At 37.3% G+C, this 72,089-nt stretch overlaps 1 protein-coding gene across 1 annotated transcript; it reads left to right on the top strand.

Annotated features, from left to right (window-relative positions):
• Positions 1-16,507: 16,507 nt before the first annotated feature.
• LOC127933823 (cell adhesion molecule-related/down-regulated by oncogenes-like) lies at positions 16,508-71,811 on the top strand. Its single transcript, XM_052530837.1, has 19 exons — positions 16,508-16,951; positions 35,175-35,314; positions 35,447-35,725; positions 36,501-36,647; positions 36,743-36,886; positions 37,092-37,382; positions 37,845-38,114; positions 41,312-41,595; positions 42,213-42,387; positions 54,167-54,280; positions 56,054-56,260; positions 56,927-57,108; positions 58,865-58,970; positions 61,227-61,349; positions 64,595-64,786; positions 66,223-66,518; positions 67,732-67,811; positions 70,701-70,963; positions 71,175-71,811. The coding sequence occupies exons 2-19, from the start codon at positions 35,242-35,244 to the stop codon at positions 71,327-71,329; spliced, it is 3,381 nt and encodes a 1,126-aa protein (XP_052386797.1). The 5' UTR covers positions 16,508-16,951; positions 35,175-35,241; the 3' UTR covers positions 71,330-71,811.
• The last annotated feature ends 278 nt before the right edge of the window (positions 71,812-72,089 follow it).

Below are 72,089 nucleotides of genomic sequence, written 5' to 3'. Positions count from 1 at the left end.
ACTGCGATGGTTAAAAACATGCACAGTTTGCTTGAATGGCTATACGTTCCTAATGAATGTAACAAACACTGTCATATTGTCAGGTCTTAAGCCCCAGGTCAAAGGTCAATAATTGCATGGATTAGTGAAGACTCGTCTTAACCGTTTACAATCAACCAGCAACACACATGAAGACCATTTTTCAGAGTAGGTATGGCATGGCGTGACTAACTTTGCCGATAAGGATATAAAAAGGAGAAAAAGAGCAAAAGAAGAAAGATGTTCTGGATGTGGTTATCGGGCCAGGCCTGGCATCCATGCAATGCGTTTGAGAGATAACAAGCCCCAGAGAGCCCGTCCAGCATCAAATGGCACATGACCAGCGTTCCACTCAGGGTCGCCAGCAATTGAAGTCCGAGCCAGGAAGGCACATCTGGCCCTTATTTTATTGGTGTTCAATTTTGCATTGGTATGTGGAGAGGGCAACAAACAAAGCTCCAGCCCTGTTCCCATATTCCTGCCTGCTGCCACCAGCCCCCTACTCCCCCCCGGGTTTAAGATTCATTTTAACGCACATAGGCTCGGCGCACATTAGCGTGTATAGGTACAGATCTTATATTGAAGTCGAATTCCAGAGAAGCCCCCACAGGGTAGATGACAGGGTTTATTTAAAAGAAAAAAGGCAAGGAGGAGACTTCAAGTCTGAAGAGGATATTAAAAAAAAATCACAGGAGGAAAAAAAGCACCCCTCCGGCAGGAATAATTTTGTACCTTTCCAGAGAGAGAGAGAGAGAGCAAGAGTGAGCTCGACTGTGTGAAGGTTCGGAAGCCAAAAAAACTAAACAAAAAAGCAACAGAAAAAAGGACATCTCAAGGTTTATCAAATCTATAATGAGAACCACTATTGTCACCTGTACAATTTGAGCAAACAAACAAACAAAACAGAAACAAATCCAGAAGAGAGAGCAAGAGCGAGAGAGCGAGAAGTTGTTCAAATGTAAAAGTCAAAGCACCTAATGAAAACCAACTGCCATCCTGTCACCTAAATATCACACATCTATTCCACTACAGGACGCCATGAATGAGAATAACAACCTTCACTTCTTATTCAATCTCCACTCAACTCCCTCTCACTTCCCTCCTCTTTCCTGCCCTCTTCGTTTCCCGTCCTTTGATTACATTTTCAAGGAGGAAAAAATGTTCCTATTAGTGCGAGTCTGAAAATGTACAAGTTTTTGTTACCTTCAGTTTCACTTAACATGAGTACTGGAGGGCTGTAAGGTGTTTCATTTTTGGATGTGTGATAACACGTGTGACTTCTCCTATTGAGAACGGTAGATCCAGCACAGGAGGTTGTGTGTGTGATTTAGCAGGATGAGAAAGAGCTGAAAAATGACTAAATGGTGACTTCACTGAAATATATATATATATATATATATATATATATATGTATATATATATATATATATATATATATATATATATATGTATATATATGTATATATATATATATATATATATATATATATATATATATATATATATATATATATATATGTATATATATGTATATATATGTATATATATATACATATATATATATATATATATATATATATGTATATATATATATATATATATATATATATATATATATATATATATATCTACACATATATATATATATATATATATATGTATGTATATATATATATATATATATATATATATATATATATATATATATATATATATATATATATATATATATATATTTTTTTTTTTTTTGCAAAGTTGTTAAAGAAATACATCATCCCGGTAATGAAAATGTTCTCAACCTTATGTCATTCAGAACTTTTATTATTTTCTTCTGTCAAACACCAAAGGAGAGGTTAAAGAAAATGTTTCAGCTGCATATAACTATATAACTATAACTCTTTGCGCAACAACGTTTAAACATCTGCTTTTGTGTTTGATGACAGAAAATAAGTCTTAATGGTTTGGTATGAAATGAGGGCAAGTAAATGATGACATAATTTAAATTTTTGTGTGAATGTTCTCTTTAATCATGTAAAGCTTGACATATTATTATTATAATTTTTCATTATTATTTATGAAAAATAAAAGGTTCATTGAACCTTACCAGTTTATTGAACAGTTTATTGAACAAATTCTAAAAATAAAAACTATGTGTTATATATTAAATATGTATTATATATGCTGTTTTTTTTTGTGTGCCAAATATCATTTTTGATACGTCAGGCTTTATGACTCATATAGTATGATATAGTTAGAACATGTAGCTCACACTTCCGAAAGAAAATCACCTCATTTTTATTCAGAGGCCCAAATTTAGCAAAAATATGCAATCTGGTGCAGTTGCTGATATTTATACTGACAAAAAGTTACATGAAATTCTGATAGCTTCTAATCAGTGAGATCTTTATAACAGAATAGCAGACTATACTGAAATAAAATGCATATAAATACCAGTTGACACTGTATATCTCCCAATAATATGTCTTAGTAAGATGATATCAAAAGGCTTAGTTTTCTAATCAGTTTAACATAGCCTAAACTATGATCATTTAGAGGCCTTAGAAACTTGAAATATGACACAGTAGGCTTTATAGAATAATATTCACAAAGCAAACTCTTATCCCATCAGCATATCAGAACTATGCACTACATAATGGCCAAGCACACTGAATATCATTTATAAATCTCTCAGATTACATCACAACGGAGATTATCAGTCAGACACTAGTCATGGTGCCACTAGCTGGCATGCCGGAAAGACAGGAAGTGGAAGCTGTGGAAAGCCGAGACGCTTAGGCTAAGGGTGGAATTGCTCAAGAGGGAAGGAAGAATACAGATGTGATACCCTTCTCCTTTCATCCTTGTTCTCCAAGCTTCTTTCACTCCCAGTCTGGTGAAAGTAGTCTTTCTGGCCAGGCTCTGGGTTGCCCTGATCCCTGAGGTTGGATAGCAGGCAGAGATAAGACCGGGAATACTGGAGTTCTTTTACACTTTTCACTAGTCGCTAATCCAGTCCAGCACAGCCAAACCACACAGTCCAGTATTAGCTTTACTGCTGTGACCAGCCCAAAACTGCCAATAAATATCAGCATGTTTGTTTTATTGTATGTAGGCAAAATATCCTGAATTTCAGGGGAAACACTTAGGGTCTATCTATGTGATGGTAACTGAGGTTTTTGGCAAGCGCACTATGTTTGAATATGCACCATATCATTATAGATTTATTAACAAGCTCTCATTTGAAGTTTGGAAAACAGCCTGTCACTAACTATGTCCGTCAGCACACTTTAGTCCAAAGGGTGTGGCAGCATTTTAAATAGGAAAAAGGATGATTATTATGTCTGAACTGAGTGAAATTACGAAACACAAAACTAGCTAACACCAGTTTGAGCTTCATAAATGCACAAAACTTCCACACATGTGGTGTCAATACCAAGTCCTGACACTGCGCTTAAATTAATCTGTGGGAAATGAAAGCAATTATTTTTGCCATTATTACCTCTGCGACCACAAGCTAATAGACTTACCTGCATATCTGCTACCACTCTTTAGCTTCCGCCATACTAGCCACCAAACATCTCTCTCTCTCTCCATTTATTACTTTAATTTAATGAGGGCTTTCCCTTCGTAACCTTTCCAGACTGATTTATTGCTCGCCAGTTTGAGATCAAAGAACCGGGTGCTATAGGGTACTCTAGGAAACCCTGCTGCCCCTTCCTGAATCCAAGTGCTAGGCTGATGTAGGCTGCGTGATTGGCTAAATGTGGTGTAACTCACAGCTGGGCCCAGCATGGTGAGAGGTGTGAAGACTCGCCTCTTAATGAGGCAAGAGGACAAGCGGTTTAGAACAGGTCAGAGGTGGTGGGAGTGGGGCCAGAGAGGCTGGCTCTAATACAGGGGAAAAATAGGAGATTAGGTCTATGTGCTGTAAATCTTGAGAGAGAGACATTATAGGTATGGAACAGGACGTTTGATGATGATGTGGGCCAAAATTGCAAACCAATTTCTTTTTCATTTCTAGCTGCTGGAACGCAAGCAATGCTACGCTCTTAAGAATAAATGTTCCAGAAAGAGCTTTAAAGCCATAGGAGAACCATTTTTTAATTCCATTGAAAACACTCAGGACGTTTTAGGTCAACATCTACAGTTATGGTCAAAATTTCACATATACTTTGCAGCATCTGCAAATTGTAAATTCATTTACCAAAATATTAATTATTCTGCTTCTAAACTTTTGGGCTGCCACCAACTGAGCAACTGCCAATAAGATAAATTGGTACCATCTTATTCTCTAAAGAATCATATATAGCCATCTCAAAAGTTGTTTTTTGGTCAACTTTATTTTTAAGACACCATTATAAAATGTATCAGTTTGACCAGATGTCATTTGGAGAAGAATTAGCTATCTTTGAAAACAACTGTCTATCAAAAGCCAAGGTAAAGCTGTCCTAAACATGTTTCTCATCAGTTCCCTAAAGGTTAAGTGTGTGATTAGGTTCATTTCTACTTATTTATGGGGGCTGTAAGCTGGTCCCATTTCTAGAGGACAGGGCATGTGAGAACTGTGAGGTTTTTATGGTAGAGAGTATGAGTTCATGGCTGTACGATGATCAGCAGGGTTGCCAGGGAGAACGTGTTTGGACAGTCATGTCCTCCCAAAACCAAGAGTGATCCATTGGCAAAAAAAAAAAAATCACATGAGGAACATCTGGATGCCTCCTCCATGTTTAGCCACTGGGACTGTGGTGACTATGGTCAAAGCATGATACTTGTGAGAGTCATAATCAATGGCATCACTAGGACTTCTATGCACATTCATGGGGTGGTGATCAAAATTGGGCTTGCCAAAGGACAACATTGTGGGCCCTTCTCAACCACTGGGCCCCTCACTCTGCTCCCTTTTCCCCTGGTTTGCGTAGCCCCTGGTCATGATCAAAGCAACAGCTAAATGAGGTTATAACTTGTGCTGTTTCAGTAATCAACAATGGTTTGACACAGTGAAACAGTAAGGGGAAAACAGGGATGAGATGGTACTATGTCAAAAGGGCCATGATTCCCTGATTTGTGAGTGCCTGTTACCCTTTTCACCCAGCATGCTTAGCCTCTCGCCCCGGATCATCTCAATAACTCCCTTTCTCTGATGGCTCCCAGCAGCACCATCAATCTGTCTCATGCCAGGATAAGAGACTGTCCTGTCTCCTGGCTTACCTCGTCTCTATTTCCCCCGATTTGTGCCGGGGAGTCAAATTTCCAATGTGTAAGTCAAAACAACAACCTTGAAACGCCAAAACAGCAGCAAAATCTGATGCCTTATCATGGTTTCTTGCAGAAAAAGATTAATCAGCAAAGTTGGTTTCATGAACAGTTTCACAATGATAATTGTTGAGAATTATGTTGAGAATTATCACCTGACACCATCAAATGTAATGTTTTATACAACTAACATATGTTGCACTGTGTTGGGTTGCCATTTGTCCAATGTAAAGTCCTGAAACAAAACTTTCTTTGGTTGCACCTTCATTTCTTTGAGTATACAGGCGCTTGCCAAACAAAGTTGTGTTTAATCGGTTACTTGACCTGACTCAGCAGTAGTTTTACAGAGACGTCAGAACAGCACTGTTTTCGAGAGGAGCAGGGTTACAGCAATATTCATGCTGGGTGGGCTATGAAATACTGTGAACAAAAGCAAAGACACAAGACAGGGAAAGCGAGACAGAGGTACTGAAGGCCATGAAATATGTGCCTCAGTGGAAAGCCCTTTTTATTTAGTTTTAACAGGCCTGTAAACTTACTTTCAATGCCCCAGTCAGGACACTATAAGCATGGACTACTCTAGCCTGCATTTCCAGCAGTCAACAGAAACGTCCAGTCAATATTTAGTCTGTTGGCCAATGGGCAAGTGATACTATCTCATATGCAGAGATATTACATAAATATGAGACTATCATGGGCATTTTGAATTGTTTTTCTTGGTGACCTTCTGTCCTGCAAAACTAATTAGAAACAGAAGCTTCTTCAGACGGTTTCATCTCTTTTTTCTGTGGCCGGCTGTCTCTCTATACACCCCCAGGGAGCTGCAATTTATGCCCAGGGAACAGGCACAGAGAATGGGGCCGAGACGGCACAAAGGCCTAGAAGCCTGAAACTGATTGTCCACAGGTTGAGAGGGTCTCTCTGGTGGTGAGTGAGGCTGAGAAAGAGAGAGAAAGGACAGATGAGACCATTACAGAGAGACAGTGAGAGAGAGTTAATGGAGATTATTATACAGATATCAGTCCAGGTCTCTGGTTTCACATCTGCCTAGGATTTTTGCCTAACATCCTGTTGAAAGGAATCTTTTGTCGCCACAATGCTCTGACCTCTCGCCTTACACTTCCTTACATTTAAAACCCTGACAAAAGTACCATGGTAATACCATGTTTTTTTTTAAACACTATATGCTCAATGATGTTGAGATGTTTGAATGACATGGCTTATATAATGGCTTATATAATTATACTATGGTCCTATCACAATAGTTTTTAAGGGAAATGTTAATACAACAAATAAGCAATAAAAATGCTAAAATAAATAAATAAAAATAACAGAATGCTGTGCAGTATACAATGGACTCCAAAAGATCCCATTAAAATCTAGGAATTATTATATATATTTTTTTTATAATTTGAATTTAGAAGTAAACAAGAAATGTTACAATGGCGAAAAGGCAAAAAACTAAGAAATTATGATGAAAAATAAAGCAGAACTAATTACAGTTCTGCACTATTTTCAGGCTACTTATCTATTAACCACATTTGTGACACTGATCATGTGATAGATTTCTATTTGGGCTTGCATATGCATGTGTTCATGTCTGTATTCTCAGTCACTGCAATGCTTGTGTGTTTGCATATGTTATTGCTTCTCTACCCCATCCAGCGTGCCACATCCCTGTCCAACCAAAACAGGCCTGCAGCATAACACTGAGTAAACACGCATGACATTCACTCAGCAGCTGGGAATACTGCTACCAATTGCACGGACCGGAGCAAGAACCATATTTAATTGGCAAAGAAAACATTTGGTCTCATTCCCTGGCAAGCTGGCTGTCTATACCTAATATATTTCCATGCAGAGATTTATAACAAAACATTTCAAAGATTTATGAGAAATGTCCTCATATCACATTTATTTTTAAAACTCTATGAATGCATGGCTCTAGTTTTTGGAACATTTATCAAGGAGTTACCATGGTATTGTTTGAAGATAAATACCATGTTAAGTGCAATTATTTAAAAAAAAAAACATTTTCATACTGTTAAAAATATCTTCTTTGTTTAAAATGCTGAATTGAATAAATGATTTACATTTTTTAAGGTGAATTATCCCTTGGCCATATATTTTGTACTTTGAAATTTTGTGACACATTTTGTAGATTGTTACATTTTAAAATACTCGTAATCAGACTTCAAAAATCATTTTGATTTTAAGAAGTGTTTTCTCACCATTTCAGTAGTGCATCAACTCCTGATGAACACATTACATTTGATCTGAAACATCACTCTGCAGGTTATTTAAATCATGTTAGGTCAAAAGTAATCTAAAAGTAGTCTCATTATCTAAAATATGTAATGTAATGGATTACGTTACCAGCTACAGTTTTGTGTCATGTAATTTGGAATCAGTAACAGACTCACACATGCCTCAGTTCCTAGACTGAACTCTCTCCCCCGAGTCCTGCACGGAGCTACGACATAGTTGAGGCCCGATGGGAAAGCCATTGTTTGTTTAACTACTGTTTTATGGAATACCTAGTGACAGGAAGTTCTTAAAACAGCAGCAGTTACTATTTATATAGTGTTCCTTTTGGAGTAAATACTCACTAAAATCCCCTCCTCCCGCTCAACCACACACAGACCCCATGAACACCCCAGCACTGAGGAATGCACCCATTCACAAGCCAGTGGCCATCTTGAAGGCTTGCCTCTCACTTCCTGTTTCCATGACAACACCAGCCGCCTCCGCTGGGTGTGAATGAAAGCCGACAAGTGCTCTCTCGGAGTGTGTGAGCAGTAATCCCACTCATCCAGCTCATTTTCTAAATCTGTTCAGCCCATTCAGAGTCACAACCACGACAGCATTTAGCCGTGTCTGCCTCCTTTATTGCTTTTATTAGTTTGCAGCTCGCCGGCTGCCTGACAGCTAATAACCAATGTTATCTAATTACTTGGCTCTCTCTGGGCGCCCTTGGAATGCACCCTCAGGTTAGGGTCGTACAGAGATGACGAGCAGGTGTGTGTAGCGGCAGTGTTATGGAGTGTCATCAGCTGATGGATGTGATGTACTTCAGTCCGAGGGATTAGCGTTCAATTAGAAGCGGGAGTGTCTGAAACCTAGCATTAGCATGTGTGTGTGTGAGTGTTTGCCTGTGTGATACGCACTCGAACCAGACAATTACTTGGTTTTATGCAAATGAATGAAGGATTTCAGAGGTTTTAAGAAGAGTTTATTAGCATCAACACTGGTGTGAATGAGATTCTCTGTGTGTCACATCTAACTCTAATTTGTTAGAAATGCAGTGGGGTCAGGTAAATGTGTGCATTTACAATACTGTTCAAAAACGGGGGTCGGTATGATGTAAAAAAATATGTGTTTGAAGTCTTTTATTGTGAAATATTGCTAGAATTTAAATGAACTGTTTTAATTTATTTTAAAATGTAAATTATTCCTGATCCTTCAGAAATCATTATATATACATCAATAAACTTAAATTTTTTTTAAGTGCTGTTTATTTTTTTATGAAAATTGTGATATTTTTCGCCTTTTTATTTTCTGTGATTAATATAACGTTCATAAGAACAGCATGTGCTTAAAATGGAAATGATCTGTTAAAAGGAAAGAGTATGAATGAAAATTACTTGACCCCAGACTTAGCATAAAGGTTATAGGTTTAATAACAACTTAAGGTTTGTTGACATAATTTGTGACATACTTTCAGTAACTACAGAAAATAGTAATAAATCAGTTATTGTTATTGAAGTTTCTAAATCCTAATTTCATTCAGCGGATGACTTCAGAAGGATGAATTTATTGTTACAAATGGAACTCCCATTGGTGGTAAACAGTATTTTTATGTGGATAGTTAAGTTAATAGAGTCTTGAACTCTGATACAGATTGTTGGTCCAGTTTAACAACAGCAGAATAGTTAAGTGTATGTTTGTGTGTACATGTGAGTATACTCCTTCCTGTCCCCACAGCATATGTCCACTTCCATGTGTGTATCTCCACATGTAGCCGTGTGAGTGAGCGTGTTGTGATGTTCTCAGCCGGCCGGCGCTATAAATCAGCAGAGAGGCTGACACTGCGGGACTGAAGGAGACCTGTGACTGATCGCTCTCTTTACCTGCTTCCTTCCACTCCTTCTCCCTTGTTCCACATTCACTCACTCCATCATGGATGAGCCTTGTTGTGTCATCACTTTCCAGCTTATCTTCAATGAAACTCTGTCTATAATATCCCTTCTCCAGAGAGGAAAAGATTTAAAGCTGCCTTATGGTTGCATGTATATGTTACACAGTTACATTCTGGGAACTTCCTGATCAGGCAAGAACATGCATGTGGTTCAAGTTCACATGTGCATTACATGTGTCCTTCACACAGAAGGCAATCCAAGAATGCAAAAAATAACAACAAAAATAAATCCAAGATGGTGGACCAACCCGATCTTGTGGCAATTCGTTACTATAATGCGTTTTGGCAAATTGCTGGACCTTAATGTTCACATTACAAATTCAATAAAAATATATGATTTTACCCAATGTTTATGTGCATTACATATTTTATTGGTATTAGAGGATGTTCCATTATCTTAGCAACATGCTAACACCACACTCAATTATGATTTTAGTCTCCTGTTCAGATAATTATTTATGTAGAATTATAAGTTTCGATTCACTGAGCGCATTGCAGTGCATTCTGGGATTGCCTTGTTTCTGAAGGATAAATGTGATGTTTTGTTCAAAACAAGGTATCTTATAAAATAATGTAACTTAGAACGCCTTTAAATCAGAAGTGCACCTATGATGCCTTAACTCATCATTTTAAACAGAATTGTTGTTTTAACAAAGTGGAGCTGTTTTTGCTCTGAACATAAAGATATGATGAGGGGAGTAAATAAGTCGAGCTCTCTGTAAACTCTCCAGGGAAACGAGTGTGTGTATGTGTATACATGACTTATGTCTGAGGCCAAAAGAATGTATGTGAGCATGTGTGTGAGTGAATAAGTGAGATGTAACATACTGATGAAATTCCCAAAGAGGCCAGAATGGATAATACAATCTCGGCACACTGATGAACAAACCAGATGGGTGGGGGGCCCATGGTGTTTAAATCCCAAACACACACACGCACACACACACACACACACACACACACACACACACACACACACACACACACACACACACACACACAGACACACACACACACACACACACACACACAGATGTATGGCCTTCCTGAGGGTTATTATTGCTTACGTGTGTTGTACAACAGTAAAGGGAACTTCTTTACATACTACATACTGAGACTTTAACAAAATGTGTTTAATATTCAGTAACTGAGGATTATATTATATTATATTATATTATATTATATTATATTATATTATATTATATTATATTTTTAGACATTATGATAATAATGTGGCCATAATACAAATAACAATCGCAAATATTAAACCAGGATTAGACCTAAAAGTTAATTAATACTGAAAAATAGTACAGTATATAAAAGTATTCTATGTATTTTAATTTTAACTTATTTTTTATTTATTTATTTATTTATTTATTTGCATTTTGTAAATTAAGTAATTTTAATAATAGTTAACGAAAAATATAATGGACTTTAATACACTTTATATATAGACAATAAAAATATGAAATATTGAAATATGACAATAAAAGGAAAATCGTTGAAGCAGAGAAAGTTTAACTTTTTTGATTTAAGATATTTTATATAGTGTATTAAAATAAATTTGATTTAATATATATATATATATATATATATATATATATATATATATATATATATATATATATATATATATAAAAAATATCTTAAATCAAAAAAGTTAAACTTTCTCTGCTTCTTCAACTATTTTCCTTTTATTGTCACATTTCTATCCATCTTTTAATGATCAATTGTTAACGATCAATTATAATGATCCAATCAATTTCCCAATGATAAAATCAAATATCTTGTTTCATAATCCAAAATACATAACATTAGATAGCAACGTTACTGCTGTCTCTTAATTGGGATTAATAAACTTTATTCTAATCTACAACTCAAAGTAAATGCCTTTTTATATTATTTTGTTCGAAATTCATAAACACTGAATTCCAAACCCGTACAGTAGAATGAGATCTTCCAGGCAGGATTTAATAAGCTAACCTTTCACTTAAGGACACATTCCTGTGGGAGTTTGAGGATTCTCCCAGGTTTGATTTAGCGGTGTACTCTGACCTCTGACCTCTGAGTCAAACCCCAAGCCCTGATGGCACTCTTGCTATCACTAATGACCTTTTGATAGAGGGAGAGGAGAAGAGAGACTGTGGAGCATCACGGCCCATGCTGGAGAAGTCAGCACTAGCCTGTGTTGCTTTGCAGCTTGTAAACACTCTGTTGTCAGATCCTGGTTATCCCGGGACACACACACACACACACACACACTCACACAAAGCAAACCAGAAACAGGAGGACTGTGGGTTGAGTGTGATGAATTTCTAATACAGTGGCTAATTTTAAGGTGCTTGAGGTTTAGATGTGGGATGCATCTTTTTTTTTCTTTAGATTTTTTTTTGTTTCAATGAATGTTGGTGAATTATAAAAGAAAATTCTAGGTTATTTTTCACTCCTAAATACAAAGGAATACATTTTAATAGATAGATAAATAAAACAAACAAACAAACAAATTTGTTGCTAGAAGAAACTGAAGCCTAAAATGTATTTATTTATTTTTTGTAATTCTGTAGTGTAAAGTGAAAAAAAGTCCACACTTTAATGCGGTAGGGGGTGTCAAGATGACTTAAACATTATTTAAAATATGACAAACAAAGTATTAAAATAAGCTAAAACTATTTTAATAAGAAAAATAAATATAGATTAAATTAAGGTTTTGACTGTCTTGGAAAACCTGGATATATGGGAATTTTAAAAGTGTGCAACTTCTAACAGTTTTAATAATTAAATAGTTATCGTGAAATTAAAGCAGTACTACTAATACTACCACAATGTATAAACATGTCACATGGTAAATAAAACTACATTACTTTTCATGCATCACCATAATGAAAATAAGATCAGGTTGCATTTTGGCAATGAGAACTGGAAGAAAAATAGGCTCACCATGAACAAAAAAAGAAAGAAAGACTGACTTAATATGATTCGTCTGTTTTGATTTTGGGGTTCTCATTTGAATAGGCTTTAAAAAGTCATAGCTGATGTGGAATTATAAAATAAATGCTTTTCAGGAGTGCAGATGGCCATCAGAATGGTTTCTCATTCTGAACTGACGTGTTGGCAAGAGAAACAGAGACTGCAGGGCCAGAGAGGAATCTATGTAGCTGGCTTCACTTCTCAGCATGGCTCCAGCCTCTCTAAGTCTCACACTGCTGTGCCTGACCCCCTCCAAACTCTTTTGTATGAAGACCCCTGCTCCCTGTGGACTGCCCGCTTTCTGGCCTTTCACGTGAGACTGTGTCAAATTATTCCCCTCGAACCCCACTCCCCACCTCTGAGCCCATCACACAGTAGCTCTCTGCTTCTCACGTGCGCGCACACACTCCCACCAGCCCAAAACACAAAGCCAGAGGAAAGAAGGGCAAAACAGAGGTAATGAACTAGAGCCAGAAAGATCTCCGGACTGAACAAAGAGATGTTACATACATGACCTGTGTGTGGAGAGGTCTACACCTTCTCTCCTGGAGTCTGGTTCATGCTAACACCTTTGATTTCATTCCAAGACCTGTTGAATTCATGCTGCCCAGTACAGAGGCCTTTAGATTCAGCGCAGGGCTCACGGACAGCCTGCTGCTCTTGGCTTGGCCTGAGCTTTTCTCCCTTACAAAATCCCATTCAAGAAGGTGAAAGCTCTGTGCTGAGGTACACAGAGAGAGAGAGAGAGGTCAGAGGAATGGAACTGCTGGGGCAAAGGCTAATAATATGGGTCGGGAAAAAGTAAAACAACAAGTTCCAGCATACCATTGTTTGAGGATAATTAAAAGTAAACACATTAAATATTAAACGTAATGTCATGAGCTGTTAGAGAATGTGAGTGGTGCCTGCTGTCGCCAAGTTGTGGTGGTTATGCAGGTGATGCTATGATATGCTAAGGTTCTTCGAGTGGTTTTTAGCATGTCTGCTTAGTGGCCTAATTCAAAAGAGTCCATCCAAAAAAATAAATTAAAAAAAATTGATTTATACATTTTCAATTGAACTTGTTATCCTGTTCAAATCTGAGAATAATTCTGCTATTTTTGCTGTTGCCAGCTAAGAAGTCTGATGATTAGGGATGGGTGATAGCCTAACACTTACTGTTTGATCCGACATAAAGAACTACTAAGCACATTATAACTGATATCGGTTCTAATACCTTTATAAAATGGAGCATTTTAATGATTTATGGAGATAAAATGGGTAATTATGGTCATTAATATTAAAGAAGCCAATACTGACATTACTCTTGGTTTCCAATCATTATTTGCTGCAGTACTTGTCAAAAGTTTGGAGTAATTAAGATTTATTTTTAAATGTCTCTTTAAAAAGCAACTTATGTTAACCAAAGCTGCATGCATTAAAAAATAAATACAGTAAAAACAGTATTATTGTTAAATATTACTCCATTGCTCCAGTCTTCAGTGTCTATTATGATTGCTCTGGATTCTTTGATGAAAAAACAAAAAATTCTAAACAATATATATTCAAAAATAAATGTTTAATAACATTTTAAATGTCACTTTTGATCAATTTAATACATCCTTGCTGAATTAAAGCATTTCTTTATTTCTTTAAATCATATTCCAAACGTCTGTACAGTACTGCATCATGGTTTCCACAGAAATATGAAGCAGCATAAGTGTTTTCATTACTGATAATAATAAGACATGTTTCTTTGAGCCTCATTTCAGCATATTAGAATGATTTGTGAAGAATCAAGTGACACTGAAAACTTGAGTAATGATACTGAAAATTCAGCTTTAACTCACAGAAATCTATTACATTTGAAAATATATTACAATAAAAACAGTTCTTTTAAAACGTAAGAATATTTCACAGCATTACTCTTTTTACTGTATTATTGATCAAATAAATGCAACCTTTCTGAACATAAGAGAATTTTATCTAACAAATATATTATTATAAATTATTATTCCAAACTTTTGAACTTTCACCACATTTGTTAATGCACATTATGTTTATTTATATATATATATATATATTTGGGGTGTACATTTTGTATTTTTTGTAAATGCATTAATATTCTGGTAAAAAAAAAGAGAAATCACTAGTATAATAATAATAATAATAATAATAATAATAATAATAATAATAATAATAATAATAATAATAATAAAATACATTTGGTCATCCATACGGATAAAACTAAACACTCACGGCATGGGATGAGTAACGTGCCAAATTGTAATACTTGTTCAATAACTAACCACAGATATGAGCAATAACAACAGTGATGTAACCACCACTAATAAGTTCAAAAGATTTGCTTATTTCACAATATTTCAGTATTGATAACAGATGTAAATCTGTTTCAAATAAAGATCAAAAGGGAGAAAAGTGGGGCGCTGAGGGCATGTTGGCATGTCCAGATCCTCTCAAGCAGAATAGAAAGCAGCAGTTGTCAGATAAGAGTGCCTCTACGCTCCACCAGCTCTCTCTCTCTCTGGTGTCAGGGATCTATAGGCTCTTTGGCTTGGCTGAGACCACAAACACCATGTTTCACTGCAGACCTTGGAGGAATTGAATCACACCTTCCACCGGAATGGGCTGTCAGAAGGCAGGCAGCACCTGCTGTCCACCGGTCAGGGTGGGCCGTCCCATCACTGGTCTCGTCCAATGATTACAACTGCAAAGATAATTATGTTATTTACACATGCCCATACACAGAACAGATGACTGTTTCACACACACGCACAGGCACCCAGCACAGTTTGGCTGTACACACACACACACACATTAACCAGCCAGCCATTCCTCCCACACCTGAACATCTCCTCACACACACCCTAATCTCACAAAGCGCTGAGGAAATAGTCACAGCCAAACAACATAAACTAAATCCACCTAAAGTTCCCGAGGCCAAAATGTCCCATAGAATGTAACTGCTGTACTCAAACAAGACACAAACAGGCGATACAAAAGCACATGCAAAAGTTGCATGCTGTTCTTTATCCGTGTATGGTCTTTTAAAACTCTTTTTTTTTTTTATTGTCCTTGTCGTTAATGACTGAGGAATGTGCTCTGTACAAATATATCACATTCTTTCTGAAAACTTCTGCATTGCTGAGGATTAGGGAGGCATGAAAACAAGGACACCACCTGTCAATCACACCAACATCTGTCTAAGTAGGGCTCAGAAAGAGTTCCTTAGGTGTAGAGCAATGAAAAAATAAATAATAATACAATAATAATTAAATTAAAAATAACTAAATAATGCAAATTAAATTAGCTGTAGATGTAAACTGATACATCAGCAGCATTGTAAAACATTTAGATGTGTGATGAGATAAACAGACCTACATGTGAGCAGTGTTCTACATTTGGACATGTTTCTCACTGTAATGTCTGTAAGGACTTTTTTCTAAACTGTTAGACAAGGCAATACACAGTTTTAAAGTTACACTTATTGCAGTTAAATTATATATATATATATATATATATATATATATATATATATATATATATATATATATATATATATATATATATATATATTTTTTTTTTTTTTTTATTATTATTATTTTTTTTTTTGATATTGCGATTTAAATTTCAAAAATAGAATTGAAATTTGAAAGGCATTCTCAGTTCATTTTAAAACGGCACACAACACAGATAGATAGATAGATAGATAGTTCACATTGCAATAACTAATTAACATTAAGTTAATAATTGTAAAAGTGTGGTTTGTTGATAGTTTCTGTTAACTGACATAGTTAATGTTAAAAATTAAACCTTATTAGGCAACTACCTTTCAATCTTTAAATTAAACAGCAGATTCATTTATTTACTTGTTTGTTTGTTTGATAAACACACACACACACACACACACACACACAAACTATAAATATTAATGAACTAAATGCAAATTAATGTTAAAAGTCAAAAGAGTTCCAGTCAGAGACAAATACAGGCTAACGATGATTTGTGTAGCAGGGGTGCAGGTGGGGGGTGTGTTGGTAATATTCATTAAGTTCACACACACACACACACACACACACACACAGCGGCGGCGGCAGGGCAACCCCCTGCACACTGAAGCTCTGCCTGCTGCTGTAGGGCTGGAACATTCCTGCTCTGACGAGCTGCTGAGCAATATGATCCTCTCTCTCTCTCCGTGTGTGTAGAAGAAGACAGAAGTAGTAGCAGAGAGAGAGAGAACGTGTGCAGGGAAGAGAGAGGACAGAGGGAAACTCACTTACTACGAACTTCACCGGGATCGGAAGGTTTGCGTATGTACGGTGACTCCGCGGCGTTCACGCGCCTGTACATCTGGGACAGAAAGAGACTGGAACGGCGTATCGTTACTAATTAACCCCCCTGTTGTTTTGCACTTTGCGCCCGCGTCTAATGGAGGGCCCCGTGCGGATCTGCCATCAAGAGAATGTGCTTCACTAGTGTGTCCGGCTGCCAGCAGCTTTTACTCTCCTGTAAAAGGTAAGAAACTCCGGAGAGCCTTCACTCACCGCCACGGACGAGCTGCGTGAAGAGTCTCTCCCGATGAAAAGTGTAACAGTGTGGAAAGTTCATGTCTACTCGCTCACTTTCCCTGCTCGAGACACAGTTTTCTGCACTGCAGACACCATACATGAGGAGAAAGTGTAAAATGTCAAGTGTTAAAAATGACTTTTGTTTTGTTCTGGAATGATTATTTCCCCTTCAGTCTAAAGTGTGCAGAAGGTTTAGATGGAAACCTCGACTTCACTCTAAACTGTCGAGATGTCAAAGCGTAATGTATAGGTGTAAAGTGCCAAGTGCTAAAGTTTATTTTGGGCATACATAAATAACCCTTTCTCCAAAATGTAAAGAGTTTAGAAACAAAGTTTTAATTGTAGAAATCAAATTTTAAGACTTAAACTATTTGAGTTATAAAGGGCATATATACAAAAGTGTAAAGACTTAAGTAAAGGTAAAGGATGTAGAAAAGACGTTTAAAGTGTAAAATAAAAGTTTAACAAGAATTTAAAAGGAGTATGATGTTTGGAAGCAGTTTTAAGATTTTGAAATGCAAATAAGCTACAAGTTTACAGAACCTTAAGTGTAAAAGGTTTTATGTGGGAATGCATGAACACCCGTTTCCCCCGAGTGTAAAGTGTGTTGAAACAAAGTATCTAGAGTCCGACACTATTCAAACTGTTCCTTTTGTAAAAGTGGAAAGCATAAAAAAACTGTCCCATGAATGAAATCATTTCAGTTTGCCATGAGGTTGAGTTGACTTAAGTTTTTTTTTTTCTGACAGTGACTTTAATCTTAATTGTTACTGTATAAACACAACATGATGTTCCTGTTGGCCTCGGGGCGCTTTTAGAGTTATCTCAGTAAAAATGAAAACATTACACTATTGGACACGTTTTTCTCTGTGACAAGTGTTTTGTTAGTGGTGTTATTCTGGTCAAAAGCTCTTTAGTCTCACAAGGCTTGGCTATTAAATGCATGTTTTTGTTTGTAAATGCAACGTTGAACTGGTGTGCAAGATTACTTAATGTAATGTTTTTTTTTTTTTTTTTTTTGCTAGGCTTTCTTCTGAAAATTTGACATCCTCTTTCTGTAATTAATGGATGTAAAACTTTTTAACATTGAAAAAAAGGAAATTTCTTTACCATTGTTGCAGTTTAAAAGAGCAATTTCTTGATGAGAACAAACCCCGAAATATGTATAAGTCAGACCTCGACTCAGAAGACAGAGACAGAACCCACGGGTTTTTGTTCTTTAAAATAAATATCACTAGACTGAAAGACAATAAAACTGTAAAATAGAAAACAACAACAAACAGAATCTTTCATAGAATAGAGAATCCACGGAGTGGGAAATATTAGAGCTGCATTTAAAATAACATAAACAATGTAGTCGACCTATTGACCAGTTCAATTTCAGTATTTACAGATAAAATGTTTAAAAGTGTTTGAAAATATTCATATTTGTTGTAGATTCATTGGTTTGCATTGTAAAGAGGCAATAAACTGTGCCAGAATTTAGTAATATTTCAGAAGAATTGCTCCTGTCAAATAGTTTTTTTTGCAAGCCTTTTGAGAAGATATTTCTTAAAATATTTGATTAAAATAATTAAAGGAAATCTATCTATTTGTATAAAAAACCTATTGGTTGAAAGATAAAACTCTCTGTATAGTGTGAACCAACCCAAATTCATATTAAACGTCTCATAATAGTCTTATTATAAGTTTTAGATTTGGTCGGTTGATGTATCTTGGGTCTATTTTTTTTAACTGCATAGGCTTTTTTTTTTAGATTATATATAAAAAAAGAGATTGTTTATATGCATACTGATGTTTCTGATTCCGGCAGCAGATAGAGGTTTGTTTCTATGTATTGTTCCTCCTTTGGGTCGTAATGACTCTTTTGATGTTCTGCTTCTAAAGAGGCGTAAGTGGATGCCTACATGTGGCATGTGAGTGTCTTTTGTGTGATCGGAGAGGTTAGGACAACATGACTGCTGGGTAACAAAGCCCTCATGCTCTCTGCTCGGGAGAGAAAGAGGCCGAGAGATCTCGAGATACCAGCACAATAAAAGTTGTAAAAAGAGCTTTCCAGGAAAGCCAAGTGTAATGAATTAATGTAAGAATGTGGCTACTTGTCATTTTAATTTCTGTTACATTCACAGCTTTTTACCACTTCGAGCATTTAGCGGAAAATTGCTATGCAGTTATGCTGCGGTATTTTATGGGACGCGTGATGAGACTGAGAGACTGTAGGACAGCAGAGTTAACTTTTATCATATCTTTATTTTTGTCCAGACGGGAATGTTGAGCTCGGTCACGTATAATCCAACTTGTTCTCTTTCACCTGTTGGCTCTCTCCATCTCTCATTCTTTAGATGATCTTGTCAGAATAAAATATGGCGAGAAAGACAACTGTGCTGATGGGTTAAACATATGCTTATCATCTCTTTATAATCACTACACAACAAATTCTCACTTTGCACAGTTGGAGCTGTCGAAATTGTTTCATGTCGCTCTAAAACAATGTTTAGAGTTCATAACCGCAAATGTATAGTACATAAACAGCTTGAGTTGTTTTTAAAATCATTGTGGTGGTAGAAGGTTTGTTCAGGATGTCTCTTTTCTCTTCATCTTAGGAAATAGCTTTTGCCTTTTGTTATATCAGAGCTATTATAGACTTAATAACTTGATGGTTCAGCTGTTTTCAAAAGAGTAGTGTTATACCCCCGGTTTCACAGACAAGGATCTAGTCCCAGACTAAAATGCATGTCTGTACAAAACTTGCACTGAAATATCTTAAAATATGTTGGTACGTTTGATTTGTCTCAAGATGCACACCGGTAATGTTTTTTTCTAAGACACATTTATAAAATATACTTACATGTCCTAATTGAACTATGGCCTAATCCTGGTTTAACTTAAGCCTTGTCTGTGAAACCAGGCCATAGCTTGACAAAATGCTACATTTAAAATGATAGTTAAAGGCCTCCTAAACCGAATCTGTGCACAAAAATATCCAATGGATGTAATCTCTAGCTTCCGCTAACTGGTACGCGCGTTCACAAGCGGAATGGCGTTCCGGCTGGATGAAGTAGGATATGGGTGCAGCCTAAGCTCCAGTGAGAACATGTGCGTGTCGGAAGCAACACAAATGTGGGTGGATCCAACATAGTGTAAGTGTAACTGTTTTTCAGGGCTTCAACAAAGACTATATGATGCCTTTAAAAGCAACAGGCAAAGAAATTCTGAACATTCAGTTAAATAGCAGCTTGTTTAGTGACAGAAGCCCATGTGAGCACACAGCCAGACCCACCTGAGCAGCACATATGCTATGATGCTTTATCTTGCTGTGTTGCTGGAGTGCAGCAGGAGCGATTAGTGAAAACACAGATTGATACGGACTCTGAATGAGCCAAGTGGAATGGATTTGAGGAAGCCGCAGTGTGGAAGTCAAGGCTGTAGCTAAAATGCGGAATGGAGTTTAATTTATTAGTGCATTCCTGAAGTGGAACGGATTTAAGTGGCGGTACTCTGAAAAGTGAATAAACATATGCGCTGAATTAGAGATGGTAAAAGTGAGTGGGTCCAATATCATTGATCTTAAAAACTGGGTGGGTCTTATCCAACCCACATACAATGGTTCCGATGCCCATGGGTGAGAATACCAAGTTTTGTTACAGGTGCAATGGAAGCAAAGTATCTTTGTTTAGCAAAGGCTTACATCTTGGTTTGTATTAAAATCCTCCAACATTTTTCTTTACAAATCCTTATCTTGTACTTGTTTTCCTCTCTCCTCTGCGCTTCCACGTTCGTCACTTCGCTTTGCCTGCATCCTACGTCCACTACGCCTTCAATGTTTTGATGTTATTTTGAATTGCAAACATAGCTAAAGAAGCAAATAATTATTAATAATAAAACAATTGGTAATTTGAATGTTTTCAATCTGAATTCCTGCATTTTAAATCTTTGTGTGTGTGCTTTTTTCTTTCTTTTGAATAATTTTTTTTAAAAATAAACTACTGTTCTATTTTTTGTCTGTTTTATTTCAGTGGTGTCACTCTAATTGAGAAACCCTTGACGTTTTGTTGCCAGAAAAATACAGCTGTGATAAAACAATTTGATGGTTATGTATTTTATAAAATGTAATGCTCCTCTTTGTAATGTCAGTGTAATTAGCTTGACTTGTACCATAGCAATCTAGTTACTTTTTGTGTAGCTTGTAGGAAATGTATATCTTATACTTTAATGGTGATGTTTTGCCATATTTTTTTTTATCAGCTTAAAAAGAGAAGGATGAAAAGAAACGTTTCCGGTCCTTTTCCTCCAGTAGCTTTTATCAATCACAGATAGTGTTTATTAAGCTCCCACATCTCAGATGGGATCTCCATTTTCTGTCTGTTACTAGAATGCAACGATGCCCGTATGCTTCCACTGTTTCAAACAGACTTTTCTTACATAGGGGCTGCACTTAGAATCTGGTGGAGTTGACGTTCCAGAAAACATCACCCTGAATATTTTTCAATGAGGCTTTGGGCCACAGGTGGGCACCTTCAGAGACGCGCTCTCAATCTGTATTTTTTTTTTTTCCTGGAGGGGGGAAAAGTGAGCATTTCCCATTAATACATATGCTTTAGTCGAATCATTACTAGTTTCTGAGGTCACTCTTTTTGCACAACATAGCATTCATTTTTCTAGATAAGCTGGATCGAGAAGTACTTATTTTCAATTGCTTTTGCTTCCCCATTTTGTTTCCTTTCATGTTTGTGATCAAGCCCTCTTAGTTTTCTAATTAAATGACTTGATGACATTTTTGTGATTGTAAAGTCATGACCCATCAGTGTTCCGACCGTTTATAAATCATTAGCAGGGCATCGGTTATCCAGTACACACTGCAGCTAAACCCTGCAGTTCTATTTAGAGCGCTAGAATAATGTTTGGCCGTGTAGAGGGTTCTGGGTAATGATAAACACATGGGGCTGTTGAAAAGGTATGCTAAGTGGCCAATTTGAATATAAGCATGTGTAATGATTCAGACCCAGTGATGGGCCTTTCCAGTCATTCTGGTGGTCTGTTGTAGTTTGTCGCAGTTTGTGGGTTGGAAACACTGCTTCAGATCAATACATGGGCAAGAAAAACCCTGTCTCCGTAGTAAGGACTATGCTAATTGTAAGAGATCAGTTTTGGGGAATGAGCAATTCAGGCAATGATTTGTGCAATATTTGTTTTTTTTTTTTGGCTGTGGGCAGGAGAGAATATAAATGCACTGGAGAATCAGTAACGGGGCACTCAGTGAGTATTTAGGGAGTCATCCTCTGCCCTGCCTCTGTAGCCTAACAGATGTAAGGAAGCTTTCTTTTTACACTTGCCCTGGGCAGCGAGGGATGAAAGTGATTTCGTAGGGCTGTGTGGTTTGAAGGTTTAATTAGCTTGGGGTTATGATCTTTGCTCTTACCACCATTCCATAGATGGTGAGATGAAGTAATAAAGTTTCACATGGGGCTGGACGATATTTCTCAATAAACTAATGTCTTAATAATAAAAAAAAAATAGAAAGAAATTTTTTTAGCCAAAATACATTTTAAATATATGATGGATATTTAATAAATTGCCTTTTTTATTTCTCGCTGACAGGACAAATGTGGTGTTGCAGTGTGGCAAGCATACAGTCACACTGAATACTTAATCGGCCCCAGTCACCAAACAAATGTGAAGTTATTTTTAATATGGACCATGACGTACAACTTCGAACAGTATAAAGGATTTCATAGAGGTGGAAGATTTCATGATGGCGCATTACACATACCATAAATACAGTGATACTCTGTTGGTCCACCACCCGGAATAATTGCCTTTAATCCTTGAAATCCATGTCTCATTAGTCTGGGTTAGCTGAGAGTCGTCGTCCTTCTGGAGTGCCTTAGGAATTGGAGAGGGATTACGGCTGGCTGCCAAAGCGTTGCTGTGATTTAGGGCCCTGGAAGTGGTGATGGATACTGTCCAGCAGTTATGTACATTGGGTGAATGGTACACCGCACAGGTTTTGTTTCTCGCTCAACAGATTGTAGCAAATTTTGCTCTAAAAAGATTATCCTAACACGGTTCAATTCACTAGACGCCAAGGTCATCTCCCTCTGGTCTGAGGCAACAATAAGAATTAATTTTTTCATGATTCATTGACCACCATACTTATAACGTCCTTAGAGTTAAACAGAAAGTGTAGACACATCTTTAAAATCTACTCCCTAGTTTTTATGTGTAATTAATTGAAATACTACATAGAAAAGCTATACTATCGGCTCACCTATGAGCCAGATATCAAAATATTTTCATCTCAAGCTTTGTCATACCTTTGTGGCACTGCAAAGACAGAACTAAAATAATTACAACTTTTATTAGGAGCATGGAAATTAAATGATGGGTACAGTCAATTGCAATAGTCTAGATTTCAGTGCATCAGAGATGTACTTTGACTCCTGTGTGTGTTAATGGCACAATCGTGCAGGAAGTTTACTCATCTGATGGGTGTGTTGTCGTTTAAAGGGATAGTTCTCCTAAAAATGAAAATTCTGTAATCATTTACTCACCCTCAAGTTGTTCTAAACCTGTTTCTGGTCCCCACTGACCAAAACAATACTAAGGAGATCAGTGGGGACCAGCAACTGTTTTGTTACCCACATTCTTTAGAATATATTCTAGTTCAGCAGAAGAAATAAATTCATACAGGTTTAATAGAACATGGGGAAATGACTAGGGCTGGATCAGAATATTTGATTATTTGAATATTCGTTTGGTGATTGGCATTTGATTTACATTTTTGAGATTCTAATAATCTAAACACCTGGCATCCCCCGCGAAACGGTCTTCATTCGGACTTGAATATAGCTGCTTTTATGCTATCGGGCCGAACGGTTCCAAGGACTGTCAGTTATAGTTTATTTTATATTTCCCGTCGAGAGTCTTTTTTTCTGTTATTGAACCGAAGTAAATCTCAGATAAAAAAAGAGTACCAAAAACTGAAATATCTGATCATCGTCCATATCGCTGTTTATATATCATCACCAAAGCAACGACTGACGCATTTGTATTGCATTCCAAAGAGCTCTGTTATTAGCATCACAGTGGAAAATTAAACCGTATCCCTGCTGACTGGCCTGGATCGGCACTGAAAATTGGCTTATGAATCGCTCATGAGTGAACGTCATGATTCAGTTCATCTGGAAGAGAAGACAAAAATGCAGAAGACCTCTGCTGTGTGGGAGCACTTTAAATTGAATGAGGACAAGACAAAGGCAGTGTGCCAGGTATGCATATTGAAACTGGCCTACCACAACAGCACATCAAAAAAAAAACAAAAAAAATCATAATTTGCTTGGAAAATACTTGCGAATACTGTAGGCGGTCCAGTGTGTTCTAGTGCAGCTTTTTTTGCACCGAAGCAGGTGATGAAATGCAACTCAAGGTGACACCACAGTCAGTTTTGCTTAGCGCTAGTTCTTCGGCATAAGTTATAATCCCCAAATAAGCATGCTTTTTATGATAATTATAAGTGGTCAACCGATATTGTTTTTTTGACAGCCAAAGCCGATTTCTTGGAAAGCAGGGGTGTAAAATAAACATACGAAAGTACATAGATGACAAAGTATTTTTCACAAATAAATAAATATTTAATAAAACCATAATTAAAAAGGAAGTAAACACTGTAACCAACAGGGCTCTTAGTATTCTGGGAAGTTTGTGTTCATTGGGAATCATATTTTTCAAATAAAACAAGCGTAACACTCATTTTACAGACAGCAAACAGAGAAAATTACATGAATATGACAGTGGGCAAATACATAAAGCACAGCATAATTTGAACTCACTAGTTTAAATTTTAAAGCATTCAATTGTCACGGACCAACTATCACACAGAGAATGCACAATCATGCTGGATAAAAATGCACACTCCATAAGATCACAAGTTTGCAAGGTTTGTAAAATTAAATTTTCATTAGCCATTCAAAGATTTGTTTAAATTATATAAATGTGCATTTGCTTAATGCTGATGGCAAACAAGAAAGTAATATAATGTTTGCCTTTCTATTACTGATAATATAAAAGCAATCGTTATAATACTTTTTGTATACATGAATTCCTTCGTTTAACTGTTCTATCTGATTATTAGACAGACTTTTATCCGTATTAGACAGAACTGTTAATGATGACAGCGAACAAGAGGGAAAATGTGAGCTGTGTGCTCTCAGACGCTGTCAAAGTAAAAGTTCCGCCTCTAACACATCGGCCAAGCAGAAAAACGTATCGTCCAATGGCAATATTTAAACAAAATGGCAAATATCGGCCGATATATCAGCCTTGGCGATATATCGGTTGACCACTAATAATTATTGAGAAGACCAAATTGCTCAAGGAAGTTGCTCTATGGAATTATGCACACTTAGCTGTTGTTGGTCAAATAAACTCAATCGACTTTGTCAATATATGGGACAGTTACAGAATCCTGGGGTAATGATGGGAGTGAACTTCTGAACTTTACACATTGCTGACAGTTCCCACATTTAAAAAAGACAGAGGAAGCCCTGACCCTGTGCAGAATGTAGAAGGTTTTTTTTTTGCATCCTCAGCACCTTCCTGTTTTTAAGATTCATTTATCTGAGACTTCCTGAACTGACCCTCCTTCACCAGATCCTCTTCTAAGTCCATCCTTGAGAGCAGCCAGAACTCTTCCTTGTATATCTTTCATTTTTTTCTCCTTTTGTATGAGCCCAGCTACACCACAGCATTCTGTTTCCAACACTGCAGCCCATAAGCGACATTTGACATGGGCTTTCTCTGTAGCCCAGTGCCCATGCCAGGCAACAGATCAGCAGGACTATATTGAGGCAAAAGCAGCCACGGGTGGCTCCCCCTTGCTCCTGACAAACAGACTGTTTGTTTGGAAGGGCTACATAACTGGTGGATCAGAGCCTGAGGCACTGTGGGTAGTACTACTGTTAGGCTTGTGGTTGTAAGTGCCATTTTGAGCCTCGCATTGCGGGAAGAGTCAGCCCCTCTAGGAAACAAAGTTAAATGGTCATTTATAGTCTTTTTCAACTGCTTGAGGAAACGGGAATTAATTACAGGGGAAAGCCCAAAGAAAGCCCTACATTGTTACACATCTGACCCATCTCTTTACAACAACCCAGATTAGATTAAGATACAGGATGGAGATGCATAATATTTATGGTTCTCGAAAAAACAAACTTCTGGGTCTGTGTCTAGTAAAACCTTATCCATTGGTGATCCGAATGAGGCCTTTTATAAACTTTCCCCATCTGTTGAATCCAGTGTGCCACCATTTCCCTTTCAGTAATAGAAAAAGTGTACTACAAATGTAGTGATTGCAAGCTGTATTACTATTATTATTATTATTATTATTATTATTATTATTATTATTATTATATTTTATTAAAGTTATGCTGGTATTGGCACCATCTGATGCCACTGTCAAGAATCTGCTCACCTCCAGGATAAGGCAATGGCTGAAGCATGGGCATGACAGAGAGTTCAGCTATCTGAAATGAAGCCAGTGATAGCAATTCAGACAAGCACGTTTGTTGAACTCACACCACACAATTTGTTTTGTTATTTTGGAAGCTGTGGAAAACATGACCTCTTTGCTTGCAGAGGGCTACAAGACAAGACAGATAAACATTTAGACAACCTAAATAGATTCAGTCAGAGGCAGTGTTTGGAGTGGATATTTATTTCGGAGCCCTCAAGCTTGTGCATACAAGGCAGAGAGTTGGCCGTATGTTTGGGGGGGGGGGGGGGGGGGGGCTTCTAAGCCTCTAACAATTTGTTTGTTTTTGTTCTATAATGTAATTTTTTTTGGATAACCCAATGCTTGAAACGGCACAGCATTATGCACGTCCTGATTTTGCTGTGTTAGATGTGTTCCTAGGTCAACATATTTTGTTGACACTGGAACAACATTTTACTCCAAAAATATATTCTTGACCATTTCCCTACACCTAAACCTAACCCTAACCATGAGTAATCCCTAAAATCAGAGGAAATGATAGATGAATGACACTGATGTACAAGCAACAAACAGTGATTTTAAGTGTAAACTTCACAAAATCTATAAACTGGTTCTTCAAATCTGATCGGTTAATCACAATGTTGTTCCAGGGACATGTCTCACTTGGTAAAATCAGGTTCTGCCAGCATTATACCCTAAAACTAATTATTCACCATGAATCTTGACCCTTTTTATCTAAACATTTTCTTGGTTCAGTATATATTACATATCTAGTTGTGAATTTTATCTCTTACACTCTTCAGTCTTTGGCCAGCATTAATGTCAGAGTGATGTTCCTGGTCTTCATTATTTGCCTGTGAAGATTTCAGGTCCTGCTGTCATCTTGTTTTTGTTTTGTGCATGCTTTGAATCGCAACTTCTAATATATGTCCCTGCTCTGTGAGTGCTTTTGGTCGGAGGCCAAAGACCTGTCGGCGGGATACTGAGCAGGACCTGTTGTGTAGCTCTATGTCCAGCTTAGTTGCCATGGTGATGGAGAGGTGATGGAATCCAGGAGGGCGAGGGAGGACTGAATCTGAGCTGAAGCAGAGAGAGAGGAGAGCAGAGATATGTAGACATTAGATGATAAATCGCTAGCTGCCACCAACTTTTCTGCAGCTGTCATCCTTTTAAAAACTCAAGTCTGTTTTTAAATGTGTAAGACTTAAAAAGCATCTAGAGGGAACATGGACCAGTCCTGCTTTTCCATCATGAGAACCACAGCACAATGTGTCTGGAACATGTGCATGTAACTAGGACACAGCTTTGACATGTTCCTGTTCCTTTCCATGTGAGTGCTTGGCATACACATAGAAGTCATCTAATGCTCGGCTGACTCTAACCGCCATACATACACACTAATTCTCATCCTTTACTGCTTGGCTGATGAATAAGACACTCTTGGAACGGCCTGCCTATCAACTTTGTCTCTCAGCACACCCTCTGGGCAGACAGAACCGCTGTCTCTCCTGTCTGTAACATTCCTCCTCTCCATTAGAACTACCCTTCCTGTGTGCAAACGTCCCCTCGAGGGTTCTGAGTAGCTGTGAACTCAGCTGGAAGGATATTCTGTAACTCCCACAGTACTGTGGGTGTTGTTAGTTAAGCATGTTGCTTTTCCACAGTTTTGGCTGTGGCCTTGTGCGAAAGAATATCCTGAGATCCATTTCCAGTGTTTGAGACGACCCTATTGAGTTTCAGCCTTCTGCCTAATCCCTGTTGTTGAAAACCTTGGGAATGGCCCCTTTACCTCTGCACCCCTCCTCTGTCACCACCTCCCCTTCCACACCGCCACTGCCTCCTGTTCCCAGGCAAACAAGACACCACAGAACAACTCCAATTAAAAGGGTTCTTCTGTACTGTACTGGGGCTAAGGGTCTCCCTCCCCCCCATCTTACCGGGTGATCTGTGTGTAGAGTGTTTGTGACCAAGGCAAGGCTGCCTGGGGCAGGAATTAGCACTGCCTCCCTGGTCTGAAGCCTGGCACTCATGGTAAGGAGGCGGAGGTAGACCGGGTTGTTTCTGCTGAGAATCCCCCTGGGAGGAGAGAGGCGGGAAAGAGATGTGTGTGTTCCTGGTAAACAGTGCTTTGTTAGAGGTGACTGTCTGATCCCTTGGGCCTCTGTTCTCATTCCTGTCTTCTCTCCTCCCCTCCCATCTTTCCTTTCACTGTTTCACCATGCCATGGTTGTCCAGGCTGTGCCCCATCAACCCAAGAGCATCTCACCTCAGGGCTGTTTTTTACAGATGGGGGAGGCCAGTCCTAGGATGTAGTATCATACTCCTAATGTAATGCCTCTTTACACTCATACATACTCACCCACTCTTTCACGAAAGAGAGCAGTTGAAGGTTAACTTCTGTTTGCCCTTTCTTAGGCATTGTAGCATTCTGAATGCTGATAAGTGCTGCCTAACTGCAGTTTGATTCTCATCTCTGTTCATGGTAAAAGAAAGTGCAAATGTTCCCCTTTTAATGCTTAGTAGCTTACAGATTTCTCTTACTCTGTCTTTCTCTCTCTCTCTCCTGTTCCTTTTCCTCTCTCTCTTTTTAATAATGTCAGCCCCCTTTAATCACTGCTCAGTTCAGAGGCCCAGTATTTCCATTCATTAGTCCCATCTGCATGGCCTGGAGCTTCCCTCATTCCTGCAACTTGTAGCCTGTTATAGCCCCACTCGGGTGATCCATACTGGACCTTGGTTCCCATCCTCTCTTCCAGTCTCTTAGTCCTTCTCCCTTTCCTGATTTATATTGCTTTGCCAGGTCTCTCTGATTGCACCAAGTCAAGGCATTGTACTGTCAGTTGACTGGGAGGATTACAAGTAAGGTTCACACTGTATGAGTTTGTCTGTCAGGCGTTATCTTGGGAAATTAGCTGAGGTTTAGCAACTATTCACCTCCCGATGAATCCTCTTTTTTTTTTTTCTCACTGACACTCCATTCCTCACACTCTCCTACCTCCTGTTCTTCCTGCATCAATTTTTGTTTTCTCTCACTTTTGAGGGGCGTACTCCATTCACTTCCACCAGTCTTATTTTGTAGTGTTTTTCTTTTTCTTTCATTTTTGTAATCTCTCCACTTTGTTGATCTCCTTCACCTCACTCTCTTGCCTGTTGGAATGTGGGGGGTCAGATCAAACTATCAGAAATGATATTCACTTACTCCTCTGCTTCTGTTCTCTGTTTTTCACTCTCCTTCTTTTTATAGTGCCCCTCATGTTTCTGCTGCTTTCTGCATTCCCTAATAAACATAGCCATATGAGACATTTGATTGTTTAATAGGATAAGCATTTACATCCATTTTGTTGAGCTTTACGTGCTAGGTTTGTTTGATTCTTACCTGTCAAGTTCAGGCCTTTACTTTTATACCAGTTGTGACCTGTTCTTCTATAGCCCTATGGGATCCTTTGTTCGTGTTTACTCAATATGACAGGGATCTGGGGCAGAGGGCAGATGACCCTTTTTAAGCACTGCCTGCAGAGAAAGACTCATTCTTGTTCACACATTTTTTTTTCTAGGTCTTCAGTTACCACTTCCCGCCCACTTTACTCACGCATCTAGGGGCTTGTCAGACTGTTTATTTTCCGTGCTGTCATCCTGTTTTATTTTCTGCTTACACTGCATCCATCTTTTTGCCAGATTTCAACCTTCATTCCAGCAGAATGTTTTTGTAGAGGCTATGTTGTCACATACATAGATCCACCCTTATTTTTTAGCAGAGATAGACTGTACTAAACTTGAATTAATGGCTACGATAGTCTTGGTAAAACTGCAGAAGATTTTAAAGATGGATGCTCTTAGACATCCCAAGGAGTCTTGCCTTTCTTCCCTACACTTTGGCAGGATCTCAGGTATGATCCTGGACTTACTCCCTTAATCCAGAGAGAAGACAGTAAGAAAAAACAGTTTTCACTAGGGGTGTAAGAAAATATCGATACACGTGAGTATCGCGATATTTTGTTTGGTGAAACTGTATCGATTCTCAAAGACAGAATATCAATATAAAAAAAAAAATCATGGCAGTTGTTTCATGTTGAGTTTTTTTCCCAGACCTATAGATGGCAGTCTTCATCTCTGAACAAATCCTAAGTGACAGGAAATACTAGTATTAGATCACGCCACTAATGTAGTTCGCTGCTAGTAATGGAGGGTGAAAGATTTGTCCCTGTTCCTGTCTTGGTGTACAAAGCTGAAGAGTACCGTCATGTGGGCTTTTGTTGTAATGTCCACTGCGGGACTGTGATGCTCGCTCCGCCTCGGGTTCCACCACTTGCCGCAACCCGTGTGAAGAGGCTTGTGCGGGCCGCAGCAGGCGGGACGGTCGTCCCGTGACTGTACCCTTCCCTCATTTAAAAAATAGCTTGCTTTGTTCTTTTTCTGTTCTGTCTGTTTTCTTTTTATTTATTATATTATTTAAAAGCTCTTGCTATATGTACTGCGTTTAAGCTAGCTGAGACTTGTTATAGCACATATATCATTGCTCTTTTGTTGTTTTTGATTGCTTCCGTTGTCCTCATTTGTAAGTCGCTTTGGATAAAAACATCTGTTAAATGACTCAATGTAAAAACCTGTACATTTAACTGAATGATCCTGCAAGCACTTTAATTTATCCCCCTTTACTTGTACTTCACAAAAGCAATAACGTTGAATGATACAGGGGCTTATTATTGCAAATGCAGATCCCACTGTGTTCCGTTTAAAAAAAAATAAAAATAAATATTGCTAAGGTTTGCATATGGTGTTGCGTTCTTAATGACAGCTTTCCTGACAATATATACTATTCCTAAAATAAGAAATATCCCAATATATCTCCTTGCTTACAGTATCCCAATGTATCGCAACATATTCGCATTGCAACCCCTGTATTGTGATGCGTGTCGTATCACCAGATTCTTGGCAATACAGAGCCCTAGTTTTCAATCTGACAACTGATAAGGTTAGATATATGATCCTGAACTGCCTGTGGGTTTGTTGGACTGCTGTTAGATCAAGCCTCTCAGAAAAACGCTCAGTGTGTGTGAATCGTGACTTTTGGCTTGAGAAAGTCTTCAATCATGCTCAAAATTAAAAACAGAATGGAAAGAGGCATGTAGGAGAAGTCTTCTGCTATGTTTGGAGTAGCATGCTGGCTAAAGAGCCATCTTTGTAAACCAAATATCTCTGAGGATTAGCATATGTTGTCTTATGGGTTGGGATGGGATGCTGCTAGCATCCCCACCAAGCTTCATAACTAGCCTAAGCTAAAACGTTATTCTAGAGTTTGCTGTAGAACGGCATGGTCTTGCCCACAGCCAACCAGCCTCAACCAACAAGAAAATTCATAATAGTCTAAGCTGGTCTTTGCAACAGGAAAGGACATCAGCTGTGCAACACTACCTATACCCTTCATCTATTTAAAAGTGTTTAATAGAGCTTACTAAGAAGCTATCAAGAAAATTCCTTGTCTGTTAATATTTATGTTGAGGGTTCCTGGAATATTCAGCCAAATGTATTTCCTGATGGTAGATTTCTAAGATTTATAGTCAGTCAAAGCTGGTAATATATGGTTATTGATTGTTTCATACTTTAAGGCAGGTTCTTCCAGCAAGGAATGGATGGGCAAGAGTAAAGAGTCCTCAGTTCAATAACTGCAATAGCAAACATTCTTGCTGGAGTCATTGGTAGTGCAATGATGTTACATAAATAGAGGCACTGTCAGGGTAATGTTTGTAATTCTCTCTGTTTGTTAAACCCTTGCTTCCATCTGCACTGTTTTCCCTTTGCCCTTAATTTTCTCTTTTGAAGTGGCCTGTGTGATGGAGATCTGCAGGTATAGGGGACTTCCCTTCCCTTCTGCTATCAGACATGTCTCAGCACTCCACAACCCGATCTCTCTCTCTCTCTCTCTCTCTCTCTATATATATATATTATAGCTCTGTTCTTGAAGGCTCAAGACTGCTCCAATTTCCTACTGTCTCTCTTGCTTGCATTTAGTAGTAGCTGTCTGTTTCTCTGATGGGGGACAGAAGATATCCAACAAAGTGTCTCTCTGCCCTGAGCCTAGTACATACAGGCGGATGTCAAAAGAAAGGCACAGAGATAGAACACAGGAATGATGCTTGTGTTTCCTCATCATGCCAGATCTGTTGTAGAGATAGCAAGAGGTGCAGCGTCACTCCTCACACCAGATATCTTGATTCATGGTCATACTTATACCCACGCCTCTAAGGGTACACGCCAGCACCTATGTACACACGGGCTATGTTGCACTATGTTGCTTTATCTGCGTTTCATTCAAGGCTGTTGTTATGTTGTAATTATATATTATTATTATTATGGGAGTGAGAAGATTGTTTCCACTGATGGCATAGGGGCACTGCAGAGGGCTTGTTGGGACTCGTGGATAAGACACAATAACCTTATAATCCTTGGGCTGAAGAACCATGCACACACACATGTTTATAGCCTAACCTATAGAGTTTATGACTAATCTTTGTAAAGTTTCTATGAAATCTGTTGTCAAAAATGTGTAGATTTATTAAAGGCTCATCTGTCTTGCTCCCTTCTTGCCTGTCGTGCTTGTGAAATGCAGATCCCTTTATCACCCTGTTTTTTGGGGTGACCCCAAGGAGTGGGGCCACAACTGCCAGACACGCACTGACTTTCTGCTCTCCAGTGACCCTTGACATTTGGGTTTAAAGGGGACGAGAGCAGGAGGCTGGGAGAGTTTATTATTTCCTGTGTTTCCTACTTCGTCTTCCTCTGAGTGGTCCCGCAAGGGGGCGGGGGAGATGATATGTATGTATGTGCATGTTTGATGCTTGCAAAGAATGATTTTAGGTCTTACTGCAGCTAATATGAATGATGAGATGATAAATTCAAACAGAATGCAACTAGCTACTAGATTTTTCTGTCCAGCACTCATCCAAAGGTCTTGTGGGTAGTTGACAGGTCGTTGCAGTATGGTTATGCTAATATACTCTTGTTTTAGCACAATGCTATGCAATGAATGGTTGCTAGAGCATTTTTAGGTGGATTCTAAAGTGATCTGAATGGTTGACCAAAGAGCCCACTCCTAAATTTGGTCCCAAGCTATATCTCTGATTTGTGCTTGTGTAATTTTATGGGATTTTTCAGTTAAATTAGTTGACCTATTATGTTTTTAATACACTTTGAGAAATGGTAGCATATAGTACTGCTTGTCACAGCAAGCACTGCTAAAGAGAAATGTTGAAGAGATATAAGAAACACAAGAGGAGGTATTTAGTATGCTTGAATGTGTGTAAATTTTAACATGTGTTTCATGTCACAGACCTGTTGATCCTAAGTGGTCTCACCCAGGCATAACCTCTTTAATTTGACCCAGTCGAGTGGCTTGTCCTTTGGGCTGCTGTTGGGCCGGGCACAGAGCCCCATGGCACCCTCAATGTGAATATCACAGCTGGGCGGCTATTGTCTGCCAGCCCCCGGCCCAAACTTCACTCACAGACCAGTATCCTGGGATCAAAGGCCCTCCGGATTAACGCAGCCCAGATACAGAGCACTGGCGCTTGGGGAGGGATGGGTTCAAAAGCAAAGAGGAATGCTCCTAATTACGATCCTTTCACTCTTCTCCATGTCTTACCATTTGGGCGCTCCCCTTGTCTTTCTTTTAGGGTGTGTGAGTGTGTGAACACCATGTGGAGGCTCTTCAGGCTACGGTGAGTCTGTGAGAAAGCAGTGCACTGTGACTGGATAGTGATATTAGGAGTAGACCACAAGGAGACCATCGGAGACGGGCAGAAATGAAGGGGGCAAGGGAGAAGAAGGGTTGTAGGTTGATGGTGAGGGAGGGGGTGCAGAAGTTCAGGAATTTCTGTTTCACTGGAGAAGCGCTCTGTGGGAATGGCCCGTAGATCAACAGAAAGAAATTTCTCTTTGGGGAAGGCTGTGTGAGATCAAGGCGTGCATAAGTGGATGCGTCATAAAGGTTACTGAAAGTATTGTCTGGGATTAACTGTGAAATATTAGGTTTTATCATTCATACAAGCTGAGCTTCTCGAACAGCTACAGATAGAAAGATGAAAGAAGTGCTACTTAGTATCTGTAGAAAGAGTATGTGGGTAACTTTTATTATTGGTGTTTGTTGAGGCACTTCAACTAGTGATCTAAGCAAACCTCTGTAGTATTAAACTTCTTTGCGCTATAGTTATGAATACTACAAATATTTGTGTGGCTTTTTGAGGGGAGATGTAGGTTTTTTATGTTGTTGTTGTTTTATCATTGCATAATAATAAAGACATGAATAAAGGAGCAACCTAAAACATATCTTTGGAACAAAATATTTTAGAGACACCAAAACAACCAACTAGGGATGCACTTATTCCACTTAGAATAACTGTAATTTAACATGCACATTATTATTTCAGCTAATTTGATCATTGTTTCTGCTAGTTAACTGTATTTAAATCCACTTTACAGAATTATGAAGAATTCTGCAGATTTTCCTCTACAGTCAACACAAAATATGTGGCAAAAGTGTCCACATTTTATGTTCTGCTGTCATTCTGTTGTCTTTACTGTTGCATGAACCATGCGAAACCATGTTATTGACAATGTTCAGTCTTTTCAAATATTGTATTGCCCATGACTGTTTTTAATGTTTCTGAATTGTTTTTATGCGTTTCAGGTGTGCAGTGTGTGTGGAGGGGGTGTGTGTGAGGCCCCTGGTTAGTTTGCAGAGGTGAAACAGCGTCATGGAGGACAGTGGCCTGAGATTGTTGTCCGCTGTGCTCTGTGTCTGCCATACCCTGCTCCTCAACTGCCCATGTTAGTAACACTTAAAAAAAAAACATTGGGGCGCACATGTGTGCAGTGATTCAAGCTAGTCTAGGAATATTTATGTATAATGGTCTGTTGATATTATTCTTTTCTTTATTTCTCCCCGTCTCTCTCCTTCAGCTGTCCTGTCTCTATCTTTTCGTGCGGAACCTCTCTCTGTGGTACAGAAGCAGGGCGGTGCGGTCCACCTGCACTGCACAACGCGACCAGCCACCGCCAGAATCAGCTGGCTGTTTCAGGGTCAACCACTAGACCCTAGCCACCTGTCTGGAGTGGAACTTAGTCCAGGCTCCCTCTCGCTGTCATCTCTCCAACCGGTTCTCACGGGGTCCTACCAGTGCTTGGCTCAGTCCGAGATGGGCTCCATCATCAGCCGGCATGCACGGGTGCACATTGCAGGTAGGCATATTTGATCACATACATAGCAGGCTGACAAATACACTTTTAGCGCAGCTTTAAGAACAACACTCTTACAAGAATGCACTTCAATGAAGTCGCTGGAGAAGAAAGACAGGAAGTATCAGAAGGCGGATTTCTCGAGCCATTAACACTGTTAGAATGGCCAACTATAGATGAGTGTTGGAGGGGAAGGAAATGGCTCTTTCTTTTTAATCTGGCACTTATCCAGACACCTCTTTAGCAGTATCCTTAATGAGCCTGGGGGCTTCCTGTGTCGTACCGAGAGCTGATGCCGGGAAGGGCGCCCTATCAGACGCAAACCCCCGGCAGCCGACCCAGGGTCTGATTAGGGCTGCAGATAGACTGCATTATTCAGTAGAAAGCACATGTTCTCTGGCACTCACAATCCAATATAAACACCTCTTTGACAGAAGGTCTTTGTGTGAACTGCTGCTACTTTTGAATGAATGTTCCAGTTTATTGCGCAGATGTTTGATTCTGATCGGTTAGTTGCCACATTCTTTGGTCAGATATTTTGTATAATGATTATGATATAATGAATTGACTGTTGTCAAAGTACGAAACATCACTCCAAAGCTTCCTTCTCCATCTCAAAATCATTTTATGTTTATTTATTTGTTTACTTCATAGGTAGTCATGTAAAAAGCAGGACAATGTACACTCTTCTTTTCATATTGCAAAATAAAACTCTTCAGTGTTTTATTATATGTGTTGCTTTAAAACGATTGAGCACTCTTTAGATTTCTTCTTTCAGATATTGAGAGGTTTGCCGAGAGCCATCGGAGGACATTTACTGTAAATAAGGGCGAAACTGCTGTTATCGAATGCCCACTTCCTCGCAGCAATCCATCTGCTCTGCCACGCTTCCGGATACGGGGGAAATGGCTGGAACAGTCTACAGGTACAGACTATACAGCTTCAAATGCCAAACCCTCCAGAAACACTTGAAAATACAGATGAACATTTTGAGAGTTTTTTTCTTTTGTCGGTTTTCAGACGAGTATTTAATCCTGCCCTCTGGGACCCTTCAGATTGTCTCAGTGTCTTCAGAACATCAGGGCATGTATAAGTGTGGTGCTTATAACCCTTTAACCCGAGAGACTCAAGTAGAGGATCATGGCACTAAACTCATGGTCAGAGGTTGGTTGAGCAAACTCTATTAGTTTTTCTCTAGGTACCACAAAGATGTGAGTGTTATACTTCCCATATTTTGCTATAAAATCAGCAGCTATATTTTCTGAGATGTTTTTTCTGTTGTTAGATATTGTGTTTTACTGTCAATTAAAATTGCAATATTTTTGAATGAAGGAATAATGTGATTGCACTCTTTTTTTTTTTTATGTAGATTCAGAAGTCCCATCACCTATAAGGATCGTCTATCCTGTGACCCCTCGCAATCTAACAGTGGACCAGTCTGGATCTCTGACCCTTGAATGTGTCATATCAGGAAGTCGTTCTTCAAAGGTCAAATGGATTAAAGATGGGGTGGAGCTTTCTTTAAATTCCAAATGGATGTTGTTGCAAAGCAACCTGGTGTTGAATGACATTCAGCTGAGTGATGGAGGACGTTACCGCTGCTCTGTTCTGACTGACCGTGGAGCTGTGGTCAGTGTCATCTACACTGTGAATGTGCTTGGTAAGGAATAATATTAATATCCTATCAAGCCACCAAGGTTTGGGGCAGCTCAATCCATGTAGTTCAGATTCTTCTCAAGCTCAACATATTTTTTATGGAATCACTGGGTAATGTTCCTTGCATGGAGGGGCTGAATTATTATTAATTATTATTCATTCAACTGAGAAAGTCAGAATTTCCCATTTTTATACATAGGAAATATGCAATAAAATGGTACAGGATGTCCAACTTGGAAACTTTTTTGGAAAAAAAAATAAAACCTGTTTATAAAATGTTTATACTCCTGCACAACAAATGCTAGCATTGCCATTTTTTATTCTTTATACATACTTTACTAACAATGAACAACAAAATGATCATATGTTAGAAATATTAAGTAGGTTAGCCCGTGCTTAGCGCTTCATGGACAATAGTTGTATTATTACATTGTGTATAATAACTCCACGCTTTACCTCTTTACAGCGCAAGTAAGCGTCCTGCAAGGTTTGTCAGATCAGGCTGTGACTGTAGGCTCTTCTGTAAGATTTACCTGTGCTGCCAGTGGTAGTCCAACCCCCGCCATCACATGGCTCCTCAACTCCACCCCTCTCGCTTCTTCAACCCGCCTCCGAATCGCTGGCCCCTCCCTTCACATCTCTTCAATAATGGTTCAAGATCAGGGAATCTACCAGTGCCTGTTTGACAATGGAATTAGCTCTGCACAATCGGCGGGAAGACTCAGTGTTCAATCAGGTAAGACGATGAACCCTATAGCAACCATCCAGAACACATTTACAAAAGCCTGACAACTACCCAGAACACCCTGCGTAATTATCAATTCTTTAAGAGAGATTTTTACTAGCAGAAGTAGCAGAAGATCCAGGTTTACCGTACTGTGAATTGGGACTGTATATCCTTCCAGCAGGGCTGAGAGTTTAGCTGGAGTTTGGCTGGAGAAGGGGAGCTGTGGTGGGTGTACAGTATTTGGCTGGCAATGAGAAGGCTGTGAGTGTGAGCTTTGTGCATGCTGTTGGGGATAAGCTCTTGGACAGCGGAATGTAAGGAGTAACTGCACAAGGTTATGACGAGGACTAGACCACCCAGCTGTCAACATCACACACAACTAGCCCTATATCTCTCTCTCACACACACAGCCCTCCCCTGCCCTCCTCTGAGGCTATTCCTCAGCCTTGCTCTATCTCCAAACGTGATTGATAAGCTTAGAGATATGCAGACTTCAGGATAGATAAAACATGACGGAGGTCTTTTCCGAATCTTGGCTCGTAACGTTTTTTTCCTGGCTCGGCTACAAGAGTGATTTATTTCGCCCTGATAAAATGCAGGTCAATGTAAAAGCAGAGTTGTTTATGTTTAACAGCAGGATTTGAGATGGATACGTGATCCACAGGCTGCTGGAAAAAGAAGAAACGGCATTAGACGTGATCAGCTCTGGGACTGGGAAAACATGTTGTGGATTTAATGCTTAAGATCTAGCTAACGATATTAACTCGATTTTCCTTTTATATATTTTCAAATGTTGAATGCATGGGGTCTTTTAGGTGACAAATTCCAAGCCCACAATCCTGTTCCCTCCTGAAAGCGGCGTCTGTGTGGAGGGTGACTCTGTAACTCTCGCTTGTGGAAAGACACTTCCTGTTACCCACTGGTACAACTGTGCTGGTCCAATCACTACACATTCCGTCCTGCTACTTCAGCATCCAGTGGCAGGCTGGTCGCCAGTTGACCACTCTATCCGCCTTGCCATGTCTTGTGCTGACTTCTGCAACTTGTACATCCAGACTGTGACTGCCGCTCATGCTGGGCGGTACACATGCAGGGCCTCCAGTGAGTTTGGCTCTGCCAGTGGGCGAGTCGAGATGATGTACAGCCCGATCACAGTCTGAACCAGACTGTTCCTCTTAAAATCGCTTTCTGTGTCTCTGCCTCACCCTTGTAGTGTTTATATTATACCCACCACACCAATCATTAATGATCACACATAGTCAGGCACATGTGAGTCACAAAGGAGAAACATCTACTGTACGGAAAAAGAGAGAAGATCAAAGCTTCAGAGCAATATTTACCATATTGTGGTTTCATTAGGGGTGTTCGCTATTACTATTGCTCATAGTAATGATTAGGGATTTGAACAAACCCGTAACCGAAGTATAAGGTTTGGCTTCAGTATTGTTTGTGCTATGGAAATTGATTATACCTCAAATTATCTGGTGGATGATAAACTGTTAAAAAAGACACTTTGCACTTGACCACTTGTCTACTTATATGAACACTTGGGCCAAATACCGGAAATATATCAAGTAAGTGTGAAAACTGCAAGTATGTGTACAACTTTTGATTACCTGATGGGACAGACTTGCATCCAAATGTTGTAATAATGCAAGTAAAGTATTCACTTTGCTTTTGACTCAACTTTTGACTTCCCTTTGGTTTGCTTTAATATACATTTTGATTTTCAATCATTTGCATTTTACTAAATGTCTGTTCAGTAGTCCAGATAGACTTTTACAAAAGATTTTACAAAATACACATACTCATTTCTGCAACAATAAAATGTGCAACATTTTACATTTGACTACCAAATTTTATGGAATATTTAATTGATTTAACTTGTACTGTAGCCTTAAAAACTGTTCCTAAGCGGTTTTAGAGTGTGTACTTAAGTGGACTTAATAGTGTGTCTTGAGGGCACTGAGGTTTGTAGTTTTCAGATCTGGGACAGTCTTGTACACTCCTTGATGCTTGCAAGCAAGTGTTGGTATTGGGACAGGGCCATAGACTTACTTTGAAGGTGTAATCTGAGTCAAATTTAGTGACTAGAATATCATAATGACTTGAATGTGAGGAGGGTGCCAGTAAGCAGCTGCATAGAACACCCTCACAATGACCTAGCAACCACACTGAACACCCTAGCAACAGCCTGGCAAATTCAAACAAGTCCATGCATTGTTACACTGAAAATTTCTTCAAAAATATGAAAGCTTAGTACTTTTCATTAATTTCAGATGGAGGTGTAATACTGTGGCTATCCCATAAAGCACTTAGGAATAGCCTTTTGGCTTAAACAGGACATGATTAGAAGGTGGGTTTGAGAGCTGGTGAAGTGCTCTGATTCACTTTGGTATTTTAATGGCCGGAGTGTGGAATGTGTGGTGGCTGGCGGCAGGTCCGGTTTGACCTCTTGTGTTACAGACTGTGGGACTGTTTGTTTTATAAGGTTAACCAGTGCCACACACCCAACAACCGAGAACTAGAACTATCCTAAGAACCACCAGCAAACCATACCTCTTGTACAACTGCTTTTCAACTGTTTAGCTGGAATTATTCAATTGCTATCTTACTGATACTCAGCGGTGACTTGAATATTGTAATGTATACAACACTCACAGTGTATGGCTACTCGCACAGAAAAGGAACTCATATGTGTGCAAGTCGTCTTTTACTAAATACAAGTTCACAAATCTTCTACTCGGCTGCCAAGCCAGCGTCTGATGCACAGATTCCCAAATGGACCATTCTGGTGGGGTTTAATAAAACTAAATTAATTAATAATAGAGCTTTATTGTATTTTCCCTTTGAGGTTCCTGGCTTTTTATTTTAATGCTAGTGGAAAAGTAAAAGTTGGAAAAGTAGTTTCCAGGCTTGCATATTGACAGAGTGTGTAATTATCCTATATACTAATATTTGAAAAGTAAAATGTAAACACTTGATTTTAATGTGACGTACTTACTATAGTAGTAACAGTATATTATGTATACATTATGCATAAGTACAAGCCCTAAACCTAACCCTAACTTCAACCCTACAATAAGTACTATAGTAATGTAGTTAATTAATATTATTTGGTACTTATTTGTGTAAGTATATCTGAAAAAAAAAAAAAAAAGTAAAAAGATAAAATTTATGACCAGAGTTGTTTTTTCCCCCTACAGAACCCCATTCGAGTTCCATGTCTGGAGCTCTCATGGAGACGCAGACTTCTGTCCACCCTATCCAGAGCGACGATGGCGACGAACTGTTCCTCTCCATAGGGGAGGCGGGGCTTGGTGAAACTGTAGGACCGCCAACCGAGAGAATAAATGACAAACCTATGCCAGAAGCACCAATCATAATCAGCCCACCGCAAACACACAAACCCAACATGTATGATCTAGAGTGGCGGGCAGGTCGGGACTGGGGCATCCCTATCAATGCATACTTCGTTAAATACCGCAAGGTAAGAAATCATAAAGTACACTTGTTGATTTTCTGTTATGAATGTTTTACTGATGTAATTTAAGTGGGCCACAAAATATAGATAATTCTTACCTCGTCAAGAATGACTGGATCTTTCTCCACCTTTTTCTTTCCCCTGGCGTTAATTATCAGGTCAGATTTATAGTTATTAGATTTGAGAATGAGCACGTACTCATAACAGCGCCCTCTACCATTAACTGTAAAAGTCAGTGCTAACACAATTCAACAGTATCTGCCAGCCAAGAGCGTTTTGGTAAGAAGTTGGTAATTTCCTCTTTAAAAGCCTGTGTTCAATTATATGCTCCCTTGGCTAATAAAACTTCTCTGGTTCTTTTCAAGATTGCATTGACCACGTTTGTCACTTTGGCTCAGGAAAAAGTGACAGTTTGTGCTCTCAGGAATAGTTGAGTGGGGTGATCTTTTGTCATTATTCAGAGTAGGAGAATAAAAGAGACGTTACCGTTCTTCATTGAACTTTACGTGCAGTATGTGCAAAGACAAAGTGCAAAGCGACTTGAAAGATATGCCTATGTGCATGAGATCACTAAATACGGTAAGACTGTCACCTGACTAAGCATGTGCTGAATGTCCCTGTAGGTGGATGACATGGGTAATGTAGTGGGGAACTGGCACACAGTGCGAGTGCCAGGCAGTGAGAAGTCCCTGCCCCTGTCTGAGCTGGAGCCGTCCAGCCTGTATGAGGTTCTGATGGTGGCCCGCAGCGCTGCAGGAGAGGGCCAGCCCGCCATGCTGACCTTCCGCACTGGAAAGGGTGAGAATACAGTCAGCATTTGATTACATCAGAACTAGATCATAATTCAGTGAATCTGAACCATGGAAAGAGATCAAGAAATTGTGTTTTGGGTTAGAAACAAACTAACACTTTTATTCAACAAAAGATGCATTAAATTGATCAAAAGTGAAAGTAAAGGCAATTCATTTACAAAAGATTTAGATTTCAAATAAAGTATGCTCTTTTGAACTTTCTGTTCTTCAAAGAATCCTGAAAACGTGTACTGATTTCCACAAACTTATTAAGCAACATAACTGTTTTCATCATTTATAATAAAAAATGTTTCTTGTGCAACAAATCAGCATATTAGAATGATTTTTGAAGCATCATATGAAATAGACAAATATGAAATAATTGATATCTTTTTACAATATAAATATTTTTTACTGTATTTTTGAGCAAATTATTGCACTATAGTGTGCATAAGAGAAAAAAAATCTTAGCAACCCCAAATGGGGTTGTATGTGTGTATATTTTATTATATTACACTTTTATGTAATTTACATTTTTACATAATTTACAGTAATTAAAAAAAGATTATATGATGCAGTTATTTTTATGATTGCATTGGCAATTATTAGGGCTCAAGCCTGGAGGGCGAGAGCCCTATTGTTTTCCTTAGGATTATTTGTTATTATTAGGGCTCAAGCCTGGAGGGCGAGAGCCCTATTGTTTTCCTTAGGATTATTTGTTATTATTATTATTTTTCTTCAAGGTTTCGGGGGCTTTTGGGGCCCTTAACATGCTTAAAAAGTCTTGAAAATTGGCACACACATTGGAACCTGCGGCCATTAGGGCCGGGCAGAGACTGATACACGGGCGTGGCACAGGGGCTCTACAGCGCCCCCTGGAATACTGAGGGCCATATATCATACATACTTGCACGTAGACACACGAAACTCGGTACACATGTAGATCTCATCAAACCAAACAACTTTTGTACTGCATGTCATAGGCTCCGCCCAACAGGAAGTTGGATATTTAGGGTTTAGTATTCATATTTTTCGTCAAAGTTGTGGGGGCTTTTGGGGTCCTTAACATACTCAAAAACTCTTGAAAATTTGCGCACACTTTGGAATCTGTGGCCTTTAGGAGCCTGCAGAGGCTGGGACCCGGGCGTGGCACAGGGGCTCTATGGCGCCCCCTGGAACACAGTCATAAATGTTGATGTATAGCTCACACATACTTGCTCGTATTAATATGAAACTCAGTACACATATAGATCTCATCGTGCTGAACAACTTTCGTACTGCATGTCATTCGGCTCCGCCCAACAGGAAGTCAGCTTTTTAGAGTTATGTAAAAAGCGCATGCTCTGGAATTTGAAATACTTGTCATAGGTTTTTTTGCCGATTGCCACCAAATTCGGTCAACATGATCTCAAGACATTGGGGATGAAAAATTGCCAGGGGATTTTTGATATCTCGAACGGTTTGCTCGTGGCGAGGTGTTGAAATTATGGCGAGAAATGAGAAACAGGAAGTGTCTAATACCATCCACATACATTTCCTGATTTTAATCAAACTGCATCAGATTATTCGTTGTATGATGTCGATCGCATATATGTGACTATTAGGAGTCAAAGTTATAGCGCCACCAACTGGCAGCAGGAAGTGTGTCATTTTCAAAATGATTTGAATTCAGCATCTTATTTTTACTCGATTTGCTTCAAACTTCATCAGAATAATGTTAAAACACAGCCGATATAAATCTGCTGGGGGGATATTGATATCTAAAAATATTGTTGCCGTGGCAACAAGTTAAACTGGAATACTTCTCAGGTGATTTTTAGGCATATAACATGCTTAGAATTTCATCAAACTCAGAACACATATCAGTATTTATGATAACTAGACACTGGCAAAAGTTCATAAGAGGGCGTGGAAGAGGCACTCTATAGCGCCACCTTTTGTCAAAAGTGGCGGGGTTAGTTTTAGGTACAGACACCAAACTCGGTACAAAAATTTTTCTTATCAAGAAGGACAACTTTCTAATTCACAGTCATCAGCTACGATCAACAGGAAGTCAGCTATTTTGATTTGAATGTGGATTTTTTTTTACATTTAGCTGTGAATTAATGCATACTGCTCAGAGGAGAGTAACACTATACACACCAAACTTTGTCTACATGATGCCAAAATATTTTAAACAACTTAAATTGCCAATGGATTTTGGATAGCTTAAACGGTTTTGTCGTGGTGATTTTTTTAAATGACATTAAAAATGGAATTATTAATTTTCCTGCATTTTTAAATTCCAAACACTTCAAAACCTTTTTTCGTACAGAAAAAAAGTCATTCTGAGTAAATATGGATAGTTTCACGACTTTACAACACTTTATGGATAACAGAAAATTAAAAAACTGTCAGACATCTCATCTCACTCTGTCCCTCTGTTTGAGTGTGTGTGCTTCAGACTTCCATTGTCTGAGAGAAATAGCGCCCCTACAGGTTCAATTCCCGGAGTTTTACTTTCACTTTTAAATCGGTTAAAAATACAAATAAATACTTAGATTTAATTCACACTGACAAGCTAAACCAACATATCTGATTATTACCGGTTCAGGGCTCATGGATAAATTATTTCTGGCCAGAGATACGTGAGAAATAGGAGAGATGAATCACCGCTGTGACCACGAGCGTCTGGAGTAAAGAGCTCAGAAAAAAACGAATTTATTCCTGTTTTAAAGCTTTTAAAAATAAATTATTACAGCAATATCACACAATCAACCAATTAGAACACACCAAGAGCTAAATTCAGATGTTTTTGAACTGTTTGTGTGAAAATGAATTATTTGTGGCTGCCTATCTGAAATCACCGCCTCCGATCAGCGCGTACAGTGTCGAGCTCAAAACAAACGAATTTATTCTTGTTTAAGAGCTTTTTTAAATAAAATATTACCACAAATGCACACAATAAACCCATTGTAACACTACAAGAGCTAAATGCAGGTGTTTGTGAACCGTTTAAGTGTGCAAGACTATTTGAAAGCGCGACTGGCAGAATAACATATATCTCTCGAGCTGCAGGATTCTGCCTTTCGTCGTACGAATGAACACATCACGGACAAGATTATTTCAAAATACATAATAGCTTGGCGACCATAAACGACAACAGCCACGTGAACATTAACTGTTGAGAAATATATCTGAAATGGATCTACTGGATTTGAATATTAAGTGACCGCATATACCAGCTGCTTCTGTCTTCAATTTTAATCTATAAAAAAAATGAAATTCATTCATCTTGGGTGCTTTTTAATGTGTGTACGTATTTATTTATTTATTTATTTATTATTTTGCTCTAACAATAATTAATCTATATTTAATTAAATCAATTACATTTTATTTTACATTTGATTTGTCAATTTCTGCATCTAAACGCCTAAAAACATAAAACATGCTCTATTATACTGTTGTTAGCAATTTCTTTATCGTCCAATTTATCTGGTGTACACACTTTTATTTTCATAATAAACTTGTTTGTTAGATTATACACAGTTACAGTGGTCTATAATAAATATTAACAGGTTTTAGTCAAGCTGTTTAGAATGATTGCAGTAGGCTAATTTTTTTAAATGTAAATCCAAAAAAATAAATAAATAAATAAATAAATAAAAAACATTGGAAAACAATAACTGTTGTACTTTTTTATACATTTTGTATAATTTCATAGTTTATGCATTATAGTTATAAAAACAAATAAATTTAGCCACTCACATAGAAATCTTAGGCCTTATCCTTTTCTGACAGTTTTAGGGATTTTTAAAAATCCCAAAAAACCTTATTTGTGCTGCAAATAATAATTTCAAACTCAAAAAGTAAATAGTCAGTTCATGCTTTATAAAGCCTTGTCCCAATATTAATAGTCAGTAGTAAGCAGTTCATAAATACAGCTATAAATAGCTTGTTTTTGGTTTATAAGCACATTTATTAAAAAGGAGAGTAAAGGGTCAGTTTTCTTCCTATGAAAAATAAAAAATAATAAAAATAAACAAACAACAACACAGATTGATACAGAGCTCAGAAATTCTATTGTGGATTTATGATAAAATCAGCCTGTAAATGAATTCATACTCCTCCTCATACTACTCCATACTCCTTTTTCAACATGATGCCAATATACTGAGATGTTAAATTGTGAATGGGTTTAGGATAGCTTAAATGGTGTTGCCATAGAGATTTATTAAAGTAACATAAACAATACAATAGTTATTTTACTATATCTTTAAAATTTTTCATTCTAACTCTTCATAATTTTTTATATAAGTAGAAGTCCTCATTTGAAGGAAGCACAGTAAGTTTCATAGCTTTATCATTTTCAAGAGCCAGCATAAAATTAAAACTATCATAACTTATAAATCAAGCTTGCAATTCTTAGTACCTATAATGGCCACCAGAGGGAGCTATAGGATTACTTTTAAATAATTATTGTAGAAACGAGTATGATTTAAATCATTTATAGAAATCTTTCAAATAAAATAATATGTATTTTAGGAATTTTACTGATAAAATGACCCTCACTTAATTAGAATAACAAGCTGAAGTATTGTGAACTGTATATTAAGAATAATTCTTTATAGGCTTTATGGACAGATACGTTTTGAGTGACTCTTGAAGGTTCAGCACCACATCCTCTTTTACCACTGTTTAAAGAATTAATCTTACAGAACAGATGTGAATGAATTTTGGATAGCTTGAATGGTTTTGTCGTGGTGATTTTTTGAAATAATAGTAAAAAAGGAACCAGTAAATGTCTTTTTATTTTTTTAAAGTGCAGCTTCTAAACACTTTAAAAAAATGTACACATAAAAGACAAGTCATTCTGAGGCATATTTCCTCAGAATGACTGGTCTCATGACAATAGTTTCATGACTATACAACACTATATGGATGATAGAAAATTAAAAAAACTATCATACATCTGATGTCACTCTGTCCCTCTGTCACTGTGGGTAATTTGTGTGTGTGTGTGTGTGTGTGTTAAGTGAATTAGGTGTGAAACTATCAGGGAGCATTTAGTCTCCAGCGCCAACATTTTACAGAACTGCCACTTTCCTGGAGTCTCCAGAATTACTCTGTGTCAGGCTCTGAGAGACTTAAGATTCCAAAAAATGATTTAATTAGAATACCATGAAGTATTGTGAAATACTATAAATTAAGGCTTTATATATAGGCTTTATGAACAGATTAGAAAGACTCGGGAAGGACCAGCACCACCTCCTCTTGTTCGATGGTTTGAGGATTAAGATTTAGGAGCTCATTTTTATTCCACCTCCTTTCCTGAAAGTCTGTCTTGCAGAATTGACTAAAAATTAATCTTCACATTATTTCCTAATTATTTTGCAATTCTTTTTGTCAGTTCTTCTTGACCTGTTTTTCTCTTCCAGCTTTCCTGGACTATTGTATAGCACTCATAAATGATTAAATAAAAAATAATGGTAGTTATTAAGATTGATATGGTTTGGAATTGGTAAAAAATGCTTGGAAAAAAATCACAATAAAACAATGTTTTAATGTTTAAGTTTGGAATATTAACTGACGTGAATGAATGCTATATAAATATTGTTCATGTTAACATAATGTTTATGAATGGAATCTTATTGTAAAGTGTTACTAAAGTTATATATATATATATATATATTGTTCTGTGAATGTGATTTTAAAGTCTAGATGATTCGGATTAACCCTTTAACTGCCATATCCTTTAAAACCTCACTGCCAGAGGGATATTGTGAATGCATGTGCCCGCTGGGCACAGTTTACCTGATGCCACCGGGTTGGCGATGGCACTGGTGGCTTGAGCCCGCCATCGCTGCTTGCAGCTATATTTATTATTTATTATTATTATTTTTCTTCAAGGTTTCGGGGGCTTTTGGGGCCCTTAACATGCTTAAAAAGTCTTGAAAATTGGCACACACATTGGAACCTGCGGCCATTAGGGCCGGGCAGAGACTGATACACGGGCGTGGCACAGGGGCTCTACAGCGCCCCCTGGAATATGGAGGGCCATATATCATACATACTTGCATGTAGACGTACGAAACTCGGTACACATATAGAACTCATCAATACAAACAACTTTCGTATTGCATATCATAGGCTCCGCCCAACAGGAAGTTGGCTATTTGGGGTTTATTATTCATATTTGTCGTCAAAGTTGTGGGGGCTTTTGGGGTCCTTAACATACTCAAAAACTCTTGAAAATTTGCACACACTTTGCAATCTGTGGCCTTTAGGAGCCTGCAGAGGCTGGGGCCCGGGCGTGGCACAGGGGCTCTACGGCGCCCCCTGGATCACAGTCAGAAATGTTGATGTATAGCTCACACATACTTGTACATATTCATATGAAACTCAGTACACATATAGATCTCATCGTGCCGAACAACTTTCGTATTGCTTGTCATAGGCTCCACCCAACAGGAAGTCAGCTATTTAGAGTTATGTAAAAAGCGCATGCTCTGGAATTTGAAATACTTGTCATAGGTTTTTTTGCCGATTGCCACCAAACTTGGTCAACGTGATCTCAAGACATTGGGGATGAAAAATTGCCAGGGGATTTTTGATATCTCAAACGGTTTGCTCGTGGCGAGGCGCTGAAATTATGGCGAGAAATGAGAAACAGGAAGTGTCTAATACCATCCACATACATTTCCTGATTTTAATCAAACTTCATCAGATTATTCATTGTATGAGGTCGATCGCATATATGTGACTATTAGGAGTCAAAGTTATAGCGCCACCAACTGGCAGCAGGAAGTGTGTCATTTTCAAAATGCTTTGATTTCAGCAACTTATTTTTACTCGATTAGCTTCAAACTTCATCAGAATAATGTTAAAACACAGCCGATATAAATCTGTTGGGGGGATATTGATATCTAAAAATATTGTTGCCGTGGCAACATGTCAAACTGGACTACTTCTCAGGTGATTTTGAGGCATATAACATGCTTAGAATTTCATCAAACTCAGAACACATATCAGTATTTATGATAACTAGACACTGGCAAAAGTTCATAAGAGGGCGTGGAAGAGGCACTCTATAGCGCCACCTTTTGTCAAAAGTGGGGGGGTTAGTTTTAGCTACAGACACCAAACTCGGTACAAAAATTTTTCTTATCAAGACGGACAACTTTCTAATTCACAGTCATCAGCTACGACCAACAGGAAGTCGGCTATTTTGATTTGAATGTGGATTGTTTTTTACATTTAGCTGTGAATTAATGCATACTGCTCAGAGGAGAGTAACACTATACACACCAAACTTGGTGTACATGTTGAAAAAACATTGAGGAACTTAAATTGTGAATGGGTTTTGGATAGCTTGGATGGTTTTGTTGTGGTGATTTTTTTTAAATGACAATAAAGATGGAATTATTAATTTTCCTGCATTTTTAAATTCCAAACACTTCAAAACCTTTTTTCATACAGAAAAAAAGTCATTCTGAGTAAATATGCATAGTTTCATGACTTTACAACACTGTATGGATAACAGAAAATTAAAAAACTGTCAGGCATCTCATATCACTCTGTCCCTCTGTTTGAGTGTGTGTGCTTAGACTTCCATTGTCTGAGAGAAAATGCGCCCCTACAGGTGCAGTTACCGGAATGAAAAAGGGAGGAGACTGTCTTTTGGTTTCACTTTTAAATCGGTTAAAATACAAATAAATACTTGGATTTAATTCACACTGACAAGCTAAACCAACATATATGATTATTATCAGCTCAGGGCTCATCAATAATGGATGTGTGGTCAGTGATATGTGAGAAACACGAGAGATGAATCACCGCTCTGAGCAGGAGCGTGTGGAATGACGAGCTCAGAAAAAAACGAGTTTATTCTTGTTTTATAGCTATTAAAAATAAATTATTGCAGCGATATCACACAATACACCAATTAGAACACACCAAGAACTAAATTAAGATGTTTTTGAACTGTTTGTGTGAAAATGAAATATTTGCAGCTGCCTATCTGAAATCACTGCCTCCGATCAGCGCGCACAGTGTCACAAGTTCAAAACAAACGAATTTATTCTTGTTTAAGAGCTTTTTAAAATAAATTATTGCCATAAATGCACACAATACATCCATTATAACATAACACGAGCTAAATATAGGTGTTTGTGACCCGTTTAAGTGTGCAAGACTATTTGAAAGCGCGACTGGCAGAATAACATTGATCTCTCGAGCTGCAGGATTCTGCCTTTCATCGTAAGAACGAACACATCACGGACAAGATTATTTCAAAATACATAATAGCTTGGCTAATATAAACGAAAACAGCCACGTGAACATAAACTGTTGAGAAATAAATCTGAAGTGGATCTACTGGATTTTAATATTAAGTGACCGCATATACCAGCTGCTTCTGTCTTCAATTTTAATCTATATAAAAAATTAAACTCATTCATCTTGGCTGCTTTTTTAATGTGTGTACGTATTTATTTATTATTTTGCTCTAACAAGACTTAATCTATATTTAATTAAATCAATTACATTTTATTTTAAATTTGATTTGTCCATTTCTGCATCTAAACGCCTAAAAACCTAAAACATGCTCTATTGTACTATTGTTAGCAATTTCTTTATCGTCCAATTTATCTGGTGTACACGCTTTTATTTTCATAATAAACTTGTTTGTTAGATTATACACAGTTATAGTGGTCTATAATAAATATTGACAGGTTTTATTCAAGCTGTTTAGAATGATTGCCGTAGGCTAATTTTTTAAAATGCAAATCCAAAAATAAATGAATAAATAAATAAAAAATAAAAAAACATTGGAAAAGAATAACTGTTGTACTTTTTTATACATTTTGTATAATTTCATAGTTTATGTATTATAGTTATAAGAACAAATACATTTAGCCACTCACATAGAAATCTTAGGCCTTATCCTTTTCTGACAGTTTTAGGGATTTTTACAAATCCTAAAAAACCTTATTTGTGCTGCAAATAATAATTTCAAACAAATTTGAAACTGACCTCTGACATCCTGTGACATGATATTTATTTGATTTTACATAATCTCATGGATGTAACTGTAAATCAGTTCAGCTCACAGATGAAGACTAAGCTCTAATGCAAGCAGAACTTTCACAAATGCTTGTAGGTCAATAAAATCATTACAAAACACTTACAAATCATTTAAGGGGTTTTATAACACTGTAAAATAATGTCTAATTTGTTAAAATTAGCAAATGCATTGAAAACACTTTATAATAACTGCACTCATTAGTAAATAGTCAGTTCATGCTTTATAAAGCCTTGTCCCAATATTAATAGTCAGTAGTAAGCAGTTTATAAATACAGCTATAAATAGCTTGTTCTTGGTTTATAAGCACATTTATTAAAAAGGAGAGTAAAGGGTCAGTTATCTTCCTATGAAAAATAAATAAAATAAAAATAAACAAACAACACAGATTGATACAGAACTCAGAAATTTTATTGTGGATTTATGATAAACTCAGCCTGTAAATGAATTCATACTCCTCCAAGAAGACACAAGTAGTTCACACCAAACTGTTTTAAAATGAAGCCATACACTGAAGATGTTAAATTTCGAATGGGTTTAGGATACCTTAAATGGTGTGGCCATAGCGATTTATTAAAGTAACATAAAAAAATACAATAGTTATTTTACTATATCTTTAAAATTTTTAATTCCAACTCTTCATAATTTTTTATATACGTAGAAGTCATCATTTGAAGGAAGCACAGTAAGTTTCATAGCTTTATAATTTTCAAGAGCCAGCATAAAATGAAAACTATCATAACTTATAAATCAAGCTTGCAATTCTTAGTACCATTAATGGCCACCAGATGGAGCTATATGATTACTTTTAAATAATTATTTTAGAAACAAGTATGATTTAAATCATTTAGAGAAATCTTTCAAATAAAAATATGTATTTTATGTATTTTACTGATAAAATGACCCTCACTTAATTAGAATAACAAGCTGAAGTATTGTGAACTGTAAATTAAGAAATAATTCTTTACAGGCTTTATGGACAGATATGTTTTGAGTGACTCTTGAAGGTTTAGCACCACATCCTCTTTTACCACTGTTTAAAGAATTAATCTTACAGAACAGGTCGGATGAATTTTGGATAGCTTGAATGGTTTTGTCGTGGTGATTTTTTGAAATAACAGCAAAAAAGTAACCAGTAAATGTCTTTTATTTTTTTAAGTGCAGCTTCTAAACACTTCAAAAAAATGTACACTTAGAAGACAAGTCATTCTGAGGAAATATGCAAAGTTTCATGACTATACAACACTATATGGATGATAGAAAATTAAAAAACTATCATACATCTGATGTCACTCTGTCCCTCTGTCACTGTGGGTAATGTGTGTGTGTGTGTGTGTGTGTGTGTGTGTGTGTGTGTGTGTTTGTGTGTGTGTTAAGTGAATTAGGTGTGAAACTATCAGGGAGCATTTAGTCTCCATCGCCAACATTTTACAGAACTGCCACTTTCCTGGAGTGTCAGAATTACAATGTGTCAGGTTCTGAGAGATCTAAGATTCCAAAAAATGATTTAATTAGAATACCATGAAGTATTGTGAAATACTATATATTAAGACTTTATATGTAGGCTTTATGAACAGATTAGAGTGACTCGTGAAGGACCAGCACCACCTCCTCTTGTCCGATGGTTTGAGGAATATATTTTACTGAATCCGGGATTAAGATTTAGGAGCTCATTTTTATTCCACCTCCTTTCCTGAAAGTCTGTCTTGCAGAATTGACTAAAAATTAATCTTCACATTAATTTCTAATTATTTTGCAATTCTTTTGTCAGTTCTTCTTGACCTGTTTTTTTCTTCTTCTTTTCTGACCTCATGACCCAGTCAGCATTTTTGTACAATGGTCAAGTCTTAACTTATCCATTTCTGTATTGCATTTGTGTTTGATATTTCTCATGGGTATTACATAATTTTCGACTTTGAGTTAAAACAGTTTGAGTCAAAACTCTTTTTTAGCGCATTTCATCTGTTATAGAAAACATGCCTAATAATTCTGCACATGAATATAAGGAGTTTTTCTCTTCCAGCTTTCCTGGACTATTGTATAGCACTCACAAATGATTGAATAAAAAATAATGGTAGTTATTAAGATTGATATGGTTTGGAATTGGTAAAATGTGCTTGGAAAAAAATCACAATAAAACAATGTTTTAATGTTTAAGTTTGGAAAATTAACTGACATGAATGAATGCTATATAAATATTGTTCATGTTAACATAATGTTTATAAATGAAATCTTATTGTAAAGTGTTACTAAAGTTATATATATATATATATATATATATATATATATATATATATATATATATATATATATATATATATATATATATATATATATTGTTCTGTGAATGTGATTTTAAAGTCTAGATGATTCGGATTAACCCTTTAACTGCTGTATCCTTTAAAACCTCACTGCCAGAGCGATATTGTGAATGCATGTGCCCACTGGGCACAGTTTACCTGGTGCCACCGGGGTGGCGATGGCATTGGTGGCTTGAGCCCGCCATCGCTGCTTGCAGCTATATTTTTTATATATTTTAGCTCATGCATGTTCTAGAATTGAAGCATAAGAAAGAACTCTTGCCTTTTTTTCACTATAGCTGCTCATAATATAAACTCAGTTTGGTAAAAGAAAAGTCCAATCCATGTATTCCATTATGATACAGCATGATCACCAAGATTAACATTATTAATCAAATCATAACTTCTCTTACTCTTCTTCTCAGAGAGAACTTCCTCCAATAAGAACCCCTCCAAGGCTCCAATTGTATCTCTTCCAGAGAAAGTGCTGGAAGATAAAACCACTAACACTTATTATGGAGTGGTCATACATGACAGAGGTAAGAGGACGTCCCACAACACTATTACACCATAAAGGTTTGACTTCTGCCTGATCGAGGATGATCAATGATTTACTTGCACTCTATAAGTAGTCTTCTGTGGAGCAGAAGAGCGTTCATGCTACTTTTTTTTCCATACAGTGAAATCATATTGTGACCAGGCAGAGTTAAGTGCCAAGAAAAAAAGAAAAGCTTTTTTTTTTTTGTCCACACAAATAGTGTGTTTGATTTTAAGTCTTCTAAAGCTATGTAATAAATTTCTGGTCCCAATATGCTTAAATATATGGAAAATAGAGCAAGAAGATTCTTCAAAAGTTCTTCTTTTGTGTTCCATGTCAAAGTATAACATGAGGGCGAGTAATTGGTCACTTGGGGTGAAGTATTCTTATTGCACTTGCACAAATGTGTGAGATGTATTTCTGTAATTAGAGTTTGAGTATGTGTGTGTGTGTGTGTGTGTGTGCACATTTAGATTATAATGGGTATAAACCCACTTATATTTGCCACATAAATTTTGCTCTGTCTTTCTCTTTCTCCTTGCGTCTCTGTGTCTATGGCTCAGAGCCCATTCAGTAAGTACTCAATTGACTCTGGCATGCTGTCGTCTGCTGTGTGTGTGTGTGTGTGTGAGTTGGTTTATTTTATCTTTGTCTGCTCTTTTGGTCTTTTCACTGATGGATGTTGAGATTACATTTTGCATTTGACGTGAAAACTGCTGCTGTTTCTTTTTGGAAAACAATCATTAGATCTTAGTTTTAGGGCTGCACGATTATTCAAATTCGATTCGATTGCCATGCGCCTCTTCTCAGTAAAGCCTGTTCTATAATCAGTAGTAAGTTTCCATCATGTGCTTTGAGATGGAGCAGCATTTACTACTCAGAGCTGTAGTTCACTGACAAACTATGCAAAATCGCGTTCATAATCGTAGACGATTTAATCGCATGATAACAAAATCGAAGATATCGTTCTGCGATTATGAAAGCTTTTTTTGTAGCTTGTAAGTGAACTATGGCTCTGTGTTGTAAATGCTTTTCCATCTCAAAGCATGTGAAAATAACACTTTTAATAAAGTTTTCACTCCAAACTCACTTCATAACGTCAGTCGAGTGTTGAAGTAAATCCTTCTGTGAGATGATGTGGCTTCTTACGCAGAATAAAGCATGCAACATATTTCATAGCCTTTATCAATGCTTAGAATACTATGTCGATTAGCATTGCATTATTATATTCTTTATTATAATAAACATCATGAAAAGACAAACTCAGATAAAACCAATATTGTCATAGTCATGTGTTTATTAGTCACGAAGAGTCAATAAAATCAGTTGAGTCTTCTGTTTATTCAGCAATCGCTTTAGGGATTTCCTGGAGTTCTTCTGCGGGGCACATTTGTAGTTTCCCCATGATGGCACACTCTAGCCTTCAGGTGGAGATTTACTAAATTTTATTTAATTTAATTTATGCATTTAGCAGACGATTTTATCCAAAGATTTATCCAATTTTTCCTAACATGTGTTCCCCGGGATTCGGACCCCTAGCCTTGCGCTTGTTACGCAATGCTCTACCACTTGAGCTGCAGGAACACTGTAGTGAAAATTTAGAGAAAATTTACTACTGATCACAGAACCGTGCTTCACTGAAAAGATACGCACGACAATCGCAGCTTCAGCCTTATCGCGATTTATCACCTTTGCTATTTAATTATTTGTGCAGCCCTACTTAGTTTGCATTTACTTTTTATCAAACTTCTAATTGGTTGGTTTCATCCCTAAGTTCCAGAGGCCCCAGACCGCCCAACTATCTCTGTGGCGACAGAAAGCTCTGTTTATGTTGCTTGGATTCCACGAGCCAATGGTGGCTCTCCAATCACGGCCTTTCGCGTGGAGTACAGGAAGCAGGGTCGAAGTGGAGACTGGATCATCGCGGCTGATAATATCTCACCATTAAAACTGTCTGTAGAAGTGCGCAACCTGGAACCAGGTGAGGTTACACCAGGGTTTCCACAGGTTGATTCCCAGACCATATTAATATTATTTAAATATATTATTTCGTTCATACTTAGTTTGGGGACCAATTCTCATAATTAAATAACTATAAATTTTTTACCTCAATAAACTCCTTATTGCTGCTTATTATAAGAAAATGTTAGTTTAGGTATGGGGTTGGATTAAGAGATGTAGATTACAGTCATGCAGAATAATTCATTAATATGTGCTTTATAAATACTAATAAACAGCCAATATTCTAGTAATATGCATGCCAATAAACAACTAATAGTTAATAGTGAGAATTGGTCCCCACACCAAAGTTTTACCATTATTTGTTTTTATTTTAATAATCATGGATAAATACATTTTATTATGTTTTATTTAATAATATATTTTTAGTTTTGAATTATTAACAATTAAAAAATTAATGGAAAATGTGTTCTGTAGTTAGCTAGTAATTAATTTTTTTTTTCACTCATTTTTTCCATTTAAAAGCTATGTCTGTCTGTAAATCCTGTTACCGCGACATGCGCTTGAAAATGTGAAAACCGAAGAAAACCACATCCAAATCTGGTCCACATTACTGGGGACATTAATGTATGAGTATCCTACACAACTATAAAAATCTAATTTGGTGTAAATATTTTTTTCATGACAGGTACCACATATCGTTTTCGTGTCATTGCCATGAATAATTATGGTGAAAGCCCTGGTAGCGCCACCTCCAGGCCGTATCAGGTCTCCCTGTCGAATCCACCTGTCTCAAGCCGTCCGATCACTGGCCCTCACATCTCCTTCACTGACGCTGTCAGCGATACTCAGATCATGTTACGCTGGACTGTGAGTACATTTGTGAACACGCACGTGAATGCAGTACATTTACATACTGTACTATACACTATTTGGTAAATGAAGTACACTAATTCTGCCCCTAAACCTGAGCTTCCCATCAAGACAACATTTTAAAGGTGCACTGCTGTTACACCAAAAAAAAAAAAAAAAAAAAATATGCATATGCATTTTGGCTAAAATAAAGGCAGCTGCATATAGATGCAGTAGACACAGAGGCAGCTCACTAGGTTTTGGAACAGTTTCTGTCAGGCACTCAATAACTCATCACTGAATAAACTTTGAGTTTTTCTATCATTCCATGCTTCTGTATGTGTATTATTAGCACATTAATCTTAAAAAGGATCTCACCACTTGTACATATTTCTGTTTCTGGCCTGTTGAAGGAATAACCCTGAACCTCATATTAGCAACCCAGGGGTCTAAACTAATGTGTGTGAGAGTTAATGTTTTAAACATATGCCTTTTATATCTAATGGCCAATTTTTATGCTTAATTTGACAATGGGAGTGTAAAAACCATCCAGAACTAACCACATAACAAGCTCACTCACAACATGCCTCCTTGGTTTGTTCTTCTCTGCAGTGCCAGTGGTGCAGAAGTGTTTTTCAGCACGTTCTCAGCATGCAGAGTATTTGCGTGCACTTGCATGTATAGTAGCTTTTCCCATCAGTCCCTGAGAGCCACCCCAGAATGTCCAAACAGACCTGTAATTGGCAATGGTTACTGGTGCTGTTTTGCAGGAAAAAGTGTGTGTGTCCAGTACAGATTAGGAGGCCTTATCCAGCTCTAATGAGTGGAATTGGCTGAGTTTAGCTATTTTTAGAAGACATGCATGAGGAGAAGAGTTTTGATGTGTCTTAAAGGAATAGTTCATCTATAAATGGAAATGTTGCCATTTACTTACCTTCATGTTATACCAGACCTGTTTATTCTTGTCTGTGAAGTTAAAATGACTTGTATTTGAAACTTTCATGCTTAGAAAAATAACATTAAAACATCATAAAAGTAAGTCTATGCAACTTCTGCAGTTCAATTAAGGTCATACAAAAACTCTGTCTGAGAAAAAAATCCAAATCTGTCATTACTGACTGAAAATCTGGAGAGTTTGGTGAATCTGGTCAACTACTTCTTTGAAAAGATTGAATGAATGATTGAAGAATGAATTGTTTCTGTGAATTGGACATTGGCACTCATGAACATTCCATTAGAATAATGTTAACGTGTTTTTTGTTTAGTTTTTGAGTTTGTCCCTATTCACTTTAAATGTATGTATGGGAACATTTAGGACAATCTGCTAAACCTGCTAAAGTATTTGGAGTGAAATTAGGGTGCTTTAATAAAAACTGAAATTTTATTTTACTCTTTAGCTAAAAGGTTAGCCAATCATAACATCATATCAAGTCTGTTTAAGAGACTTCAAGACGAAAAAAAAAAAAAAAAAAATTATATATATATATATATGTATATGTATATATATATAATTCAAAGATAATAAAATGGTCATGTAAAACTAAATTATGACTGTTTTTGGTGCAGGAAACCATGACCAACATTATTAATAGTAGACTTCAGAAAATAAAGTCATACAAATATGTACAGTGTAGCCTTTTTAAATAGAGCAGGATGTCTTGATTCTTGTTAAACTTCAGTTATGTTCTTATCATTGATGGGATAATTATTATTGAGTGTTTATAGAGGAAACAAAAAATATATAATTAACTGTTTCTTTCACTTTCTTTCATAGTACACTCCCTCCAGTAATAACAACACACCCATCCAGGGATTCTACATCTACTATCGGCCAACAGACAGTGACAATGACAGTGATTACAAGAGAGATGTGGTGGAAGGTGAGATCATGGTGTCTTTCTTCTGTTATTGCTCTTATTTCATGGATACTAGCACAAAACATAAAAAAACGGACATTAAATACATATAGAAATTTTATTCTGTGAGAAGAAATACTCTTGACATGAAACAAACACAGCTGTACAGGAAATCAGTTGCCTGGGACAGTGGTCAGTCATAGAGTTTAGTAGACATTGTACACAAGTATTTGACAGGCAAGTGCTTAAATTGACTAATATGAATGAAGTATTCCAGAGAGCAGTGTAGTATGAGTGTGTAATGAATATTGGGTCTCAGAGAGGGCGGGACAAAGAAAGTGTAATCTGTAGATTGATGTGGAGTGAGTTCTGCGCTCAGAGTAGTGAGCCAGTGTAAAATGTGTTTTTAATAAATGGCTGCCATACTAATGGGCCTGAACTGAAACCCAACACTGACCGCTCAGAGAGGGATTCAAGTTTCTGAGAGGAATGTTAACTGCCGTCACCTCATATTTTTACCCCCCCCCCCTTCTCTCTGTTCTCACTGGCCCCACAAACCTCTCCTCATCCATCTTAACGACAAGTTGTCAGAAACACACTGGGCAGATAAGATGACTTCATAAGTCTCACAGTTAACAGAAACATCAGGAGTGTGTCCTTCAGATTATTGGTCTTAAAGTCAATGTGAAATGTTTTTGCAACCCATTTGACTTCCATCTGACACATTTTAATTATAAAATTGTAACGTTGACTTTATTTGAATCATAAAAAATGGATTGGATCATGAATTAGGATTTGAATTTTGAAAGTTAATAAGGTTATTTTTTTTCATTTATAAAGACTAATGTATCATATTTTATATGTAGATTTCAAAGGTCTCTAAATTATCGACGTGTTGTATGCAAAATGGAATGCTTTCTGTCATCTGATTGATAGTTTACACTTTTTTTTAACAAATAAAGGCCATAAGTATAAATTCTAAATATATTTTATAATGAGCCATAAAGATTCAGATTTTTTTTTTTTAAATATATATTTTGTCTAAAAGTTAATAAAATATTCCATAAAAAATCTGACAATTATTTCATATGTCAGACTTTACATGGTTTTTATGCGAACTTTAAATACATTTTAAATAAAAAGTCTTACGTATATAAAGGTTACGTATATTACCATGGTTCCCTGATAAGGGAATGAGACTCTGCGTCCTCTAGGGGTCGCTATGGGGAATGCAGTTCAAAGTTCCCTTGGAAAGGGAACGTCTCAAGTTACGCATTTAACCATTGATCCCTGAGAAGGTAACTAGAGGATGCAATTCAAAGTTCCCTTTTAAAGGAACATTCCTTTTTAACAGATTTACATTTTTTTTTTAAATACCAAATATAACAAACCACATGGTTTTATAAATGGACAATCAGACAATTCAACCGTCTAGAATAAATTTGTTAGACTGATACAATCCTTGTGAGTTTGTAAGTCTATTTGACTCTTTACAAGAATCTGTTCATAAAGTCATTTGTTCCTGAATCAGACTGCACTGTTGTGCTGTATGCTTATTTTTGTGAATAGCCAGCAAAGACAACACAATAGAAGACATTTTTATTTGTTTGTATTATCACATGTGCAAACTCACAATTTATATGTAATTTCTTTTGCCATGTCACATTTGATTTTGCATCGGCGCTGAACAGTGGAGCAGGAAACACTGATATATTGTGTGTGCAGGGAAAAAAACTACACTAAAAAGCCTGTGATGCCTTTTTTCATGTGTCCACGAGTCTGTAAGTGTGTGTTTTGTGTTTTTCTCTCTCATTATGCAGTACAGCAGCTGGTCATTTAGTGAACACCATGCCTTCACTGTATTAAAAAGAGAAATGAGCTACACAAATAAAATATTGTGGCAAAAACTGTAATTAGAGAGCTGGCTCTCAACATACATGAGTGACTGTGGCGAGCGGCTGCTACGATGTGTGTGTGTGTGTGTGTGTGTGTGTACATAGGGCCCTGAGTGTGTTCAGTGGGAATACTGGAGCCAGGCCAGAACAAACGTTAAGCTGCCTTATAAGGAGCCTGTCTGCAGCAAAGCAACTGTCTGAATCCTTCTGGGAGACTGTGAGAATGAGAGCACGAGAGTGTGTGTGTGTGTGTGTGTGCGATAGAGAAAAAATGACATTGAGCGAATGAATTGCGGTTTGGAGAGAACAACACGTGATTTGAGAAAAGCCCTTCTCATTCAGTAGTCTCTCTCATTGCCTTCCTTTTCCCACCTCCTTCCCCTAGGCTTCAAATTCTGGCATTTGATTGGTCAGCTCCAACCTGAGACATCCTATGACATCAAGATGCAGTGCTTCAATGACGGCGGCGAGAGCGAATATAGCAACGTCATGATCTGTGAGACCAAAGGTGAGAGGCTGAAGTATCATTACAGGAATGCTATATTTAACATGTAGACAGGAACCCATAAAGCCACTGCAGTAATGAAAGAGGAAAGCGAGCTATCATTTCATTAGAAGCAAGACAAAGAGAGACATTGTGCTGTGTCTCCTTGACATCATTCCCTGATAACTACTCTGGTGCAGCACTGTTGAAATCAAACCAGAGCGTCATTCACAGCCAGAGCAAATAAAAATCATGGAGTGCAAACAGATCTGCTGCTGCCACAAGCTTTAAGACTGACAACAGTTGCATTGTTATGTGCCAGCACTTGTTAGTGGTGCTTTATTATTGCTTATACTTGGGTTAGAGAAAAAAAAAACAACTAATCCTAAGTTTTAGAGCATTAGTATTAAACGGTGCATAATTTATCCCACCCCATTAGTTCTACAGACATGAATGATTCATTAAATTGTGCAGGAGCAAATATAGAGTGCAACAGTGCTGCCCAGTTCTTCAGCTTTTTATCTGTAAGCATTTTTACCATTCATTACTGTAGGAATTTAAAAAAAAAGTCTTTCTTTCAGAGTTGTAAGCTATGAACCACACCAGCCAGCTACAAGGTGAATCAGAACATTACAGAAGCAAAAAAAAAAAAAAAAAAAAAATTGAAAAGTATTTGAAAATTGGACAAAAAGACAAAGGTATTAGACTTTGTACTTAAAGCTGGGGTAGGGAACTTTTGACGCTCTAGCGGTTAATAAACAGAACTGCTTGCGTCTAGCTGAAGAACATCGTAGCCGGAACTACTTCTTTCTGTTTATGTCTATGAAGAATCACAAAGGTACTGGGTTCAGTGTTAATTTCGTTGACTAAATATTTTCGTCATTATTTTCGTCATGAATATATTTTTGTGGACGAAAACGAAACGAAAACTAAAAAAGAAGGCACTGATGGAGACTAAAACTATGACTAAATTGACTGACATTATCGTCAACGAATAAAGGACGAGACGAAAATAGACTGTGACGAAAATCAAATCAGCAGACGGGAGAGATGCGAGGAATGAGCAAAAGAACCGGCAAAACGGAACAGGCGAGACTGCATAAGAAAAGAGAACCAATCCGAGCCTGACTTATTGAGACGGGAAGCGAAGGTTTTCAGTTTTTAAATGAGCTCCCGGGAAGACGGCATTCGAAGAGGTTATGTCTAAAAGAGCGACAAAATGTCCACAGCTCACTTCACGTGTGACGACGAACAAAACAAAACAAAGTGTAAAGCACGCGGAGCGCTCATTCGTGGCAAGAACACAACCAATTTGAAAAGACATTTACAGACGAGCCACCCGGACATTTTCTCAAATAGAATTTCACAACGATGTTCTTTTGTTTATTGAGCTAAGCAAAATTGGAAGACTGCAGTGCATAGATGTTGTAGCATTAAATATTACGAACTGAAAAGTAGCTACTGTAAAATAGCCCCTTCTTCAAGTTAGATGAGAGCACAATACTAATACGTAATATTATGATACATACATTTGATTAATATTAATGTTTAGTATATTTTATAATGTTCTACTTGTTGACAATATCACAAATATTTCTATATTATTCATGTGAAACGTGAATGTTCACATCCTATCATTATACATACTAATCTAGCAATATTGTAGTATTTAAAACATACAATATTGCTAGGCAAATGAATACCTTATAAAATCTTGTTACTTTTTTTATCCAACCAACTTATTAAATATTTACTTTAAATGTACGCACTTATTGTTCAGCTCAGCTGTAAGCTTTAAGGTCCTGGACCTAACTTTATTTTTCTTTTATTGATGGTCAATTGGCAGCTAGTTATTGTTTACATTATCATGACAGTGTTTGTTGCTGCATAAAAGCTTTTGAATCGAAATAAAGACACAGTTGTGTTGAAATAAAGTTGAATTAGTTTTTTATATATTTTGGTTAAGTTTGTTTCCTATACCAGCTGTAAAAAAATTGTCTAGTAAATCTGTTATTGATTTTAGTCTTATTTTAGTCGACTAAAATACCAAGCAATTTTAGTCGACTAAAATAAGACTAAAATTAAAACAAATCAGATGACTAAAACTTGACTAAAACTAAAAAGAATTATAGTCAAAAGACTAAGATTAAAATTAAATTAAAATTTCGTGTCAAAATTAACACTGACTGGGTTACTCCGCCGCGGTATCCCCGAAGCAATCTAAAATAGTCCGAATATGAACACTTATTATAGGTGCAGCCTAGTGATTCAGGACAAGCTAAAAACACGGTTTGGAAAATGGATTCATGGTGTACTCGCTTATTATATACATTTTTCTACATTTTGAACACAAACAAAGTTACGGACCGCAGCTCTGATTGGTTATTTTTTACCGGGAGCGGATGAATTTCTGCAAATGGCAATGGGACCACTGGGAGGAGCCAGAGGAGCTTGATTTTTTTCACAGATTATCTGTCTCATATTCTACTGTCAGGACATAATGACAGATTTAACAAATATGTAAAAAAATATATTTTTACAAAAGTTACCTACTGCAGCTTTAATGGCTTTAATGAGAAAAAGAACAACAAATCTATAAAGCATTGTGAAGTACATAACTGAAAAAAAAACAGTGGAGAGATATAAATCTATTGATTTAAAGGTGTTATGTATTTAGAAAAAATGCATGTTATGCATATAAATAAAATGTAGTTTGAGAACGCATGACTCAACGTAATTTGCGTGGGTTGATGGCTACGACAATAGCATATAGCATTGATTAACAACTTATCAACAGCCTCGTACCTCACAGTCTTTAAACACTTATCATTCAAAATCATTACCTTCCAACTGTTGCACTCTAAAGCAATATGATCTATGCATCTGTATAGGAGTGCACGAAAACACTTCAAACACTAGCAACACCAGAACATCTTAGCAACCACGTAGTAACTCCTTAGTAACCAAAAACCAAAAAAAAGTTCAAATATCCATAGAACTTATAATCAAACACATAGACTTTGAAAATAGACTCTGTTTTACATTCCACACGTACTGTGCTGATAGCAAAATTTGCATCGCACTCTGTACGTACTAAGACATATAGTCAAGTATCGTGTCAGGAGCAAAGCAGCATTTCTTTCTTTAAATGTAAAAAACCCCACACTAAATCACTAACCAATAAATGTAGAGCTTGTGACATATTCTCTTGAAAGACAAACAGATGTCTTATCCCTTTCAACTCACTTTATCTATTTCTTTGCCTTCAGCCCGTCAACCTCCAGGTGTGCCCAGCCAGCGGCCCGTAACCCCTCCAGGATTTTACCCTGCAGACACACCCAGCCAGCCGGGCGGCCTGCTCTACCTGATCGTGGGCTGTGTTCTGGGCGTCATGGTGCTCATTCTGCTGGTCTTCATCGTCATGTGCTTGTGGAGGAACCGTCAGCAGAACAGTCTGCATAGTAAGTGCCACACTTCCTGGTCTAGGTTTTAGTTTTTGTCCATATGCTTGTTGGGACCACTGGGAACAAAAGTACTGAATGATTGCTAAGAACTCTATTGAATTTCCATGATTGTAGTGTTCAAAAATCATTGCAATGTTTTTTTAAGGTATATATTTTTATGGTGGAACATGTAAGATTTTCATTGCTACTGTTATTATTATATTTGGATATGTAGTAATGAGAGCAGCAGCGCTGTGTTGTTTTAGTTTATGTAGTATTTCTGTAAGGTTAAGAAAGGTTATGTTATGTCAATAAATTCTTTATGAAATTGAGTTAGAGTTCACCTCCTGATCCAGGCCTGGTTTTCATTGCCTCTCCTCGACAGCCGGCCCTTTGAAGTTTTCTTTCTTTCTGTCTTTTTTTCTCTCTCTTTCACTCTCAATGAGATTGAGTAACAGAATAAACAGTGCTGGCCGCAGCGGTGTGTATAAGTAGTAACACAGATACACCTCCCCCTGAAATAGGCCACAAATGGGCCTGCTAACTTTAATCACACACACTCCAGTCCACTACTAGTTGGTTTTCCACATGTGTTTGGCAAAAGCATTGTTATTTCATGTTTGTGCTTTTTCTACAGCATTTTAATGCAATATTAACATCTTGACTATAATTTCTGAATTTATTAGTGCTAGTTATATTTTGTGTTAATATTTTATACAAAGCAAAAAGGCAGTAACTGCATTTTTGGTCAAAAATTAGTTATTGTCATTTTCATGACATTCAAGGCATCCTTTGCTATGTGACAAAACATCTTATCTTATATGTGTGTCGTTTTGGAGAAAAATGGTAGTTGTTTGTACAGTCACTACTTAGGCTGGATGACAGGAAGTCATTTTTCTCAGTTCTGCACTCTGTGTAGTTACTGCCTTTTTGCTTTGTAGGGCAGTATACTGTCCAAATGAGTCATTAACATTTTTTTTTTTTTTGCAACTCTCTTATGCTCACCAAGGCTGCATTTATTTAATAGAAATTCCAGTAAAAAAAATTATAATATTGTGAAATACTGTAACCCTTTAAAAGAACTGTTTCACATGATCCTTCAGATATCATTCTAATATGCTGATGTGGTGTTCACCAGACATTTATTATTATTATCAGTGTTGAAAACCGTTATGCTGCACATTTTTATATTTTTGTGGAAACAGATGTATATATATATATTTTTTCAAGATTCTTTGTTATAATTTCAGCATTCATTTGAAATAGTTTGTAACATTTATAAATGTCTTCACTCTCCTTGATGAATGAAAGTATTAATTTCTTGGGGAAGAAGAAAAAAAGACCTTACCCAAAACTTTTGAATGGTGTAAAATAATAATAATAATAATAATAATAAATCCTTTTTATTTCTACACATTAAAAAATATACTAACTTAAAAAAAACTTCTCTGTAGAATACGATCCTCCAAGTTACCTGTACCAGTCTGCTGAGATGAACGGTCATGTTCTGGAATATTCCACGCTGCCCGGCTCCAGCCATGTGAATGGAAGCGTGCACACGGGCTGTGGACACACCGCTCCCATGATGCCCCAGACCTGCCATCACCTCCACCACAAACTGCCCAACGGTCTGGCTTTGCTGAATGGATCAGGAGGCCTCTACCCTCCTGGGCATCTTCATGCACATGATGCATCTCTGCCCCACAACACCACGGAGTACGATCACTCACACCCTCATCACCTTCATAACGTGAGTAAATGTGTGCGCACGTGTGGTTGGATTCTGGTAATCGAGTAGAGATAAAGTGCCCGACATTGTTGTCCTCTTTGGTTTTCATGCAGTTTTTGTGTTGTAACTGTTGCTGTATTAACCATTTAGCATCCAGAACCATTCTAAATTTTACAGTATATAGAGCAATGTAGTATATGGTATAGAATTATATAATGTTTTATTTATTTATTTATTTTGTATGGTTATGTTCATTGTTTTTGATGTTTGATGTTTGATGTTGGCATGTGTCTAAACCAGTCTGGAAATAGTATGGGAAAAATAAGATTTGTTAATGCTTTTGGAAGAGGTTTCTTATGCTCACAAAGGCTGCATTTATTTTATCAAATATATATAGCAAAAAATGATTCTCTATTGGAATATGTTATTTATTTCTGTGATGTAAAGCTGAATTTTCAGCATCATTACTCATTTGTCATATGAGCCTTCAGGAGTCATTTTAATATGCTGATTTGCTGCTCAATTATTATTAGTACTCAATTATTAACAATGGTTGTTGTTGTTATTATTGTCAATGTATAATTTTTTTGATGTTTAATATTTTTTTGGTAAAAAGAATGTCCAAAAAAACTGCATTTATTTGAAATATAATTTTTTATGTAACATTATAAATACCTTTACTTATAATTTTGATCCGTTTAATGTGTTCTTGCTGAACAAAAGTATTATTTTTTTCTCTTTTTTGGGTCAAAAATTTGTTATTTAATAATAAATGTTTCTGGAGCAGCAGATCAGCATATTATAATTATTTCTTAAGGACTATGTGACACTGAAAACTGGAGTTATGATGCTGAAGAATAAAAAATATATGTAAAAAAAAATTCACAATATTACTGTTTTTTTTTTGTTTTTTTTCGTATTTCCGATCAAATAAATGCAGCCTTGGTGAGAAAAACAGATTTCATTCAAAACCCTAACTTAACTAACAAAAACGGACAACCCTAATTGTTTTTACAATATAGTATAATACAGTAATATGTTGTGTTATAGAGTATTATAGTGAAATATAGTATAGTGTTTCCTGATATAGTTTAGTACAATGTGGTATTGTACAGTTAGTGTGGTATGTTAAATAGTAAAAGTAAGAAACAATACTATGAAATACTTAGATGTGAGTGAGAAATGAGAAGTGAAATGCAGTTATTGTTATGTCTGATGTGTGTTTGTGTGGCAGGGTGGAGGGATATACACGGCTCTGTCCCAGAACGACTCGTCGGACTGCATGAGCTGTCAAAACTTCTGCAACAACAACAGGTGAGGAAGAGCGAGATGTAGGACTGGAGGAGTCAAGCCCAGTAGCTTGTTAATGTTTGGTGTTTACATCCCTCAGAATGATGTTTTGCTCAGCACGCCTCCAGTCAGCAAACCAATCATCTGTTCCATCTGGTTCTCATTTCACCCCTGACCTGAGCTTATTCTGTTCTGGGCTAAACACACACACACACACATGTGACGAGGTTTGTTTGTGTACTCTAGTGTGTCCGGCAGTAACAGTTTACACTGAACGCACCCCTGCTACAGTCTTAATGAGCGCAGTGTTTATTTAGCCGCGGTCAGCGGGAGAGCTGAGGGAAATCCTTCTGATATCAGCGCACCAGCTAACCGGGAGCGCTTTATATCCCTGATTACTTCTTGAGTGAGCATACAGTTATCTGCATGTTTATTTATACTCTCAGGTATTGTTTGTTTATGTGTTTATTTGAGTGTGTGTGTGTGTATGTGTGTGTGTGTTGAAGCCTCTGTGTCTTATCAGCATGTGCAAACACACAGAGACACAGGCTGTTGAGTCTGGTCAGGCAGCGTAGAGACTCGCGGAAATAAATCTGTGATCTCAGATGCGATCAGAGTTTGAGATGCTTGTTTCAGCTGGTCAAAGGCTCGAGCTGTACTATACAGGTTTTATTTACAAAAAAAAAAAAAAAAAATAATAATAATATAATTTTCAGCATTTATGTGCTTCTGAACCTGTGTGACTCTTCGGTTAAACACAAAAGTAGAGATTTTGGAGAATGTTCATGTTCACTGGAAGTATATTGTGACAAGGGATGTAAACACCTTTGGGGTTTATAATAAATGTGGTAAAAGTGGCATGGATGATTTATTTATTATTATTATTTACATTTAGATTTTCTTTGGTGTCAACAAATACTCTAAAACATTTATAATTGAACTACAATACTAAATGTTATCTTTAGCAAATATAGAAAATAATATTATTTGTTCATACTGTGCATAATAATGTTGCCCAATGCCTAAATGCCCTTTAACTGCTTTCAACTAGTTTTTAGTAGTTTGTTTTTTTATATTTATCTACACATTTTGTTACTTTAAATAAATGTTAACAGAAAAAATCACTTTCACTTATATATTATTATTATTATTATTAGTTTTTTAATTTTTGTTAAATATTTTTAGATAGTTTTCAGCCAAGGTATAACTTTTGGCGAGGTACTAAAATAGCTAAAACTGAAATAAAAATGTATATATAATATATAGATATATTTTTTGAACTATATAGACATAAATAATAAAAATGACAATAAACAAAATATCTAAAACTTTAACAAATATTAAAATAACAATGGAAAATGTCAGAATAAAAACTATATTAAATCATTTACTAGTTTTATAAACTAAAAAAAAAAAAACAAAAAAAAAAAAAAAAAAAAAAAATATATATATATATATATATATATATATTAGGGGTGTAACGATACGCGTATTCGTATTGAACCGTTCGGTACGACGCTTTCGGTTCGGTACGCGGTACGCATTATGTATACCGAACGGTTCGTTGGAGTAATTAATTATATTTGAAAAAAAAAAAAAAGAGAGAGAAAGAAATATAATGATATGCGTTCAACAAGGTAGCCCAATAACCCAAACAACGTAACAGGCAACGCCCCTGACACTCCCGAAGAAGAAAAAAACACCATCTTATATGTTTATGTTAGGCTACTCAGCAGGCGCTCGCTCACTCAGTACACGCTGAAGGCTCGTTGCAAAATAGCCAATGCGTTTAACAGACTAGAAATGAGAAGATCCTCCAATAACCAACAGGTCTGGTGTTTGGGTGCACTTTGGATTCCCTTTAAGCTATAATGGTGATGGCAAGAGAGTGGTGGATAAAAAAACAACGGTATGTCGCATCTGCAACATGACAGGGTACACCAGCGGGATTACAAAAAAAAAAAAAAAAAAAAACCAGCGGGAATATCTGGGATATATGCGTCAGTACTATCTGGGAAAAGACGAAAAAAAGGAGAAACATGCACGCAGCAAACTATCCCTGCAGCATTTAGACACTATAGCTTACAGGGAATCCAACCCAAACACCAGACCTGTTGGTTATTTTAGGATCTTATATTTCTGGTCTGTTAAATGCATTAGACATTTTGCAACGAGCCTTCAGCGCGTGCTGAGTGAGCGAGCGCCTTAGGGGCCGTTCACATATCGTGCCTAAAAACGCATGGAAAACGCTAAGCGCGTCTTTCTCCTCCTTTCCAAAGCGCTCGGGCAGAAGCGCTCATGAGGCGTCTGTCTTTGCTAAGCAACAATGACGTGCTCTCTCCATGAGACGCGGAAATTTCAGCGAAGGATAAATGGATTTGCAGCTCTAAAAATCGCTTGCAGTAGCTCTGCTACTGAATTTATTTCAAAATTGCAATCCATATACAACTATGATCAGCTGTTCCTTCATCTTGGCTGAGCTCTCAACGTTGTTACGGGAAAGGATGAAGCTGATTGGTTGGTTCTTGTCACATGACCCGCGGTGCGCTTGCGGCATTCTGAAAAGTTGAGATGTTTTTACATTTTGCTGTATCTAAAACGTATCGAACCGAACCGAACCGAACCGTGACATCAGTGTATCGTATCGAACCGAACCGTGAATTTTGTGAACCGTTACACCCCTAATATATATATATATATATATATATATATATATATATATATATATATATTAGACTTAAAATATAGTTCATATTTTGAAATATGGTCATATGCCCCAGTGTTGGCAAAAGGACATATGTTTATATCTGTTTTTTCATGAGAAAATGCTTAGTTGGTTCAAAGAAGTTCAAGTTTCAGTCTCGACACGTGCACTGGTCATTATTTCGTCTTGCATTTGTGTTTTGTGGACAGGTGTTACACAAAAACCAATGGCACTTTCTCGGGCGGCACTCTCCCTGTAATGCACCGCGTGGCAGCGCGCCAACCCAACGGGCTGGAAATGATGCCCCTCAACCCTGTTTTGTCTCGCTGCCATGGATGTGACAGCCCACAGCTCAACGGCTCCCAGGAGAGAGATCCAGCCGAAGAGTTAGAGGAGGGCAAGGCTCCACCCTTTTCCCAGAATTCCCCTCGTCTGCCAGTGGAAACAAAGTCCACCCTCGAGCAGCAAAGAGGTGAGAGAGTTTCAGTGCTATAAAGAGCTCTCTGATTCACTCTTCACTCCTTCTGAATGAGGAAACTCAGTGTTTCTTTTTGCCCTTCAGGAAATTATTGCATTGGCAAACTGTAAATTACCCATCATGCAATACTATTATACTTGACTAGACTGCCGCATACTGGAGCTGGTGCATAATTGTTTTCTATCTGTTTGTGTGTATGTAACAGGAGTTCAGACCGTGCCGCACGAAGACTCGGAGGGTCCTGTGGTGTGTTGGGAACGGCTTGGACTGCCTGATCTGGACTGTAAGGAAAAAACTGCCTGGATCTCTACTGGAAGCCTGACTGGAGATCTCATCCAGCCTACTGTGCAGGAGATCTGAATATGTTCAACCAGAAAACACTTATCAAATATGCATACACACTAAACGAGAGAAAGAGAACGAGAGAAATTGGGAACATGAACGGCCAGTGATGGAATGGTCAAAGACATTGTGTGACTTGAATTGGACGCTAAACTGACTGCTTACAGAGCTGGAGAAGACTGACGAGAGAAAGAAGAATGAAAAGAGACTTATGCAAAGACGCAAAGGCCGAAACGATCCCACTTGTGGGAGGACTTTTAAAAGTAAAAGCAAAAACTCTTTAGATGCCTTATTTATTTTTTGTAGTAGTAAAATATTATTTCATATGAATGTATCTGTTGTAAGAAAAAAGTTTGTCTTTTATATTATTTATGCTTTTTTTAATGAGAAACTTTGACATTTTTGTTGTTTATTTGACTCTGTATTTTTTTTTTCAGTGTGGAGTTTAGCCATTGTATGTGTAAAGTTTTGTAATAATATAAAGAGAAGATTAAGTATTACACCTATGCATTTCTTCCTCTGAAGTTTTCGTGCTATACCTTATTTTACACTCTTAAATTTCCAAACATGGACGAATATTTACATAGTTTCATATGGGCCCTTTACATGGTTTATTGCACCTCTAAAACACAAAAGTAATTCACAAGTGGAATCTAGGAAACCTGCAAGCTCAAATCTTAAACGTTTGGTTTTGAGTCCAAAATTAGGTTGGTCCCACTATAATCGAGTCTTTGGATATCCGAAATATCTGCTCAAGTGTCCGGTAATTGCAACAGCT

Source organism: Carassius gibelio, chromosome A18, assembly GCF_023724105.1.
Source record: "Carassius gibelio isolate Cgi1373 ecotype wild population from Czech Republic chromosome A18, carGib1.2-hapl.c, whole genome shotgun sequence".
Classification (NCBI taxonomy): domain Eukaryota; kingdom Metazoa; phylum Chordata; class Actinopteri; order Cypriniformes; family Cyprinidae; genus Carassius; species Carassius gibelio.
This window is presented reverse-complemented; position numbering and strand designations above follow the sequence as displayed.

What these genes read in the sequence shown, in the direction of transcription:
- LOC127933823 (XM_052530837.1), top strand. Translation starts at nt 35,242, where the DNA reads ATGGAGGACAGTGGCCTGAGATTGTTGTCCGCTGTGCTCTGTGTCTGC. An exon ending in AGTGCGCAACCTGGAACCAG is followed by an intron (nt 56,261 to 56,926) that starts GTGAGGTTACAC and finishes TTTTCATGACAG; the next exon opens with GTACCACATATCGTTTTCGT. An exon ending in AGATCATGTTACGCTGGACT is followed by an intron (nt 57,109 to 58,864) that starts GTGAGTACATTT and finishes TTTCTTTCATAG; the next exon opens with TACACTCCCTCCAGTAATAA.